General features: G+C 46.9%; 1 protein-coding gene across 1 annotated transcript; it reads left to right on the plus strand.

Annotated features, from left to right (window-relative positions):
- Positions 1 to 3,428: 3,428 nt before the first annotated feature.
- Positions 3,429 to 57,025, plus strand: LOC311246678 (14-3-3 protein zeta/delta-like). The gene is made up of 6 exons (XM_084336860.1): positions 3,429 to 3,506; positions 18,785 to 19,112; positions 34,902 to 35,025; positions 51,840 to 52,003; positions 53,519 to 53,614; positions 55,741 to 57,025. The coding sequence occupies exons 2-6, from the start codon at positions 18,801 to 18,803 to the stop codon at positions 55,789 to 55,791; spliced, it is 747 nt and encodes a 248-aa protein (XP_084192986.1). The 5' UTR covers positions 3,429 to 3,506; positions 18,785 to 18,800; the 3' UTR covers positions 55,792 to 57,025.
- Positions 57,026 to 72,089: the final 15,064 nt, after the last annotated feature.

Below are 72,089 nucleotides of genomic sequence, written 5' to 3' on the forward strand. Positions count from 1 at the left end.
GTCCGACCCGTCAGACGAAGGGCGACAGGGCTCAAAGGGTCCGACCCGTCAGACCACGGGCGACAGGGCTCAAAGGGTCCGACCCGTTAGCCGAAGGGCGACAGGGCTCAAAGGGTCCGACCCGTCAGACCACGGGCGACAGGGCTCAAAGGGTCCGACCCGTCAGACCACGGGCGACAGGGCTCAAAGGGTCCGACCCGTCAGATGAAGGGCGACAGGGCTCAAAGGGTCCGACCCGTTAGCCGCGGGCGACAGGGCTCAAAGGGTCCGACCCGTTAGCCACGGGCGACAGGGCTCAAAGGGTCCGACCCGTCAGACGAAGGGCGACAGGGCTCAAAGGGTCCGACCCGTCAGATGAAGGGCGACAGGGCTCAAAGGGTCCGACCCGTTAGCCACGGGCGACAGGGCTCAAAGGGTCCGACCCGTCAGACGAAGGGCGACAGGGCTCAAAGGGTCCGACCCGTTAGCCGCGGGCGACAGGGCTCAAAGGGTTCGACCCGTCAGACCACGGGCGACAGGGCTCAAAGGGTCCGACCCGTCAGACCACGGGCGACAGGGCTCAAAGGGTCCGACCCGTTAGCCACGGGCGACAGGGCTCAAAGTGTCCGACCCGTCAGACCACGGGCGACAGGGCTCAAAGGGTCCGACCCGTCAGACCACGGGCGACAGGGCTCAAAGGGTCCGACCCGTTAGCCGCGGGCGACAGGGCTCAAAGGGTCCGACCCGTCAGACCGCGGGCGACAGGGCTCAAAGGGTCCGACCCGTTAGACCACAGGCGACAGGGCTCAAAGGGTCCGACCCGTTAGCCGCAGGCGACAGGGCTCAAAGGGTCCGACCCGTTAGCCGCGGGCGACAGGGCTCAAAGGGTCCGACCCGTCAGACCACGGGCGACAGGGCTCAAAGGGTCCGACCCGTCAGACGAAGGGCGACAGGGCTCAAAGGGTCCGACCCGTCAGACCACGAGCGACAGGGCTCAAAGGGTCCGACCCGTCAGACCACGGGCGACAGGGCTCAAAGGGTCCGACCCGTCAGACGAAGGGCGACAGGGCTCAAAGGGTCCGACCCGTCAGACGAAGGGCGACAGGGCTCAAAGGGTCCGACCCGTCAGACCACAGGCCACAGGGCTCAAAGGGTCCGACCCGTTAGCCGCGGGCGACAGGGCTCAAAGGGTCCGACCCGTCAGACGAAGGGCGACAGAGCTCAAAGGGTCCGACCCGTTAGCCGCGGGCGACAGGGCTCAAAGGGTCCGACCCGTTAGCCGCGGGCGACAGGGCTCAAAGGGTCCGACCCGTTAGCCGCGGGCGACAGGGCTCAAAGGGTCCGACCCGTTAGACCACGGGCGACAGGGCTCAAAGGGTCCGACCCGTCAGACCACGAGCGACAGGGCTCAAAGGGTCCGACCCGTCAGACCACGGGCGACAGGGCTCAAAGGGTCCGACCCGTTAGCCGCGGGCTAGCGAGTCTAGGCATCCGCAGTCGTCGCATAAGCGACATGAACGGTTGCTAATATGTACACTGAAGGAAATTACCATGACACACTAGTCTCTACCCAATTCAAGTTCTGTGGGTGTGCCAGCCAAATGAAAAGCCATGAATATAGATTCAGTTTCCTGTTCTGATTGAAGGGTTTATTAACCAAAAAGGTCAGAGTCAGGTTTAAATGCTTTGTATCGGGTCTGGTATCACATTAACACCCAATTAATCAATACAAGTAATTCATCGGAATTGGTGTGTTCTTTAAAAAAAAAGGTATAATAATTTAACACCCTGCTTCACTCTCAAAGTGATACACTTTCACACCTGATAGCTACCCAGTATGCTTACAATAACAGCCTTCTACTGTTTGCCCTAATGGTTTGTAGTCGAGTATAGTCTACTCAGACAATACAGTGTAAATAGTTCAAGTTTAAAGTGTTGTTTTATTTGTCACATATAAGGTACATTATTACAGTGAAAGGCTTGGTTCTGTATGAGCCCCGTGAGAATGTGCTTCATACAGTGAAAAAGTTAAAAGAAGAAAGAAAGTCCAAACACTATATAAAATATACAATATACAAACTAAAGTACAACCTAAAGTACAAAATTAAGTACAAAATGCAACCAATGAGGTACAAAATGCTTTTTTAATGCAAAAATGCTCAAATGAGGCAGACTCATTACAAATATTACAAATCATTACAAAACGCATTACAAATATTTGTGTAATAAATTGATTGATTGATTGATTGATTGTCGGATCAGCGTCACGGTGGTGTAGTGGTTAACACTGTCACCTCACAGCAAGAAGGTCCAGGGTTCGATTCCCGCTTGGGGACCAGGTTTCCATGATGCCAGGTACCCAGGTGGGGTATCTCCCGGGCCTTTCTGTGTGGAGTTTGCATGTTCTCCCCGTGCTCGCAAGGGTTTCCCCCCCGATAAGATAAACCCAATGAAAAAACATGCACAACAATAGATCGCTAACGCTGTGGCGTCCTTGACGAAGACGGACAGGAGCACTTGGATTGGTCCCCTGGCGCGGCTCACGTTGACGCCTGTCTGCTCCCGGCTGCCCTTGGGGGGGAAGGACGACGGGATGGGTTAATCGCAGAGACGAATTGCATGCATGCATCGCATGTGTGCCGATTGATGACCTCTGAGCAGGTCCTAAATTATTATTATTATTATGATTGATTGATTGATTGATTGATTGATTGGAAATGTTATTAACAGATTGCAGAATGGGTACAATACAGTACAGCTCAATACACACAATTGTTAAGGGGATGCAGACCAGAGAAAGACGTTCGTCTTGTTTACATCAGGGTCCCCCATTTTCAATTCGATTATGCCACATGACATCAATGTGGAACGCCCTACCCAAAGCTGTAAAGGAATGTCAATCACTACCCACTTTCAAAAACACTCTCAAAGAACACCTACCTACGGGAGACTGCAATTCGAAACTGGCCCCTACAAATGTCCTAAACCAGTTGTACAGTAAATGACCAAGTATGGCTTTGTCAGTATTCCAATGTACAGTGCAGTGTCCCCCAACCTGATGTAAATAAGACGAAAGTCTTTCTCTGGTCTGCATCCCCTTAACAATTGTATGTATTGAGCTGTACTGTACTGTACCCATTCTGCAATCTGTTAATAAACTTTTCAATCAATCAATCAATCAATCAATCAATGGTGTGTAGTGTTAAATACAGTAGAATAAATCTCATATAATCTCCCTCTCTTTGACCACATAATAGGTATATCATTTCGTATGTAAATGTAAATCTTTGCAACAAAAGTTGGAAGGCAGAAAACCGCAACAGCGTGGAAAAAAAAACTACTACACCCACAGGGCTTTGTGCTCCGTCGCCACGGTAACGGCTGACGTCACCGCCTCCTCCCCTGCTCCCTCTCTCCGCCCCTGGCTGGTGTGATGGGACTCGGGAAACCCCGTGGATCGCGCTCACAGTGAGAATCAGCTGTAGCCCGCTAGACCCACATCACCACTATCTCCGAGTAGACCTCAGGTAAGAAGAACGGGCGCATCCCTTGGGGGGTGGGGGGGGAATGCTGTTTTACATGCGCATAAATACTCCTTATACGATATATTGTGTTGTGGTAAATGTTATTAATGGGAAAAGCCGTGTCCCAGATTTGATGGGTGGCTGGTGGGGTGGTTAGCACGGCAGGACGGGACGACCAAGAACAATGGCTGTAGCTCCAGTGCGGGCGCTGTCTACTCGCTGGTACAAAATGGCACATTCCATCCAGACACACACAGGCGGCCGGGGAGGAGGAAGGCGTGTCGCGCGCCGCCGTTGCCATGTTAAAGTAGCCAGCTAGCTAACGTCACTAGTAAAAAACTATCCTTAATAGCTACGCTAACTAATTGGTGTAATAATAACCACCCAACGTTACACGGTCACGGTTCTTGTATTAACGTGTAACCAAACGCGAACCTTTGCTAAAATGGACGCACCTGCTGTCACATCCTTAAAGTTATTTTATAGAAAATAATTCGCGTTAGCAGCAAAATACCGCTAATACTAGCTAGCGTTCCTTTCTTTGGTTTTTGGTTTATTAATATAGGCCGGTTAATAAGACTTGTCTCTACCAAATTTGACCGACCTAGTAACGTTGTTATTATAGCCTTGACGATGCTGTGTTATGTCAAACTGTCAGTTTCATTTGAATAACGTCGTACTCGTTGGGATGACAAAAGGGTGTAATTTTATAATGGCACCTTTTTGTCAATCAGTGGGTGGTAATAACGTTCCACTACAATGCGTCAGGGCGTGAAAGGGGGGGCTGGGGGTTCGATACCTCCACCACACAGTGACAGTTGGTTACTGTGGAGGTAAAAAAAAAATGATAACCTGTCGTCGGTTGGTCTTGATCCGCCGCGCGTGACACGTTGACCCTTTCACTGCCACACGACAGAAGGTTAACCCTTTCACTATCACACAACCGACTGTCCGGTGTGTACAGTGGCAGTGAAAGGGTTAACCTTTCTGTGTATTGTCGCAGTGAAAGGGTTAACCTTATGTGTTGTGTGGCAGTGAAAGGGTTAACCGTTCTGTGTATCGTCGCAGTGAACGGGTTAACCTTCTCTGTTGTGTGGCAGTGAAAGGGTTAGCCTTCTGTGTTGTGTGGCAGTGAAAGGGTTAGCCTTCTGTGTTGTGTGGCAGTGAAAGGGTTAACCTTCTGTGTTGTGTCTGTGGCAGTGAAAGGGTTAGCCTTCTGTGTTGTGTGGCAGTGAAAGGGTTAGCCTTCGGTGTTGTGTGGCAGTGAAAGGGTTAACCTTTCTGTTTATTGTCGCAGTGAAAGAAAGGGTTAACCGTTTTGGTAGTGTGTGCGGCAGTGAACGGGTTAACCCCGTCATGTCTCGCGGGACTACACACTGTAATCCCCTTCTTCTGACCCGTTCTGCGTGGAATGCCTCCGCTTCAGGAAGTAGCCCACGCCTTGCTGCCGCTGCTGCTGCTGCTGCTGGAAACGGGTCACTCACGAGGCCTTATAGTAGCCATTTCTTAGCATTTACCATTGATTGTATCACGGTATACTAAGCTACAGCATCGACGCATATTGTGAACAAAACCCGTCATATTCTTAGTCTTGTTTCATAGTAGTCAATAGTCTTGATTCATTTCCGCTATAGCGGGGCGAGCCATTCCTACAGGTACAGAGATGGGTGTGGTGGTGTGTGTGGGTGGCGGCGGTGGGGGGGGGGGGGGGGGTAGTAGTCATTCAGCGCACATCCGCGTTTTGCCTCAGGGTAAAGCCAGAACATAAGGTTGGTTAAAGGTAGTAAGCTTAGTTGTGTCGAATATGCTATACACACCATCCATGCAATATTTTAGTAAGGGATATATTCCACCTTTTATTATTTTTTATACCGCATTGATTCCCTCCTGCGTGGGAAAATCTGGAACAAGGCCCCTTTGGGTGAATTGCAAAGCTTCACTCATGCTGATGATTTGGCTACAAGGTAGCTCCTAAAATTGGCCTCTTCTTTGGCATCACAGGGCCTGCAATGTGTTACAACTTGCTGTCTTGCCTCTCTCGGGACAGGGTTTCAATAGACCACACTCCATGCGATGCGCACCCTGGAATGGAAAATAAGGGATTGATTGAGTGGAAGCCCGCTGGTCATTCTGCATCGGTCGACGGATGTAGTGTATTGATCCAATGATTCCAATGGTGTGTGCGTGCGCAGCACTTCCTGGCTTAGTTTCTAGGCTAGGTAGACTGTAAGCAACGCAGCCCCATAACTAAAACTATTGGGTGCATTAGACACTTGTTCCTTTTCTAAGGTAGGCATGTGCATGGTAATGCAATGCTTCTTATTACTAGATAGTCCTCTGTCTAATACCTAATGTATTGCCATATAACCAAGACCACACAATGAGGACACTGCAGGGCTCCAGACTTAACCTTTGCCACTGGTAGTAGCACTGGTACTTCCAGCTTTCTCAGTTGGTTGTATACAGCATGGTATTAATTAGAGATGCCACAGTGAATAAATCTTCGCACGGGTTAACCTCTTAACCCCGACGGGTCTGGCACCGGTCCCAAAATGACATCACGTCATAAATCAGTCTGTATGACATAATGTTATGTTTTCTTTTCCAAATGTATCCAAGACTAAACATCCTAGCTAGGCCTGCCGCGATAAGCAATAAATCGATTAATTGCCGCGATAATTAAAATGAATGCAATGATTTTGACGGGCGCGATTAATTGCTATTTGCGCGTTTGTTTTAATGAGGCGGAACCAGTGCCCCTTGCAGTCTCTCTCCGTGTGGGTTGGCCGCTGGCGTTACTACAGAGCACAGCACGGGAGCTCCGTGGGGCAGTAGCAACGCCACATATAGCTTAATACATTTCTCAATAGTGTTGCTCCTTTTAACCAAGTAGCGTTATTTGTAGTGTAACGTTAGAATAACACAGAATAACGTTAATACAATTACATGCATCATTGTTTACAATGAACGGGTGGGGCTAGTCAAAGCACTGGAGACGGGGACAAGTTAAACATGAATTAATTTATTATAACGGGTCGTTTTCGAGTCGTGCTGCAGTGCCTACGCACCACAGCTATTCTATTATATACTGCTTTGACGCTTCCTCCTCATCGTTGATTGCCTGTAGTAGCTGCATCTAACGTTAGTAGTTAACGTTAAAACTAAAAAACACAACCGGACGAGACAAGTTGTCGGCTAGGATAATCACAACAATACTTCCGGTCCGGTCGGTGGGCTTCAAAATAAAAGTCTTAAACCGGAAAAGACGGAGCGGTGGGCTTCAAAATAAAAGTTTTGGGAAATAAATTTCTCAAAAAAATTCTCTAACCGGTCGCAATAATATCGCTTATCGCGATATTTTCGGGGGCAATTAATCGCCCAGCAAAATGTGTTATCGTGGCAGGCCTAATCCTAGCCATGTCACAACAGCAGTCATAGTGTATATTTTCAGCAATACGTTTGTTTACCAATAGGTTATTAGTGAGATTTTAGTTTTTGAAATGTGTTAATATTTTCACGGAAATCAGCCATTTTGAATTAGCGGCCGTCGCCGAATGATGATTTGTAGTCATATATGAGCACAGGGTAGAGCTCTCAATGAGCGTTGAAATTTCGAAAAACGACTGTACCCAGCGAATTCTAGCTTGTGTATGAATTTTTAATTTCTCTGGATTCTATACCACCAAACTGAATGTTATTGGCATAGATTGGAGCGCAGTTGCAGTTAAGTGTGTCTACCTTCTGTGAACATTTAGCAACCATCCGTGTTGAAATCCGATCCAAAATGGCGGAGCCATATCCATTCTAAGAATCTAACTGTACATACAGTAGATTTCATTCTTGATTCTTGGTGCACGCCTAGTGATACTAAATCCAAATTGATTGACTGCCATTTGAAAGACAAGATTTGGCCCGATCCGTTATTGGCTATAATAACGTCATTTATAGGCCTCATATTCTATATTCTATAATAATATTTCAAATTGCATATATCTATCCGGATGTCAGAATTCAGTACTGTATCTACAAAACCTTCTGTTTAATCATCTTCCCTTTATTCATTTCCTTAGCTATTTTGTAGGGATGCACCGAATGGGAAATTCTTGGCCGATACCGAAAATAGGAAACAGTTGGCCGAAAACCGAATGCCGAAAGGCCGAAAATGATTCATATAAATATATATATATAATGTATTTTTTTTTTTTTTTCAGCTACCTGATTATGGCAAAAGACATGATTATGGCAAAACTTAACTTAAATAATATTAATAATCACTATTATGGGCCCATAAAACATTTATTCAGCACTTTTGAATGCATACATTAATTCCAGACTGACTGCTGAAAGATTGTACAATTTAAACATTTTCTCTTTGCATACAACAAAATGTGCAATAAAGTCAAGTGCATTTTCTTTTCTCTGTAGGATAACTTCAACAAAGTGCATTCAGAACAAAGCCAAGGTGCTTTAAAACTGCATAAAGATTAGGGGTGAGAATCATCAGTTTCATCACGATACGATACGATATCGATTCTTTGGACAACGATACGATATTTGCCGATATCACAAAGTCTGCCACGATACGATACGATTCAATTCAGGTGTCTGCGATCGATATGAGGCGATATTATGTGCCCATTTAACACAATCAGTCACATTTAGATCAACTAAAAAAAGGCTACGGAAATATCAATTGATGTATTTATTTTTGAGCTCTTCCAGACATTTAAATGAAAAACAATCTATTGTTTTTAATACAAATAGACCTCCTGTTCACTTTTGTTTTTATATATTGAGCTTTAACACACACACAGACACACACAGACACACAGACACACACACACACACACAGTCCCCCACAGCCCCCACCCCTCCTCCTTCCAAGTCCCCTTTCCACTCCTGTTCTCTCTCACGGTTAGCTGCTTAGCTTTTAGCAGCCAACGCGACGTTCATTTAGATATTTAACGCGACGTTGGCATAAAGGAATGGCGACGATGCAACGCCTGTTATATGCATTTGACCCGTTGCGGGGAAAAAACTGCACAGACTTATATCGGCTCGCAAAATAGACGCTCTGTAGTGCTTTACAGCAGACGCAAACACTGCTGTAATTTCTACACGGAGTTTCACAATACTGGGCGCCGGCGGATATGACTCGCGGGGATTTTCAAAATAAGAGTATCGCAATATGAATCGATCTTTTTACGTTGTGTCGATCCTATTTGATTATTGATAATAGATCGATATATCGATCTGGATCGATGTATTGTCCCACCCCTAATAAAGATCTGCATAAAGACACGCACACGAGATTGAGAATAGCTTATAGCAGACTTAATGATGTTACTGTAGTGGCTACTGTATATAATTCACGGCGGTCCTACATGGAAGGACTCACTGTTGTATTTACTACATCTCCCATGACTCTTAGCGGGGGATGACGTAGCTTACGAGAGATGGGTCAAAGAGGAAGGGAAGCATTGTTAGCTAGCTTAACGCTAACGTTAGTTAAAGGTTTTTAACCGCGACGGGCATATAGTAATGGCGAGGACATAAAGCATGTTAAAGATGCATTTATTGGATGTGTTGCTCGCGGAGTTTACATAGAAACAGCGCGACTCCCAAGAGGAGTTAGTTATCACAGGCTGCAGAACGCAGGAAGAGCTGCCAAGCTGCTCACGTTATACGTTGCGTATGCTACCGGTATGTCTGTAGCCGCGTTTTGATTACGTCATCACAACAACACTTTAGGTTATGAACGTTACGTAACCCTGTTCTTTGACATTCAGTGATATATTTTCGGTGCTAAAACCCTTTCGGCCGAAAGTAGGCCTGCCACGATAACACATTTTGCTGGGCGATTAATTGCCCCCGAAAATATCGCGATAAGCGATATTATTGCGACCGGTTAGAGAATTTTTTTGAGAAATTTATTTCCCAAAACTTTTATTTTGAAGCCCACCGCTCCGTCTTTTCCGGTGTTTAAACTTTTATTTTGAAGCCCACCGACCGGACCGGAAGTATTGTTGCGATTATCCTAGCCGACAACTTGACTCGTCCGGTTGTGTTTTTTAGTTTTAACGTTAGCTACAGATGCAGCTACTACAGGCAATCAACGATGAGGAGGAAGCGTCAAAGCAGTATTATAATAGAATAGCTGTGGTGCGTAGGCACTGCAGCACGACTCGAAAACGACCCGTTATAATAAATTAATTCATGTTTAACTTGTCCCCGTCTCCAGTCCTTTGACTAGCCCCACCCGTTCATTGTAAACAATGATGCATGTAATTGTATTAACGTTATTCTGTGTTATTCTAACGTTACACTACAAATAACGCTACTTGGTTAAAAGGAGCAACACTATTGAGAAATGTAGTTAAGCTATGTGGTGTTGCCCCACGGAGCTCCTGTGCTGTGCTCTGTAGTAAAGCCAGCGGCAGCGGCCCGCCTCCCAACACGGACAGTGACTGACAAGGGGCACTGGTTCCGCCTCATTAAAACAAACGCGCAAATAGCAATTAATCGCGTCCGTCAAAATCATTGCATTCATTTAAATTATCGCGGCAATTAATCGATTTATTGCTTATCGCGGCAGGCCTAGCCGAAAGTGCCTTTTTAACCATTTTTGGCCGATAATTTTCGGTGGCCGAATATTCGGTGCATCCCTACTATTTTGTACACGTGATCTCAAGAAGGTGCTGAACGAGCTCAGTGGCAGTTTTTCATGTCTGGTAATTTTTTGCATGGTGTTATTCACTGTCAAAGATGCAAAGAAAAATCATAATTTATATTCTCCTTTAGTGTTTCCCACGGGATTTTCTTTGAGACTGTGGTGTCACTGGTGTGTGAACCTCGGCCCCTCTAGGGGGGTCCGGGGGCATGCATTTTAAAGTTAAATGCATCAATCTGGTGCACTTTGAGAGCAAAATAAAGAGGCTAGATCTATGATGAACTTTGTGCTCAAAACACAAAATCTACTAGACTAGTGCTTCCCAATCCTCTCCTTGAAGCACCCCAGCCGTTCAATGTATTTGTTCAATTCCACCACCAGCACACCTGATTCAACTTTATTAGTTGAATCAGGTGTGCTGGTGGTGGAATTTAACAACAAGAACGGCTGGGGTGTCTCGAGGAGAGGTTTGGGAACCACTGGACTAGAGCAGACATTTGAGCCATCAAAGAAATGAAGCAAAAGTGGTTACCTGTGTTGAACTGGTTTATTTTTTAGAAAATAAAAAAATATACTAGATTACTATTACGACTACTACCACTGCCAATACTACTGATGCATGCCAATACTACTGATGCATCCCTATTGACAAACTTTATATTTAAAAAAAAAAATCCATTACTAGGCCTGCCGCGATAAGCAATAAATCGATTAATTGCTGCGATAATTAAAATGAATGCAATGATTTTGACGGGCGCGATTAATTGCTATTTGCGCGTTTGTTTTAATGAGGCGGAACCAGTGCCGCTTGTCAGTCACTGTCCGTGTTGGGAGGCGGGTCGCTGACGTTACTAGAGTACAGCACGGGAGCCCCGTGGGGCAACGCCACAGCTTAACTACATTTCTCAATAGTGTGGCTCCTTTTAACCAAGTAGCATTATTTGTAGTGTAACGTTAGCTATTTTTAGACCCAAGTAGTTACTCGCTACTGCCCGGAGAAACTGGACTGCTAAATAAAGATGAAAGATAGAGCTTTGATTCTCATTCCATGCTAACAACATTAGCTAACAAACGAAATACAACGTATAGCATAGCTACAAGTACAACACAGAATAACGTTAATACAATTACATGCATCATTGTTTACAATGAACGGGTGGGGCTGGTCAAAGGACTGGACACGGGGACAAGTTAAACACGAATTAATTTATTATAACACTCCGGTAGTTTCGAGTCGTGCTGCAGTGCCTACGCACCACAGCTATTCTATTATATACTGCTTTGACGCTTCCTCCTCATCGTTGATTGCCTGTAGTAGCTGCATCTAACGTTAGTAGCTAACGTTAAAACTAACCTAAAGTTAGTTGTTCACCAACAATCTCAACATTTGTTATTAGCTCAAAAACAACCGGACGAGACATGTTGTCGGCTCATATGTTCTGCTTAGGATAATCGCAACAACAACAATACTTCCGGTCCGGTCGGTGGGCTTCAAAATAAAAGTCTAAAACCGGAAAAGACGGAGCGGTGGGCTTCAAAATAAAAGTTTTGGGAAATAAATTTCTCAAAAAAAATTCTCTAACCGGTCGCAATAATATCGCTTATCGCGATATTTTCGGGGGCAATTAATCGCCCAGCAAAATGTGTTATCGTGGCAGGCCTATCCATTACTTAGGTATGTATTTTAGGCGGATTTTCAGAAAATAGGGCTCGGGCCTAAGAGGTTAATGGCGAACGTGAGATAATCCAACAAGCGAGCTAGCTGGCTGCTGTCATTGCTAACGGCTAACGCTAGTGGACCAGGCTAGCGTATTTTCCGGTAACAAAAGCATTCGTTCTGAACGTTGCATCACTGATGCTTGAAATGTGTGAGCTTAGTGAACAACATGGCAAACGTACAATGGCTACCATGATGTAACATCTCCAGTCTTTCTTTTCCGTTCTCACTGCTGTTAACAGACTGCTATGCTACCTGGCTAGCTAGCGAGCTGTACCAAGCCTGCCGTTCAGCAGTGTAACAATTGATGGGTCCCATCTCAATACACTACAGTACAGTTGCCTGTAGAAACGAGGCAAATATATTTAGAGACAAAATCATATTTGCATAAACGATTACATTTTTAATGATTTACAGATTATAAAAAAATTTATGCCCATCCCTACACCGGTGTTACCGGTTACACCAGGCATTTTACAAGGGATGTTAATTTCACTGACATTTAACTACACATTAAGAAAACGATTAAGTTGTTAAGGAAGGGAAAAAAAGATGGCATGTTTTTGCAGTAAGATCCATCGACGGTAGTAATAACGTTATGCCTAACAACAACAATAAGATACATTTGACATCAGGCTAAATGTGGAAGCATCAATAATGCAACAGAGAAATAATACACCACTGAAATAGAGTAATTTCAACAAAGTCACAGTGCAGACAGACATGTCATCTAAGATATATGATACTTGGTTTCCTTCGGTAGTATCTAGGGATGGGAAAAAATGTATTTCACTGAAGTATCAATTATTATCTTTTTTATTTTAAGATTTCTTAATTGCCACACTGATTCCCAAATCAATATTTAACCTCATTAGATTGCCACGGCAAAGTAGCCAGGTGGAACGCAAAATATGTTTAGTCACCCGCGTTGAATCCGGTGGGGAGCATTAAGTGCACGGACATAGCCCATGTTTATAGACGCATGGAAATATTTCTCAATTGTCTACATTTTCTATCCATTCAAATGCTTGTTATGGGGCAGGGTTAGATCAAGCAAAGGAAACAAGGCCTTATTTGGTGTCACTCGGGGAGACAGTCTGTGACTGCCTTATTGGAGACTAGATGCAGACATGAGCCGCCAAGCTAACGTTACACAAACTTAGTCAGTTATTTTGGTTTCCTGCAACACATTGGCTTCATCCAGGGCTTCCATCCATTATAATCGGGAATATAAAGAATATACAATGTGGGTTACAATTAGTGGTCTGCAAGGGCCTTGAAATGAAGCCCGTACCCAGCCAGAGCCCGTGAACTTCAGGCCCTGCCCGAAAATAAGCCCGACTGTAAATAATATTTTAGGCCCTAGCCCGCGTGAAAACCAGATTTTTTTTTTATTTATTATTATTATTATTATTATTTTTTTTTAAATATTCGAAACACGGTTTTATATGAACTTAATAAATAAACAAAAACTAAAATGTTCAATAGGTCTACCTAAATAACAGATAGTGAAAACGAAAGAAACATTAATATATATATTATAACATATAGCCAAAAATTCTTTTATTTTTTTTGTTTTAAATATTCTAAACACTGTTTATATATTAACTTAATAAATAAACAAAAACGAAAATGTCCAATAGGTCTAACTAAATAACACATTATCATGCTGAAAACTAACAACCAGTATAGCCTTTTTTCGCAAATTCTATTTCCCAGCGCGAGTCAGCCTCGTAAAACTCGTAATTTGAAGGCTATATGGAATCTTCTTTGACACACACACACACACACGACACAATAGCCTACTCAGTCACTGTACAAACAAACAGAAAACATAAATCAGATTTCGAGCAGAGCAACATTTATATAATGAAAGCGCAACAGAACAGGGCAGCAGCGACGTCACCCCAGACACCAGCAAATAATAATAATCAAACTCACCACTTCGCTGTGTTGATGTCAGCAAGGCGTTGAACAACGTTAACAACGTTAACATCCAAGAACAAATTAAAACATTCGCCAACTGGCTATATTCCAACTTCAACCTATGCCGCTTCGGTCTGGTTAATTTGTTCATCATCCACCTGAGCCGCACGCTCCCCTCGAGTTATCATCCACCTGAGCCGCGCGCTCCCCTCGAGTTATCATCCACCTGAGCCGCGCGCTCCCCTCGAGTTATCATCCACCTGAGCCGCGCGCTCCCCTCGAGTTATCATCCACCTGAGCCGCGCGCTCCCCTCGAGTTATCATCCACCTGAGCCGCGCGCTCCCCTCGAGTTATCATCCACCTGAGCCGCGCGCTCCCCTCGAGTTATCCCTGCAGGCTGCGGAGGGAGACATCCAAATGTTTCCAAAAATGCAACTTTCCCTTATTTTTTATCTGTTAACCTATACATCTTGACTCCTCAGACACGAGGCTTTCACGCTCTGATGACAGCACTACGTTACGCGAAAATGAAACAGAAACTTAAGGTTAACCTATAACCCTAGTTATGAGTATAGCGAGCGCAAAAAAAAAAAAAAAGACGCAATAAAAATTTTTTTTTAAAGAGGGCACTGCCCGGCCCGGCCGAGCCCGAATTATTTATTTAAAAACAAAGCCCTACCCAGCCCGAACCCGTCGGGTCGGGTAGGGCCCCGTCGGGCTTGGGCAAGGTTGCAGTGCACTAGTTACAATGCATCTAGGTAAACGGCTATGTTTTGTACAGTACATAAATTGAATTTCAACATAACAAGCTAATCATTAGCTTATAGCTGCTAGCCCTAGCCATCACACACTAGTCCTCTGTCACTCCATAACGGTTAGCCTAGGCCTATCCAAAGGCTTCAATATAAACACAATACTGAAGCGTCAGGTTATCTGACTCATCTGCTTCATGTCAGGAAATATGTTCGAATTTAAGACGGTCAAGTATTAAAGTAAGTAAACAAAACCGCAATAAATCATATCAAATCAAGCGAATTTAATTGGCAGATAAGCATATCATCCCAGTCAAGTCGAGTCAAGAGTAGTCCAGCCCTAGTAGTATCATCTTTTCCAACATGAACGGTGCATGGCCCTTCAGCTGCAGATTATCCCAACTCGTTAAACTCTAACATTACAGCTGAGCAGGCTGCACTAGTTAACTAGCGCTAGTTTGAACATGGATCAGTGTAGTGGACCGATACCGGCTCTTTTAGGGCTGGGCGATATGACCAAAAACGTTATCGCGATAAAATTATAAAATTATTTTCATATAATTCGATATCGATAATTATCGTCGATATAATGTCTGTCAAGTTTAATTAACTTCTTATGCTGCTGCGAATGTCTCGAGTCGAGTTGATGTCGTCATCAGTCCGCGCACGTTAGCAGTTAGCCGACAAGCGGAATATCTCATGACAATGTAATAAATATGACACTAAAATACTCTCTTCCGCCACAATACATTGCAACGACGTCCACTGTATACCCACACTACTATAAACGTGGCCTCAGAATTCACGCCACACACATACTCGGCACGTAAATATATAAAACATCGCCGTGCAAGCTAGTTAACCTAGCCAGCCTGTTGCTTCTAAGCGGTGTATTCCATGACAATGTGCTAAATATGACACTAAAAAACTCTCTTCCGCCACAATATATTGAAACGACGTCCACTGTATACCCACACTACTATAAACGTGGCCTCAGAATTCACGCCACACACATACTCGGCACGTAAATATATAAAACATCGCCGTGCAAGCTAGTTAACCTAGCCAGCCTGTTGCTTCTAAGCGGTGTATTCCATGACAATGTGCTAAATATGACACTAAAAAACTCTCTTCCGCCACAATATATTGAAACGACGTCCACTGTATACCCACACTACTATAAACGTGGCCTCAGAATTCACGCCACACACATACTCGGCACGTAAATATATAAAACATCGCCGTGCAAGCTAATTAGCCTAGCAAGCCTTGTTGTTGAGTGAGTCCTACCTCTCTACCCAGAGGTGCAGCGCGGGTCTCCTTCGCTCTCGGCCATCTCCTTCACCGATTGGTTGTTAGTGCGTGCTCATATCCAAGCTTGTAAAATCGATATATCGAAACTTTGCGACCACGTTTCATGTTTATTTAGAGGAAATAATTTATCGCGATAGTTATCGTTATCGTTTTATCGCCCAGCCCTAGGCTCTTTGATAAATCTACAGACTAGTGTCCCTCTGCGCAATCTTGCCATGTAACACATTAAGTTAAACAGCAGACTCCAAATTTCTTCAAATCATATTGAGTAGTAGGCCAGAAGCATTTGGCAGGTTGCTGACAACAAATCTAGCTACAGAGTACAGAGTGGGTGTGTACAAAAAATTAGAGAGCCAGCTGAGAGAAACCCGGTATTTGTTCGAGAGCAGCAGCGTTTGGGAGCAAGTAATGTAATCTTGTATGCCACATCTTGCTTTTTAAAATAATCCGCTATGGACCGCTTAATTTTTTTAACGTGGTAACAGCTAAATGGATTGATTTGTGAAGTTCTGTCCTCTACTTTGGAGAACGTGAATCCCATGCCCTTGCACAAATAAGACCATGTGAAATTGTATCTCTCAAAGCTTTGATCACGATACTTTGGTCAATTGCATCATAGACATAGCCTGTAGCTAACATTATCAGTCATCCCACCATAGCCTGTAGCTAACATGATCAGTTATTCCACCATAGCCTGTAGCTAACATGGTCAGTTATCCCACCATAGCCTGTAGCTAACATCAGTTATCCCACCATAGCTTGTAGCTAACATCAGTTATCCCACCATAGCCTGTAGCTAACATGATCAGTTATCCCACCATAGCCTGTAGCTAACATCAGTTATCCCACCATAGCCTGTAGCTAACATCAGTTATCCCACCATAGCCTGTAGCTAACATCAGTTATCCCACCATAGCCTGTAGCTAACATCAGTTATCCCACCATAGCTTGTAGCTAACATCAGTTATCCCACCATAGCCTGTAGCTAACATGATCAGTTATCCCACCATAGCCTGTAGCTAACATCAGTTATCCCACCATAGCTTGTAGCTAACATCAGTTATCCCACCATAGCCTGTAGCTAACATGATCAGTTATCCCACCATAGCCTGTAGCTAACATGATCAGTTATCCCACCATAGCCTGTAGCTAACATCAGTTATCCCACCATAGCTTGTAGCTAACATCAGTTATCCCACCATAGCTTGTAGCTAACATCAGTCATCCCACCATAGCCTGTAGCTAACATGATCAGTTATCCCACCATAGCCTGTAGCTAACATGATCAGTTATCCCACCATAGCCTGTAGCTAACATCAGTTATCCCACCATAGCTTGTAGCTAACATCAGTTATCCCACCATAGCCTGTAGCTAACATGATCAGTTATCCCACCATAGCCTGTAGCTAACATGATCAGTTATCCCACCATAGCCTGTAGCTAACATCAGTTATCCCACCATAGCTTGTAGCTAACATCAGTTATCCCACCATAGCTTGTAGCTAACATCAGTCATCCCACCATAGCCTGTAGCTAACATGATCAGTTATCCCACCATAGCCTGTAGCTAACATGATCAGTTATCCCACCATAGCCTGTAGCTAACATGATCAGTTATCCCACCATAGCCTGTAGCTAACATCAGTTATCCCACCATAGCTTCTAGCTAACATCAGTTATCCCACCATAGCTTGTAGCTAACATCAGTCATCCCACCATAGCCTGTAGCTAACATGATCAGTTATCCCACCATAGCCTGTAGCTAACATCAGTTATCCCACCATAGCTTGTAGCTAACACCAGTTATCCCACCATAGCTTGTAGCTAACATCAGTCATCCCACCATAGCTTGTAGCTAACATCACTCATCCCACCATAGCCTGTAGCTAACATGATCAGTTATCCCACCATAGCCAGTGCTTGCATCTCTCCCTCTTTCAGCAATGAGCACTGAGCAGCCATGGAGGATGCAAAGCTCTTTGCCCTATATTTTTCTGCGCTCTCTCTCGCTCTCAAGCTCTCGCTCACAGCCCATGGCATGTACCTCCCTGTCATACTAATTGCTCCCTGTACCACAGCCTTGAATAGCCATGGCGGACTGCAGTGATTCCCCCAGAAAGATTTCTTGACCAGGAACAAAAGCCACTGAAATAGCATTTAGATTATGTGACTGTTAAATTCTCCATGAAAACCAATACAAATTATATTCTTTTGCACAAGGAGGCAGCTCTTGCAAAGGGGTAATCGCAGGTGGACACATCCTGTGCACCTCTCAAACTAATGGTTTCCTCTCCCTTCCAGTGATTAGCCCTGGTGCACTCTTCCTTTTGCCCTGTACTCACTCTTTCGTGGACGAGAGCAGGATGGACTCAAATCTGCCCTACATCTCCCTCGCAGCCACGGAGAGCGAGAGCGAAGTGGAATCAGAGTGGCTTGTTGCAGAAAGCTGCTACGGCTTCTTCCCCACCATATTAAATCGCAAGATTGACCATATTCCCACACGGCGGCCATTTTGCTCTTATGACATGCTCGGGTTGGGATTCCTTCCTGCGGGATCAGGGCGGAAAGGAATCCCAACCAGAGTATGACTTAGTTAATAATATAGGATACATTTTGCCCCAGACTCGGTCTTAGTTAAGTTGGCTCACCCTGGGATCCGGGCTCGTTATATCACATCGTGTTTTCTCCTGAAACCAGGATCTCAACGCTTCGATCTAACACCATGCTCAATTGTACAGCCCTGTCCTATTCTGTTCTATTGTACTTTTATTTTAATTTAGTTTATAAATCCCATTAAATTTTATTCTACCTTAATTGTCTTGTCAATGTTGATGCACCAAACGACCAAAACAAATTCCTTGTATGTGCAAACTTGGCAATGAAGACCTTTCTGCCCCCCAGCCTCCAGTGAGCAGCCATGGGTGAAAAGACTGACGTGGTCCAGAAGGAGCTGGTGCAGAAGGCCAAGCTGGCGGAGCAGGCGGAGCGCTACGACGACATGGCCTCCGCCATGAAGCTGGTGACGGAGGAGGGCAACGAGCTGTCCAACGAGGAGCGCAACCTGCTGTCGGTGGCCTACAAGAACGTGGTGGGCGCCCGGCGCTCCTCATGGCGCGTGGTGTCCAGCATCGAGCAGAAGACCGAGGGCAGCGACAAGAAGCAGGCCATGGCCAAGGAGTACCGGGAAAAGATCGAGAAGGAGCTGAAGGACATCTGCAACGACGTGCTGGTGAGAGGGGGAGGGGCTTGTGACGCGTGGCGGCGGCGGGTTTGAAAATGTATATATCTCTCGTCGCCTTCTTAGAAATAATTGCTTTGTGTCACTTTTTTATGAGAAATTACGTTTTTGCCCAAGTCATCTCTTCATGATGCTGACCAGTGGGCACCTCTGTTGAAATAGCCTACATCCTTAATTGAGAAGATCATGCTGTTCCTACCTAGAAATTATTAATACATAATTTGGTTCAGTTTACTGTTTTTCTCAAAACTAGAAAATATGACTTAAGCCATTATTTTAAGAAGGTATATTTATGTAGGTAAGGTATGTATATATGTAGAACTCGATCAATCAATATCTGAAGCCTGAAAAATTATAATCAAGCCAGTCCTCTATTGTCTTGATTAATTGATTCACCTACTCATCAGTAACAAATAGTACAATAATCTGCATAATGTAGGTAAAGTACTCTAGCAAACCTCCTCTTAATATTACATTAATGGAATGGTTTCATTAACTCATCTCCCGCCAATGACGTGTTACCACGTCATTCTCCGCCATGCGTAATCTGCCAATGACGTCTTACAGCGTCTTTGAGATCAATATTTCAAATTTCTGTCATGGTATTCACATTTCACCCACGGAGTCTTGACTGGTGCTGTAGATCTCCGCTCAACTCTCCAACGCTTCAATACCGCCACCTGGTGGCCGATCGGCGAGTTGCCAAAACCGGAAGTGGCCGGAAGTGCTTAGTCCGTCCGCTATTCCGTCCGGCCACTCGCTATAGCTCGCCGGACTCTATCCAGACACTGTGCATATCGATCCGTTGCCATAACTCAATAAACAACATGATTGGACGTATATTAGTATTATACAAACCGGAACTGGATCACCTAGATCAACATCCCATAATAGCGATCTTTTTGCTCCAGTATCATCCCCCATCGCTACGAGGAGACTGGGGTGAGTTTCAGCGTTTTTCTTTACCATTTTCGATACAAACTGCTCTGATCAATATATCACCTATAGTACATGAATCATTTAACGTCGGCCATTGCATTATAAACGACCCCCCCCCCCCCCCCCCCGGTCACCAGCAGATGACCAGTCATGACGTTTAGGATCATGTACATGTGACATTTTTGATGTAACGTTGATCGGTATCAAACTGCATTTGATCATCTAATATATGCATTTATGGCTATATCTCACGTTCTATGAAATACAGCAGAAAACGATAAAAACGTATTTATACTCTGGACGGTATTTTAGTATGAATGTGTGAATGAAAAAGTAAAACGTTCCTACATCCTGAACGATAGATAATTGACGTTGAATGGGCCATAGTAATGTCAATTTAGCAATACAATTTAAAAAGTTATAGCCCTGCAAAGAAGGTGAACATCTCCATAGACAAATAGTGCTGAGGCTACAAGGATAAATATAAGCTCCGGCAGAGAATGGGTTAAGCATGACGTTGCTCTTATACAAAGTTGCCATCCTGTGAGCTGCCACTAGGGGCAAAGTGGCTAACCTTGCGAGTTATCAAAGGCAGAGATTTACTTAGCCGCTGCTCTTTTCTCTGACTGCCAGACCTACATGTTGTCGGTGACGCCCAGTGAAAGGTTTGAATCAGCTGCACGTAGGTCTCGCCGTGGCTAGGTCTGTGAGGCGCTGCGTGACATCGCTGGTCTGTGAGGCGCTGCGTGACATCGCTGGTCTGTGAGGCGCTGCGTGACATCGCTGGTCTGTGAGGCGCTGCGTGACATCACTGGTCTGAGAGGCGCTGCGTGACATCACTGGTCTGTGAGGCGCTGCGTGACATCGCTGGTCTGTGAGGCGCTGCGTGACATCGCTGGTCTGTGAGGCGCTGCGTGACATCGCTGGTCTGTGCGGCGCTGCGTGACATCGCTGGTCTGTGAGGCGCTGCGTGACATCGCTGGTCTGTGAGGCGCTCCGTGACATCGCTGGTCTGTGAGGCGCTGCGTGACATCGCTGGTCTGTGAGGCGCTGCGTGACATCGCTGGTCTGTGAGGCGCTCCGTGACATCGCTGGTCTGTGAGGCGCTGCGTGACATCGCTGGTCTGAGGCGCTTCGCATCCAAAAACATACTCTATTGAAGATTAGTTACTTCATGACCTGTCGGCAATACAAATATTCATAGATGCCATTATGAGTGTATTCAGAATAAGCTAGGGATGGGACTTTCTAGCAAAAGTGTTTCGAAAATTTGTGTTTAATAATATCGAATATTCGCGCCCCCCCCCCCCCCCCCCCCCCCCCCCCCGGCCTCTAGCTCATTACTACATTCCTCTTATCTACCCCTGTGTGAAGAGTTGGAGAAGGTGAGACGGAAAGGTGTCGCAGACAAGAAGAGGTCCTCTTCCTAATTTCCTAATCACCAAAGTCGGTCTTTAATTAGAGGAGACAAAAAGAGAATCATCAACGTCTGTCTTTAATTAGAGGAGACAAAAAGAGAATCATCAACGTCTGTCTTTAATTAGAGACAAAAAGAGAATCATCAACGTCTGTCTTTAATTGGAGGAGACAAAAAGAATCATCAAAGTCCGTCTTTAATTAGAGGAGACAAAAAGAGAATCATCAAAGTCTGTCTTTAATTAGAGGAGACAAAAAGAGAATCATCAACGTCTGTCTTTAATTAGAGGAGACAAAAAGAGAATCATCAAAGTCCGTCTTTAATTAGAGGAGACAAAAAGAGAATCATCAAAGTCTGTCTTTAATTAGAGGAGACAAAAAGAGAATCATCAACGTCTGTCTTTAATTAGAGACAAAAAGAGAATCATCAAAGTCAGTCTTTAATTAGAGGAGACAAAAAGAGAATCATCAACGTCTGTCTTTAATTAGAGACAAAAAGAGAATCATCAAAGTCAGTCTTTAATTAGAGGGGACAAAAAGAGAATCATCAAAGTCTGTCTTTAATTAGAGGGGACAAAGAGAATCCCCAAAGTCTGTCTTTAATTGGGAGACAAAAAGAGAATCATCAACGTCTGTCTTTAATTAGAGGAGACAAAAAGAGAATCATCAAAGTCCGTCTTTAATTAGAGGGGACAAAAAGAGAATCATCAAAGTCTGTCTTTAATTAGAGGGGACAAAAAGAGAATCATCAAAGTCTGTCTTTAATTAGAGGGGACAAAAAGAGAATCATCAAAGTCTGTCTTTAATTAGAGGAGACAAAAAGAGGATGTGAGACATTGAGGAAAGACTCCGGGACCTATACCGTCCTCCAAGCTTCCACTTTCCTCCCCCAGGTAACATGTATGTAAAATGCTTTTTTAAATCCTGAAAAGGATTCGCATAGATCTCCAAGCTTGATTTGTATTTTCCATCTACCTGACGACGACGATCTGAAATTGTATCGTCTTTGCTTAATGCTTACATGCTCATCCTTGTAGTTTTCAAATCAGTTAGTCGTATCACTTGGTTGGTGTTATGTGCCCCCCCCATGCTGGATGATTTATTTCCTGACAAATGATCAGCACATCTCAGGTAAACACTAGATTTAAAGAGTCTCTTTTTGCATTATTGCATACGTGTTGCAGATCAACAAATCTTATTAAAACTATTAGTCGACTCGGGACTCAGTCGAGAACGGCCCTAATTATCAAGAGGATGTAAGGAAGGTAGTAGCACGGTGTTCCACGACCCGTGTTCCCCTCCCCCGACGGTCCCTCCCCTGACGGTCCCCGCACCGTGACTGCTATAGCCTGCTGTGGCTTTAGAATCTGCACTTCCTTGTTTGATCAGCAAATCGGTCTGTTTGCACTCAGGTGATGTAGGCTCTGCCCCCGGGGGACGATGGAAATGTGAGATGGAAGAGAAAGCATTACCTCATACGGTGCAGGAAACCACATGTAACTGTGCCGCCCGCTCCCCTTGAGTCATACGGGCGCCAGCTAGGCCTGGCTCAGTCTGGTTTCTGCTCGACAGTCTCTAGTAGGGCGCCAGCTAGGCCTGGCTCAGTCTGGTTTCTGCTCGACAGTCTCTAGTAGGGCTGCAGCTAGGCCTGGCTCAGTCTGGTTTCTGCTCGACAGTCTCTAGTAGGGCTGCAGCTAGGCCTGGCGTAGTCTGGTTTCTGCTCGACAGTCTCTAGTAGGGCGCCAGCTAGGCCTGGCGTAGTCTGGTTTCTGCTCGACAGTCTCTAGTAGGGCTGCAGCTAGGCCTGGCGTAGTCTGGTTTCTGCTCGACAGTCTCTAGTAGGGCTGCAGCTAGGCCTGGCGTAGTCTGGTTTCTGCTCGACAGTCTCTAGTAGGGCTGCAGCTAGGCCTGGCTCAGTCTGGTTTCTGCTCGACAGTCTCTAGTAGGGCTGCAGCTAGGCCTGGCGTAGTCTGGTTTCTGCTCGACAGTCTCTAGTAGGGCTGCAGCTAGGCCTGGCTCAGTCTGGTTTCTGCTCGACAGTCTCTAGTAGGGCTGCAGCTAGGCCTGGCTCAGTCTGGTTTCTGCTCGACAGTCTCTAGTAGGGCTGCAGCTAGGCCTGGCTCAGTCTGGTTTCTGCTCGACGGTCTCTAGTAGGGCTGCAGCTAGGCCTGGCTCAGTCTGGTTTCTGCTCGACAGTCTCTAGTAGGGCTGCAGCTAGGCCTGGCTCAGTCTGGTTTCTGCTCGACGGTCTCTAGTAGGGCTGCAGCACGATTCTTGCCAAAATGTGAATCACAATGTTTCTCCCTAAGAATTGAGATCACGAAGATTCTACACGATTCTTATTTTTTCAATAAAAACATTTATTGCACTCTTTCCTAAACGGACAACATAACATATATGAAAGTGCTTGACTTAAACTTAAGTCTCTTGTAACATACAAAATAACTTGAGTCTCTTTTCCCCTCTTACTCCCGTGCGCGGGACGTGCGTGCGTCGCGCCACTTTGCTCTCGTCAGTCAGCTCAGGGCGTCATTTGACAAGCGTTCCCTCAAATGACTACCTTCGGTTCTGACCTTTGCCCCGACTCTAGCGTCAGAATGTTATGAAGTTGACGGCCATTTTGGATAACATGCTGTTTTACCGGTACGCACATAACAAAACATCTACAAAAAGAATTCCGTGGGATTTTTATAAACTTTGTCTATAAGACTTCAGGCTATGAAACCGTTGTGTTGTCCAGCTTCTACCTCATCTGGAACCCAAAAACTGGAATCTGGCGAAGTCAACACAAAAGTACGAAAATATATTTAATGTTGAATTAATAGTGCGTATTGCTTTACATCGTTTAAGTGTGATTGATATCGCAACTGGGATTGTTCCGAAGGAAATAAGTCAACGCATGAATGCAGCGTGACGTGAATGCATAGGGGAATAGGAGCGAGTGTTTTAATGCAACAGATCTCCAATATACTGTGTGGATTTTCCTCCCCACACCTAGTAAATACAGTGCGTTTTCAAACCGCAGATCCCACAGTTCCGAAACCCCCCCCCCCCCAAACAAACCGGCATGGCTAACCGGTGTGGAGCGAACGTGAAGATAATCCACAGGTAATTCACTTCAGATTACTTGCTGCTGGCAAAGCGACGGGTAATCCAGAGTGTTTTTGGATGGAGAACACAGACGGTCAAGAATGTCGTCGGACGCCCATTTTGACATGCCGATGCAGGGTAGTGACATTAATTAGAGTTCCATGGAGGTGTGCCGGAGCCGGGCCCGGGGATCCTCTCCCTGAGAGGCCTCTGGCACCTAGATGGAATGGAACCCTAATTAACGTTATTAACTACACCTATATTTACCCTGCGTTTGGCATGTCAAAATGGCCGCTGTGAAAGGGCCCTGCGTATCAAACATAATTTAAAAGATAATGTGTTGGCAGACGCCTAGGCTAGCTAACAGCTAGTGTTACAGAGACCTTTCTTGATAAACTCGTTTTTCCTCAAAAGACATTTGCTCGACTTATTTTATTTCATCTGCAGGTTCTGTTCTTGGATGTTTAGCCATGTTTTTTTTTTTGTTTTTTTTCTTCCAACTCGCCGCTACCGAGAGCGGCACCGTTGCCTCTCGTTTGCTTAGTTTCCTGCCAGAACGTTACATACTGGGCAGAACGGAGGACCAGGCCACTAAACTAGTAGAGAAGCGCTTACAGAACGGAGGGCCAGGCCACCAAACTAGTAGAGAAGTGCTTACAGAACGGAGGACCAGGCCACCAAACTAGTAGAGAAGTGCTTACAGAACGGAGGACCAGGCCACCAAACTAGTAGAGAAGTGCTTACAGAACGGAGGACCAGGCCACTAAACTAGTAGAGAAGTGCTTACAGAACGGAGGACCAGGCCACCAAACTAGTAGAGAAGTGCTTACAGAACGGAGGACCAGGCCACCAAACTAGTAGAGAAGTGCTTACAGAACGGAGGACCAGGCCACTAAACTAGTAGAGAAGCGCTTCCAGAACGGAGGCCAGGCCACCAAACTAGTAGAGAAGCGCTTACAGAACGGAGGGCCAGGCCACCAAACTAGTAGAGAAGCGCTTCCAGAACGGAGGCCAGGCCACTAAACTAGTAGAGAAGCTCTTACAGAACGGAGGGCCAGGCCACCAAACTAGTAGAGAAGCGCTTCCAGAACGGAGGCCAGGCCACCAAACTAGTAGAGAAGCGCTTACAGAACGGAGGGCCAGGCCACCAAACTAGTAGAGAAGCGCTTCCAGAACGGAGGCCAGGCCACCAAACTAGTAGAGAAGCGCTTACAGAACGGAGGGCCAGGCCACCAAACTAGTAGAGAAGCGCTTACAGAACGGAGGACCAGGCCACCAAACTAGTAGAGAAGCGCTTACAGAACGGAGGGCCAGGCCACCAAACTAGTAGAGAAGCGCTTACAGAATGTGGTATTTTTAAGCATGAAAATCTTCGAGATTAACACTTTAAGAAATGGATAGGCAGCAGCAACCTACGTGACCTTTGGAGTCTGTGTTCTGCCGTGCAGTGAGTCCTCCCTGTGGGCCCCGCCCTGTATTCAACCGTTTAGAGAACAAGTAGCAGAACGGGGTGGGGCACCGCTGACTGGTGTTTCCCACATATGTTGCAGTATATATATATACAGTACTACGGTCTAGCTGGCTGGTAATATGTGTGGATTGTAGACATGAGCAGCAGGGATTGTCTTTTTCTCCGTCAGGGTGTGTGAAACCCTGAAGAACCCTTTAATTCTTAGAAGGGGTCCCAGTTTTCCTACTTAAATTAAACATTTGTTTGTTTGTTTGTTGTGGGTTTGAGATGGGTGAATTCTAAACGACACAACCCATGATGGGAGCTGTACTGTGCTCCTCTCTGCCCGTCTGGTGAATTACTGGGTTCTAATCCCATAATGACAACAGCTGAGCCACCAGCCCTCTGGGTCACTGACCTCCACCTCCCCAGCATGGCCTCGTGAGAGAGGGATGAGAGGCTGCAGCCTCATGAGAGGAGAGAGGGATGAGAGGCTGCAGCCTCATGAGAGGAGAGAGGGATGAGAGGCTACAGCCTCATGAGAGGAGAGAGGGATGAGAGGAGAGAGGGATGAGAAGCTACAGCTTCATGAGAGGAGAGGGGGATGAGAAGCTACAGCCTCATGAGAGTAGAGAGGGATGAGAAGCTACAGCCTCATGAGAGGAGAGAGGGATGAGAGGAGAGAGGGATGAGAAGCTACAGCCTCATGAGAGGAGAGAGGGATGAGAAGCTACAGCCTCATGAGAGGAGAGAGGGATGAGAGGCTGCAGCCTCATGAGAGGAGAGAGGGATGAGAGGCTGCAGCCTCATGAGAGGAGAGAGGGATGAGAGGCTACAGCCTCATGAGAGGAGAGAGGGATGAGAGGAGAGAGGGATGAGAAGCTACAGCTTCATGAGAGGAGAGAGGGATGAGAAGCTACAGCCTCATGAGAGTAGAGAGGGATGAGAAGCTACAGCCTCATGAGAGGAGAGAGGGATGAGAGGAGAGAGGGATGAGAAGCTACAGCCTCATGAGAGGAGAGAGGGATGAGAGGCTACAGCCTCATGAGAGGAGAGGGATGAGAGGCTGCAGCCTCATGAGAGGAGAGAGGGATGAGAGGCTGCAGCCTCATGAGAGGAGAGAGGGATGAGAAGCTACAGCTTCATGAGAGGAGAGAGGGATGAGAAGCTACAGCCTCATGAGAGGAGAGAGGGATGAGAGGAGAGAGGGATGAGAAGCTACAGCTTCATGAGAGGAGAGAGGGATGAGAAGCTACAGCCTCATGAGAGGAGAGAGGGATGAGAGGCTGCAGCCTCATGAGAGGAGAGAGGGATGAGAGGCTGCAGCCTCATGAGAGGAGAGAGGGATGAGAAGCTACAGCCTCATGAGAGAAGAGAGGGATGAGAGGCTGCAGCCTCATGAGAGAAGAGAGGGATGAGAGGCTACAGCCTCATGAGAGAGGGATGAGAGGCTGCAGCCTCATGAGAGGAGAGAGGGATGAGAAGCTGCAGCCTCATGAGAGGAGAGAGGGATGAGAAGCTGCAGCCTCATGAGAGTAGAGAGGGATGAGAGGCTGCAGCCTCATGAGAGGAGAGAGGGATGAGAGGCTACAGAAATCCAGATCAGATAGAGGTGTAAACCTAACCGCGGGCTGGAAGGATAAGAGGAGGACTAAGTCACTTTCACTATCCCGGCCCCCTGCCACCCCCCCCCCCCCCTGCGGCTGGGATGGGCAGGCTTCTCAGACACAGAGGGGCGGAGCAAGAATACTAGAATCCTGGTTGCCATGGCATCCTCTGCCCCTCCTAATGACTCCTGTGACATGTCTGTGATAGAATGGAGTCTTCTGCGCTTCAGGTTAAACTAAGGTGTGTCTGTCCTTCTTGTTTTTCACATCCTTGCTTGGCTACGCCGCACCCAAGAGTAAAACATCTTGCAAACTGGGCAGTACAATAGGTAGGCAATGTTCCTGGCTGCAGAAAGCACAGCTAATTGGTTAATCGAAACAATTCATTGCTTGTGTCCCCCTTGCTTGTGACATCACCAACGGCAATCATTCTGAACAGCTGGTTTAGGCTCACTAGTCTCCAGACTATCTTTGTGATCCCCCCCCCCCCGCCCAAATAACATTTCCGACGACCATGTCCATAAACACACTTGGCAAAACCCACTTTGTCCTTTAAGTCTCTTCAAGAGACCATCTCGAACGTCGTCACGAGCTCCATGTTTGCTGGAATGTGCCTTATTGCTCGGAGCGGGCATTATTGTGTAATCTAATGCTGTCCACAGCATACTAGTGTTACGTAACGTCCACGCTGCTCCGGTGCTCCAGAGGACCCCCCGCTTGACGCTCACAGTAACCGACGTGAGTTAGATTTACTCTGTGCGTTTACAGGAAGAATATGACCCATTTCTTGTAAAGTGGGCGGAAATCATCTCAAAGGCCTCCCCTGTGTGCTGCTCCCTGCACGAGTGGCACATGACTAAGTGTTGCCAATCCCACAGAGCTCCCGTTTCTTTTCCCCTCGCTCTTTTCCCTCTCCACCCCCCTCCCCCCTCCCTCTCTCTTTCTCTCTGTGGTAGATGGTAAAGATCCTGTCTGGTATGCAACAAGCCAGATGTTTCATCTGCAACCCCAAGGCCAGTGCCTCAGAATAGCCCTGCTGTCTCCAAGGCACATGGCGCTAGCGAGTCATTTCATTCGGGGCGTGATAATTGAACATTGGGAGGGTTCATCTACTGACTCATTCCTGCCATGGCGGCGCTGGGCTGGCGTTGGCCTTGCCCTCGACCGCGTCCCGGTTCCCCCGCCCTCCTGCCATGGCGCTGGGCTGGCGTTGGCCTTGCCCTCGACCGCGTCCCGGTTCCCCCGCCCTCCTGCCATGGCGCTGGGCTGGCGTTGGCCTTGCCTTCGACCGCGTCCCGGTTCCCCCGCCCTCCTGCCATGGCGCTGGGCTGGCGTTGGCCTTGCCCTCGACCGCGTCCCGGTTCCCCCGCCCTCCTGCCATGGCGCTGGGCTGGCGTTGGCCTTGCCTTCGACCGCGCCCCGGTTCCCCCGCCCGTGTGTGTAACGTTAGTCCACAACGTATGCCGTTGATGTGATTTCAAAATAGTAGCGTGTATAGGCAAGAAATGGCCACGGTTTTAGTGTAATACACGCATAAGGCTATTGCTCAGCATTTCGGGAATTACCCCAGACCAATCTAAAACCACTCATATTCACCATGGTATAAAACGGGGATGTATGGATTAAGGATGGGACTTTCTAGCAAAAGTGCTATTCGAAAATTTGTGTTTCATAATATATTTGCACAATCAACTCTGCCTCTCTTTGTTAACTACAACAAGCAACGCTGTTTGTTATTTAAGATGAGGTCGGACTCGGCACTGACAGATTTGTGTTCATTGTGCTGCTTTTATAAAGCCTCAAATGACGGCTTATAATATTTCATGAAAGCAAAGTCCCACAACATTAAAAAAAAAAAAAAAAAATTATATTTTTTTTATTTTTTATTTCGAAGCTTCGAATTTAAAGCGAATCTCGGCCCCGAAGCTTCGAATTCCAAAAAAGATAATCGAAGGTCAGCCCTAGTTGAAACAACATCTTTGTTGGCCGACGGCTGCTGCTATCTTAACATTAGCAACAGGGGAGGAAACTGACTTTTTGGCTTACCAGCCAACTGGCAAGTAGATGATTTTTTTTACCAGCCAAACAGATTTTTTTACCAGCCAAAAATGTATCGCTAATTGTGATAATTACTTCTTTGTATGTCTTCGTCTAAATTGATTTTCAATCATAGTAATAATCACACTGTGTCTCTACTCTTTAAAATATTTATTAGCATAAAACATTAATAAGTGTCTCTACTCTCCACAATATTAGCATACAACATGTATTAATCACACTGTCTCTACTCTTCAAAATATTAGGATATCACATACAGTATTAACATGAAAGAGGGAACTATTCTGGACTTGGTTGGGCTGAACTGGGCAGTGAAAGATGCTGGGCTGGACTGGGTTGGGCTGGACTGGGCAGTGAAAGATGCTGGGCTGGGTTGGGCTGGACTGGGCAGTGAAAGATGCTGGGTTGGGCTGGGCAGTGAAAGAACCAAGCATTTCACTGTAATGTAATGGCTAAATAAAACAACTTGAACTTGACTCGTTACATTTGCACTCTGGTTGGATGCCAAACGTATTCTGGTTGTACTGTACTTGTGCTGTATGATGACAATACATTGGAATCGAATCTCATGTCGCTAGGGGTTCAGCAGGTGTATTCTGAATGACAAGTATGACAACATCACTGTTGTGAAGGCTATGGGCAGATTGCAGAATGATTTTTTTTGTTTTGTTTACTAGTACTCGCCAGATTGGCGAGTGCTCTTCATGAATCACTCGCCAAACATAAAAAATACTCTCATTTGGCGAGTAAAGTGGCCTAATTTCCTCCCCTGATTAGCAAGTTAAAGGGCTGCGCTCTGCATAGCTTAATTAACGTGCATAACATAACATACCTGTGTAACTTGTGTTCCGCTGGGAAGGCATCAGCATCACTGCATTCACTTGGTTTAATCCAAACGTCAATTCGGAAACGTCGTATTATGAAATGAGACGGGTGAGTGTGAGTCACTAAAGTCTCTTGTTTGATTCATTTCCTGATCGGGGACCTCTCCTCATCTCACTAGACTGTGTTGTTGTGGCCCGTGTTCGCGCGTGACTTTCAAATGATTGTAAACACAACATAGTACTGTGATATTCTGATGTATATCACATTCTGATATATATTTTTCCTGTGAAATAAATAGAAGTAGAAAAAAATAAACGCAGGTTCGAACCCATTAATTAAGATTTGAACACCAACGTAACGAACGAAGGTCCGAACGTTCAAACATTTGCGCTCAGCCCTAATGCATACGTTCATTTGTGGTGGCCCAGCACAATATAAAACGGGCCTACCACAAATACATTTTCCAAACTGATGGAATAACCCATTAATAATGTACACAATCCTTCCCTCTCCTGCATATATTGTAGTATCTGCTCCTCCACTCTCGGACTGACCGAAACGTTGTAATCGATAAATATTTAATCCGAAGCGGCGTGGGGGAGTTCTTTACCATTGCTTTCAAGAAGCGTATTCGATTCAAATGAGAACATTTCCTGGCCCTACTTGGTGGCGTCTGTTGACTGACATGGGACAAGGGGACAGAAGCGTGAGAGGTGGAGGACACAGGGCCGCTGGTTGGTGGAGGACACGGGGCCCGCAGCGTGGCTGGTTGGTGGAGGACACGGGCTGGTTGGTGGAGGACACGGGGCCCGCAGCGTGGCTGGTTGGTGGAGGACACGGGCTGGTTGGTGGAGGACACGGGGCCCGCAGCGTGGCTGGTTACCGCAGCGTGGCTGGTTGGTGGAGGACACGGGGCCCGCAGCGTGGCTGGTTGGTGGAGGACACGGGCTGGTTGGTGGAGGACACGGGGCCCGCAGCGTGGCTGGTTACCGCAGCGTGGCTGGTTGGTGGAGGACACGGGGCCCGCAGCGTGGCTGGTTGGTGGAGGACACGGGGCCCGCAGCGTGGCTGGTTGGTGGAGGACACGGGGCCCGCAGCGTGGCGTCTCTTCATGCCTGGCGCCTGCGTTCAGGCTCGTAGCAGAGAGCAGCATCCGAGTGGTGGATCTCTGCTGAAGAGCCAAGCTGGGCTCTGAGTGACCTACTTCTACTGTGAAAGCTCATCAGGAGTTCAGCCTGGCTCTCTCACTCTCTCTCTCTCTCTCTCCTCCCCCACCCTCTCTCCCTTCCACCATCCCTCCCTCCCTCCCTCCCTCGCTCGTTTTTCTCCTTAACCCTCCTTCACTCTTCCATCACATCACCATCCCACATACTCACCCCTTTCTCCCCCCCTCCTCTCCCAACCTCTCTAACCCCCCCCCCCCCCCCTCCTTAGGGGTCTCTGAAGCATCTGTGATGCAGCCCAGGCTAAATCCAAGCTCAAGCCTGGAGGCTATCGGGAGGTAGCTAGCTTCATGTACACCCGGAGAGAAGAGAGGCTTCTAGCTGTGCGTGTGAGAGGGGGGGGGGGGGGGGGGGGGGGGTGGATGAGCCGTGTGAAAGGAACCGTCCATTTTGGAATCTGAATCTAGCCAAATGAAAATCACGCTTCTCTAGATCAATGATTTTGATATTCCGGGTTGATGTCCATCATGTCATGTCCACATTTAGCATTTTTGTACATTAGTTTGTATATTTTATTTTGTATAGTGTTTGGTGTTTGTTCTTTTAACTTTTTTTTTCAGTATTAAGCACAATCTCAGGAGGCTCGTACAGAACCTTAATGTACACATGTACCTTATATATGTGACAAATAAAACGAAACTGGAACTTATTTAGAGATGGTCTTCTTCTGTGCCTGTGTGGAATTAGTTTCACAAGTTGTGTGTTTGTGTGTGCAGAGCAAATTGAGGCCACCTGTGCTTCAACATGGCACTGCGCTTCCCTGCTCCGGCCTCAAACAGTCCAAGCCGCGCTTAGCGTCGTCTCACCACCAGACCATCTGAGACTAGAGAGCAGCCAGGTGTCTGTCTCACCACCAGGCCATCTGAGACTAGAGAGCAGCCAGGTGTCTGTCTCACCACCAGGCCATCTGAGACTAGAGAGCAGCCAGGTGTCTGTCTCACCACCAGACCATCTGAGACTAGAGAGCAGCCAGGTGTCTGTCTCACCACCAGGCCATCTGAGACTAGAGAGCAGCCAGGTGTCTGTCTCACCACCAGACCATCTGAGACTAGAGAGCAGCCAGGTGTCTGTCTCACCACCAGACCATCTGAGACTAGAGAGCAGCCAGGTGTCTGTCTCACCACCAGGCCATCTGAGACTAGAGAGCAGCCAGGTGTCTGTCTCACCACCAGGCCATCTGAGACTAGAGAGCAGCCAGGTGTCTGTCTCACCACCAGGCCATCTGAGACTAGAGAGCAGCCAGGTGTCTGTCTCACCACCAGACCATCTGAGACTAGAGAGCAGCCAGGTGTCTGTCTCACCACCAGGCCATCTGAGACTAGAGAGCAGCCAGGTGTCTGTCTCACCACCAGACCATCTGAGACTAGAGAGCAGCCAGGTGTCTGTCTCACCACCAGGCCATCTGAGACTAGAGAGCAGCCAGTTGTCTGTCTCACCACCAGACCATCTGAGACTAGAGAGCAGCCAGGTGTCTGTCTCACCACCAGGCCATCTGAGACTAGAGAGCAGCCAGGTGTGGCATTTTCCAGTGTTTAGCATTGTTTTCTAGCAATGTGGGGTTGTTGTATCAATGGGGTCTGTGTGTCTAATTCTCATGTTGGCTCATCGGTCCAGTGCAGACGTCACGAGATCCTCCTCCACTGAACTAAGCCATTCTGAATGTCGTGTACCTGTGACGTATAAGAATTCTCATCTGCATAACTAACGCTCTATGGTTGTAGCGCACACTCAACCATTCGCTCAACAACAGAGCGAGTGGAAATACTGACACTTCCTCAAACGGGTTGACGTGGCGCGGGTGCCGACAGAGAGAGCAGAGAACGGGCGAGAGAGGGATACGGAGCATTTACACACACACACGCAGTCGGGATGCAGTCGGAAGTGTGTGTAAATGCTCCGTATCCCCCTCTCTCTCTCTCGCTCGTTCTCTGCTCTGTCGGCACTCGCGTCATGTCAACCTGTTGCAAAATATCATAGCGCACACGCACACTCCCACGTGTATTACAATCTGTGCAATAATATTCACTGGGGTATATATTGTCATTTGAAACAAGTTACCAATGCATTGTCCCGTGGGATTATGCCCCCCCGCAGCGAAATTAATTAGTCTCCCTCTTTATCTCTGTCTCTCTGTCTGCCAGTGCAGACTGTGGGTGACTGTCACTCAAAGCGTTTTGTGAGTATGGGCGGAGCCCAGCCCAAAACAGCTTGAAATCTTGACGTGGAAAAATGCTGCTTTAGAGTACTTGATTAGAAATACAAAACAATGCATTTTTTTTTGAAGAAAACCTTACAGATGTGTTCCATAGACTCTCAGGAATTGTGTAACAAATAGTGAAAGGAATAGCAAAACATGGGACCTTTAAATCTTTTGGTTTTGGTGTGTGTGTGTGTGTGTTGGAGTTTAGTAAGTTATTATACTGTGAGCCTGAGGTGTGGTCAGCAATAGCAGCCCCTCCCTTCTCCCCATTCACCTCCAACCCACACATCAGGCCGAGACAAAAAAAATGAAAGGAAACAAAGTGTAATACAGAGTCGGGGCTCTTTCCCCCCCTTTTTTTTATATATATATATATATATATCTTTTATTGGTGAAACACAGGTGGTACAGAGAAGCAAAAGTTAGTTATCAATGTATAACATATCACCATGTTTCTTTTTTTGCTTTTATGGGACATGACGAGACACGGACAGGACTGAAATTGAACAGGGACGACGAAAAACAATAAAGACAAGAACTAAACAAAGTCGAAAACGGGCAAAAAGAAAGCTAAATAAAATTAACATAAAAAAAAAAAAAAAATGATAATAAATGAAATTTAAATTAAAATAATAATGGTGATGATAATAATAAATATCCAGGATAGAATATACAGTGGGGTGGAGTTTACAACAGGGTATCTAAGGTGCTCACCTCAGAGAAGAAGTGTTTCTTTAGGATCAGTCAGGGTCGAGGGATGTGAGAGTGTTTGTGAATGTGATTAGAGGTTGCCATCTCTCTTTCCCTTGTTTGGCGGCGGTACAGATCATGACGCCCGCTCTCCCCAAGCCCCTCCCTCCCCAAGCCCCTCCCTCACCACTGCGGACGTTATGTAAATAACCGCTGTGATATATGTTCATGATTTGCATGTTCCTAACGGACGGTCCTTTGGTTCTTGTTTCCCCTCTGCAGGGGCTCCTAGATAAGCACCTCATCCCCAAGGCTTCCCCGGCGGAGAGCAAGGTCTTCTACTTGAAGATGAAGGGGGATTACTACCGCTACCTGGCCGAGGTGGCTGTGGGAGACGAGAAGAAGGGTGAGCCCAGTCATGAGTCCTTTAACACCAGCTGTGTGCCTGACCTGTGTGTGCGTGCGTGCGCTTGATGCCTTGATTTACACCACCGTTCTCTGCCAAGTCAGGCCTATCAAACTAGATCCCTAAGTGTCCACTGTAGCATCTGGATCAGTGTCCTGTAGGGGTGTAAAGGTATCCGTACCGAACCGAACCGTTTCAGTGTGTACCGTACCGGACGGCTGTGTAGTGTACCGAACGAATACAACGGTATGTTAACCACTAACGACCGCCCACCGGGGGCTGTTTTTTTCACAATCTAATATCATTATTATTATTTAAAAAAAATTCACAAGTCTATTATTAATTTCAATATAGAATATTCGTTGACAGCCCTACAAGTACAATTAGTTACTGCACACTACATCACCCCTGAGTGGAACATGGAAAGCCAAACTTTCCCCCATTGTACCGAAAACCCGTACCGAACCTTGCCTTCAAAACCTGAGGTACGTACCGAACCGTGGTTTTTGTGTACCGTTACACCCCTAGTTTCCTGTCTTTTGACCCTCCCTCGTTCAACACCACTGCAGCAGTATCCACATGCGCTCTTTAAAAAGGGCTGCTCTTATGTAGTGATTATTATTCCAAAGCACTTTACAACTTATGCCTCACATTCACTCACACATTCACACACCGACGGCAAAGGCGACCGTGCGAGGTGCCGCCCTGCTCATCGGGAGCAGGTAGGGGTTAAGTTGCCGGGAGGAGCCAGAATCGAGAGCCGGGAACCTTCTGATTACCAGATGACCGCTCTCCCTCCTGAGACACTGTCTAACCCTAACCTTCTGATTACCAGACGACCTCCTCTACCTCCTGAGACACTGTCTAACCCTAACCTTCTGATTACCAGACGACCTCCTCTACCTCCTGAGACACTGTCTAACCCTAACCTTCTGATTACCAGACGACCGCTCTACCTCCTGAGCCACTGTCTAACCCTAACCTTCTGATTACCAGACGACCTCCTCTACCTCCTGAGACAGTCTAACCCTAACCTTCTGATTACCAGACGACCTGCTCTACCTCCTGAGACACTGTCTAACCTGTCTCAGGAGGTAGAGCAGCCGTCTGGTAATCAGAAGGTTAGACAGTGTCTCAGGAGGTAGAGCAGGTCGTCTGGTAATCAGAAGTTCAAGTTTCAAGTTTCTTTAATAGTTGTCATACAGAAGTACAGAATACTTTCATACAAAATGCTTCTTACTGTTACGCTCCAGAGACTGTGCTAGACAAGATAGTATCAAACATAGTATACATGTAATTTAGAAGAAGAAAAAGAGGTCACAGTGTTCGGTATAGACATATGTACAATGTTCTGAGTTACCATATAATATACAATACTATGCAGTGTACTAATGTACAGTACTATCTAGTGCAAAGCAGAAATGGGATGAGGTACAATTTAGGTACAATTTACAGTAAGGTGTACGAGTTGTAGTGCAATCCTTCATCAATAAATATAAAGTGTGGGGAGTGGGTGCTACAGTGTGTTTGTTTAAAGTGGGTGTGTGCTATAAAGTGTGTGGAGTGGGTGCTACAGTGTGTTTGTTTAAGTGAGTGTGTGCGTGTGGATGTGTGTGCTATGTGCGTTTGGTGGTTGTTGTTGTGTAGTGTTCATTCATTGTTCGTTTAGCAGCCTGATGGCCTGGGGATAGAAGCTTCTTCTGAGTCTTTCTGTGCTTGCCTTGAGACTCCGGTATCGCTTGCCTGACCGCAGCAGTTCAAAGAGGCAGTTGTTCGGGTGACTGGAGTCTTTAATGATTCTCTTAGCCTTGCCCTTGCAACGCTTGTTGTAAATGTTCTGGAGGGTGGGGAGCCCCCCTCCAATTGTGCGTTCGGCTGAACGTGTCACTCTTTGTAGTCTGCTTCGGTCTTGTGCAGTGCTATTCCCAAACCAGGAGGTGATGTTGCCGGTCAAGATGCTCTCTATTGTACATGAGTAGAAGTTCTTAAGGATCTTCTGACTGACTTGGAACTTCCTTAGGCGCCTGAGGAAGTAGAGGCGTTGTCGTGCCTTCTTCACAACACTGTCAATGTGTGTGGTCCATGTCAAGTCCTTGGATATGTAGGCTCTGAGGTACTTAAAGCTGTTGACTCTCTCAACCGGTGCCCCGTCGATGCTGAGGGGGCTGTAGTCCTTGACCCCCGACCTCCTGAAGTCCACAATCATCTCCTTTGTTTTGCTGACGTTCAGGGAGAGGCTGTTTTCCTGGCACCATCCCGCCAGGACCTTGACCTCTTCCAGGTAGGCCCTCTCGTCGTTGGCAGAGATCAGGCCCACCACCACTGTGTCGTCAGCAAATTTGATGATTGTATTGCTACTCCGCTGAGCCACACAGTCGTGTGTGTACAGGGAGTAGAGGAGGGGACTCAGAACACAGCCCTGGGGGGCCCCTATGTTGAGGGTGATGGATGAGGAGGTGCAGTTGCCTGCTCTCACCACCTGGGGTCTGCCAGTCAGGAAGTCCAAGACCCACTGGCAGAGGTCATAGTTCCAGCCCAGGTCCCTGAGCTTGGCTATGAGTATGGAGGGGACTATGGTATTGAATGCCGAGCTGTAGTCGATGAATAGCATTCTCACATAGTTCCCCTGCCTCTTGTCCAGGTGTGATGCTGCTGTGTGCAGCACATGGGCTATGGCGTCCTCCGTGGACCTGTTGGGGCGGTATGCAAATTGCAGGGGGTCCATGTTGATGGGGAGGGAGGAGCAGATGTAGCCCTTTACTAGCTTCTCAAAGCTAGTAAAGGGTTAGGGTTAGACAGTGTCTCAGGCGTTAGAGCAGGTCGTCTGGTAATCAGAAGGTTAGGGTTAGACAGTGTCTCAGGAGGTAGAGGAGGTCTGGTAATCAGAAGGTTAGGGTTAGACAGTGTCTCAGGAGGTAGAGTCTGGTAATCAGAAGGTTAGGGTTAGACAGTGTCTCAGGAGGTAGAGTCTGGTAATCAGAAGGTTAGGGTTAGACAGTGTCTCAGGAGGTAGTCTGGTAATCAGAAGGTTAGGGTTAGACAGTGTCTCAGGAGGTAGTCTGGTAATCAGAAGGTTAGGGTTAGACAGTGTCTCAGGAGGTAGTCTGGTAATCAGAAGGTTAGTGTTAGACAGTGGCTCAGGAGGTAGAGTCTGGTAATCAGAAGGTTAGGGTTAGACAGTGGCTCAGGCAGTAGAGTCTGGTAATCGGGTTAGGGTTAGACAGTGTCTCAGGAGGTAGAGTCTGGTAATCAGAAGGTTAGGGTTAGACAGTGTCTCAGGAGGTAGAGTCTGGTAATCAGAAGGTTAGAGTTAGACAGTGTCTCAGGAGGTAGAGCAGGTCGTCTGGTAATCAGAAGGTTAGGGTTAGACAGTGGCTCAGGCAGTAGAGTCTGGTAATCAGAAGGTTAGGGTTAGACAGTGTCTCAGGAGGTAGAGTCTGGTAATCAGAAGGTTAGGGTTAGACAGTGTCTCAGGAGGTAGAGTCTGGTAATCAGAAGGTTAGGGTTAGACAGTGTCTCAGGAGGTAGAGTCTGGTAATCAGAAGGTTAGGGTTAGACAGTGGCTCAGGAGGTAGAGGAGGTCTGGTAATCAGAAGGTTAGGGTTAGACAGTGGCTCAGGAGGTAGAGGAGGTCGTCTGGTAATCAGAAGGTTAGGGTTAGACAGTGGCTCAGGAGGTAGAGGAGGTCGTCTGGTAATCAGAAGGTTAGGGTTAGACAGTGGCTCAGGAGGTAGAGGAGGTCTGGTAATCAGAAGGTTAGGGTTAGACGGTGTCTCAGGAGGTAGAGTCTGGTAATCAGAAGGTTAGGGTTAGACAGTGGCTCAGGAGGTAGAGGAGGTCGTCTGGTAATCAGAAGGTTAGGGTTAGACAGTGGCTCAGGAGGTAGAGGAGGTCGTCTGGTAATCAGAAGGTTAGGGTTAGACAGTGTCTCAGGAGGTAGAGCAGGTCGTCTGGTAATCAGAATGTTAGGGTTAGACGGTGTCTCAGGAGGTAGAGTCTGGTAATCAGAAGGTTAGGGTTAGACAGTGTCTCAGGAGGTAGAGCGGTCGTCTGGTAATCAGAAGGTTAGGGTTAGACAGTGGCTCAGGAGGTAGAGGAGGTCGTCTGGTAATCAGAAGGTTGGGGTTAGACAGTGTCTCAGGAGGTAGAGGAGGTCGTCTGGTAATCAGAAGGTTAGGGTTAGACAGTGTCTCAGGAGGTAGAGTCTGGTAATCAGAAGGTTAGGGTTAGACAGTGTCTCAGGAGGTAGAGGAGGTCGTCTGGTAATCAGAAGGTTAGGGTTAGACAGTGTCTCAGGAGGTAGAGGAGGTCGTCTGGTAATCAGAAGGTTAGGGTTAGACGTTGGCTCAGGAGGTAGAGCAGGTCGTCTGGTAATCAGAAGGTTATGGTTAGACGGTGTCTCAGGAGGTAGAGGAGGTCGTCTGGTAATCAGAAGGTTAGGGTTAGACAGTGGCTCAGGAGGTAGAGGAGGTCGTCTGGTAATCAGAAGGTTGGGGTTAGACAGTGTCTCAGGAGGTAGAGGAGGTTGTCTGGTAATCAGAAGGTTTGGGTTAGACAGTGGCTCAGGAGGTAGAGCAGGTTGTCTGGTAATCAGAAGGTTAGGGTTAGACAGTGTCTCAGGAGGTAGAGGAGGTCGTCTGGTAATCAGAAGGTTAGGGTTAGACGTTGGCTCAGGAGGTAGAGCAGGTCGTCTGGTAATCAGAAGGTTATGGTTAGACGGTGTCTCAGGAGGTAGAGGAGGTCGTCTGGTAATCAGAAGGTTAGGGTTAGACAGTGGCTCAGGAGGTAGAGGAGGTCGTCTGGTAATCAGAAGGTTGGGGTTAGACAGTGTCTCAGGAGGTAGAGCGGTCGTCTGGTAATCAGAAGGTTAGGGTTAGACAGTGTCTCAGGAGGTAGAGCGGTCGTCTGGTAATCAGAAGGTTGGGGTTAGACAGTGTCTCAGGAGGTAGAGCGGTCGTCTGGTAATCAGAAGGTTAGGGTTAGACAGTGTCTCAGGAGGTAGAGCGGTCGTCTGGTAATCAGAAGGTTGGGGTTAGACAGTGTCTCAGGAGGTAGAGCGGTCGTCTGGTAATCAGAAGGTTAGGGTTAGACAGTGTCTCAGGAGGTAGAGCGGTCGTCTGGTAATCAGAAGGTTGGGGTTAGACAGTGTCTCAGGAGGTAGAGCGGTCGTCTGGTAATCAGAAGGTTAGGGTTAGACAGTGTCTCAGGAGGTAGAGCCAGGCTCCTCCCAGCTCTGTGTCGATGTGTCCCTGAGAAAGACACCACCTGCTCCGACAAGCCGCTCTGCACGTTGCATGGTTAGGGTTCCCTCCGCCGTTGGCGTGTGAGTGAACCGTTGAGTGTGAAGCCTATGTTGTAAAAACCACATGGGATAAAAGCGCAATATAAATGAAGTCCCATTTACCATTTATCAGGACGGCTGATTGATTTAGTAGATGACAAGCTTCCTAATGGCACCAAGCTTCCTTATTGGTTAGTTTCACCCTGCAACTTCCTGCTCATCCATTCATAAAACCACTGCCACAGGATGTCTGTCGGCGCTCCGGAAAGACGGCCCGCTGTGCGTTTAACCTCTTCTCTCGCAGACTCTGACACCGAGCCAGAAAGCCACTAAGAGGAAATGACGTGGTGGAAGCGTGTCCGCTGAATTTACAGAAGTTGTATTCATCAGGATGACTATTCAGACCACGATACAGAGAGAGAGGAACAGCCATTCACACACTGGCTTGTGCTCAAATTGAACGGGCACTTTCACTTTATTACCAGCTATACTCATGTTTAGATTGTTACCAACTCATTCATTCACACGTTCAGTCGGACCACGTGGCCCAGCTATTGGCTATATTTCTGTCATTGTTGTCTCATTTGGTTTAAAGAGAGCGGTCGAGTGATGCATTAAGTGGTATGAAATACTTAGCAGTAGTGTAATAGTGGTATGAAATACTTAGCAGTAGTGTAATAGTGGTATGAAATACTTAGCAGTAGTGTAATAGTGGTATGAAATACTTAGCAGTAGTGTAATAGTGGTATGAAATACTTAGCAGTAGTGTAATAAAGTGGTATGAAATACTTAGCAGTAGTGTAATAAAGTGGTATGAAATACTTAGCAGTAGTGTAATAAAGTGGTATGAAATACTTAGCAGTAGTGTAATAGTGGTATGAAATACTTAGCAGTAGTGTAATAGTGTTATGAAATACTTAGCAGTAGTGTAATAAAGTGGTATGAAATACTTAGCAGTAGTGTAATAAAGTGGTATGAAATACTTAGCAGTAGTGTAATAGTGTTATGAAATACTTAGCAGTAGTGTAATAGTGTTATGAAATACTTCTGGGTTCCCAGCTTCAGACGGACGGCACACAGGGTCTTGAAACAAACATGTTTTAATCCACAATAGAAAACAGGATTTCTCACAAGGAAGTGGGGATGATGACTCTTGTAAAAAAAATCTTTTTTGGGCCACTTTATTAAAGTAAAGAATGGCAGGAAATGTGGGTGGGGGGGGGGGGGGGGGGGGGAATCATGGGCCGGATTCAAACCTACGGCATTATTACATGGTATGTACTTAGTAACAAACATGAAGCTATTGAAGCCGAATACGAGGAAGAGACAACATTGTGACTAATCCAGGGGCTATACGAGGGGGATCAACATTGTGACTAATCCAGGGGCTATACGAGGGGGATCAACATTGTGACTAATCCAGGGGCTATACGAGGGGGATCAACATTGTGACTAATCCAGGGGCTATACGAGGGGGATCAACATTGTGACTAATCCAGGGGCTATACGAGGGGGATTAACATTGTGACTAATCCAGGGGCTATACGAGGGGGATCAACATTGTGACCAGGGGCTATACGAGGGGGATTAACATTGTGACCAGGGGCTATACGAGGGGGTTGGATATGCTATTGATATTTCACATTTGGTCATAAAGGGAACATTTTATTACAGCTGTTATCAATACACATTTATAAAACGAGACATATTTAGCCAGAATATGTTGCCAGAACTAACCAACTAAAAGAAAAATGTTAATTTGGGTCGCAACCCGTAGTTTGAGAACCACTGCACTGGTCTAAATGGTTGAAGTATCCGCCCCATGTAGAGGAGGAGTCGGGAGCTTTTAACTGCATGCGAGTGTTCACCTTAAAGACCAGAGAGTCTGTAGGAAAGAAGAGCCTCCCTACAGTGTAATCACAGCACCGGGCCATTAATGCAGACCAAGCAGCCAGCCACTGCCAGCCATGATACAAGTCAGTTGTACATGCAAAAAAAAAAAGTCAGTCATGCAAGTAGAGAAGTGCTCCAGCCAGCCAGGCAGTCGGTCATGTCCTCACACAGTAGTTGCCTGCCTGTCGACTATACATTTAGTTTACAAGAAAAGCAGAGCAGCCAGCCAGCAAGTCAGTCAGTCAGTCATAGAGACATAGCAGTCAGTCAGTCATAGAGACATAGCAGTCAGTCAGTCATAGAGACATAGCAGTCAGTCAGTCATAGAGACATAGCAGTCAGTCAGTCAGTCAGTCAGTCATAGAGACATAGCAGTCAGTCAGTCAGTCAGTCATAGAGACATAGCAGTCAGTCAGTCAGTCATAGAGACATAGCAGTCAGTCAGTCAGTCAGTCATAGAGACATAGCAGTCAGTCAGTCAGTCATAGAGACATAGCAGTCAGTCAGTCAGTCAGTCATAGAGACATAGCAGTCAGTCAGTCATAGAGACATAGCAGTCAGTCAGTCAGTCAGTCATAGAGACATAGCAGTCAGTCAGTCATAGAGACATAGCAGTCAGTCAGTCAGTCATAGAGACATAGCAGTCAGTCAGTCAGTCATAGAGACATAGCAGTTAGTCAGTCAGTCAGTCATAGAGACATAGCAGTCAGTCAGTCAGTCAGTCATAGAGACATAGCAGTCAGTCAGTCATAGAGACATAGCAGTCAGTCAGTCATAGAGACATAGCAGTCAGTCAGTCAGTCATAGAGACATAGCAGTCAGTCAGTCAGTCATAGAGACATAGCAGTCAGTCAGTCAGTCATAGAGACATAGCAGTCAGTCAGTCAGTCAGTCAGTCATAGAGACATAGCAGTCAGTCAGTCAGTCATAGAGACATAGCAGTCAGTCAGTCGGTCAGTCATAGAGACATAGCAGTCAGTCAGTCATAGAGACATAGCAGTCAGTCAGTCAGTCATAGAGACATAGCAGTAGTCAGTCAGTCAGTCAGTCAGTCATAGAGACATAGCAGTCAGTCAGTCATAGAGACATAGCAGTCAGTCAGTCATAGAGACATAGCAGTCAGTCAGTCAGTCATAGAGACATAGCAGTCAGTCAGTCATAGAGACATAGCAGTCAGTCAGTCATAGAGACATAGCAGTCAGTCAGTCATAGAGACATAGCAGTCAGTCAGTCAGTCATAGAGACATAGCAGTCAGTCAGTCAGTCATAGAGACATAGCAGTCAGTCAGTCAGTCATAGAGACATAGCAGTCAGTCATAGAGACATAGCAGTCAGTCAGTCATAGAGACATAGCAGTCAGTCAGTCATAGAGACATAGCAGTCAGTCAGTCATAGAGACATAGCAGTCAGTCAGTCATAGAGACATAGCAGTCAGTCAGTCATAGAGACATAGCAGTCAGTCAGTCAGTCAGTCATAGAGACATAGCAGTCAGTCAGTCAGTCATAGAGACATAGCAGTCAGTCAGTCAGTCAGTCATAGAGACATAGCAGTCAGTCAGTCAGTCATAGAGACATAGCAGTCAGTCAGTCAGTCATAGAGACATAGCAGTCAGTCAGTCAGTCATAGAGACATAGCAGTCAGTCAGTCAGTCAGTCATAGAGACATAGCAGTCAGTCAGTCAGTCATAGAGACATAGCAGTCAGTCAGTCAGTCAGTCATAGAGACATAGCAGTCAGTCAGTCATAGAGACATAGCAGTCAGTCAGTCATAGAGACATAGCAGTCAGTCAGTCAGTCATAGAGACATAGCAGTCAGTCAGTCAGTCATAGAGACATAGCAGTCAGTCAGTCAGTCATAGAGACATAGCAGTCAGTCAGTCAGTCAGTCATAGAGACATAGCAGTCAGTCAGTCAGTCATAGAGACATAGCAGTCAGTCAGTCATAGAGACATAGCAGTCAGTCAGTCAGTCATAGAGACATAGCAGTAGTCAGTCAGTCAGTCAGTCAGTCATAGACATAGCAGTCAGTCAGTCATAGAGACATAACAGTCAGTCAGTCATAGAGACATAGCAGTCAGTCAGTCAGTCATAGAGACATAGCAGTCAGTCAGTCATAGAGACATAGCAGTCAGTCAGTCATAGAGACATAGCAGTCAGTCAGTCATAGAGACATAGCAGTCAGTCAGTCAGTCATAGAGACATAGCAGTCAGTCAGTCAGTCATAGAGACATAGCAGTCAGTCAGTCAGTCATAGAGACATAGCAGTCAGTCATAGAGACATAGCAGTCAGTCAGTCAGTCATAGAGACATAGCAGTCAGTCAGTCATAGAGACATAGCAGTCAGTCAGTCATAGAGACATAGCAGTCAGTCAGTCATAGAGACATAGCAGTCAGTCAGTCAGTCAGTCATAGAGACATAGCAGTCAGTCAGTCAGTCATAGAGACATAGCAGTCAGTCAGTCAGTCAGTCATAGAGACATAGCAGTCAGTCAGTCATAGAGACATAGCAGCCAGTCAGTCATAGAGACATAGCAGAGCAGCCAGCCAGCTTGTCGGCCGTCCGCAGGAGAGAGTGAGGGAGAGAACAGGGTGTGGTCATGACTAAGCACTTCCTGTGCGCTGCAGCAGGCTGACTGACTGGTAGGAGCAGGTGCTGACTTGTCGCGCAGTCCTCGCTGGAGAATCAATGAATCAATGAGTGAATAAGACAATTGGCAGCTTTTTCCAAGTGACCTTTCTAGTAATTTCTCCCAATATGGGATTAACCGGTTCTTAAAGGGAAACGTCCCCTCCCCGAGATAAAAACATGTCAGTATCGTCTCAAATATAGGCTGAATCTTACGATCAACAAAACAATCTACGCTCTTGTTAAGTAGGGGTCAAATACGTAGCTCATAGCTACAGAGGCTTAAGACACAGTAGCTGCCTGCCTTCCACACCCAACTGAAATTGAGGCCCTACATAATCCCTTCGAGAGAGAGAGAGAGAGAGGTGTGTCCCCTGACATATCCATACCATTAGTCATCACTTTATCGCCACTAGGGGAAAGTCATTAGGAGCGTTTGAATGGTTGCTACAATACACCAGTAGCAAGCGGCAAGTCTCAAACTGAATGTCCTGGTTAGACGAGGTATAATAATACTCTGGGCAAAGCCAGTGCATTCTATCCTATTCACGTTGGATTGTGTAGGAGACCTAGCATGCACGGCACGGCAAGGGGCTCGAGGTTGAACACTAGCCCACCGGCTGGTAAACTTGGCTGTGGCTCAGATGGTCTCGTCGGTTCCATCTGCCACCCCGGCGACCAGCTTGGCCTCCCTCCTTTCTGTTCCAAAACCACTTCTGCTTTATATTGGTACTCTGTCCAATGGACTTCTAAACCCTCTAGCCCCCTTTTTAGCTGCTCGATCAAAACATGACTTTCGTGCCCCGCTGTAATGTGGTTGTGTTGGTCAGATCGTCATGGTTTCCGTTTGTCCCCACTGAGGAATGGAGTGGCACGGATCAAGGAAGCAGGGAGGCCCAGCTAGTGTATGTAATGTGGGAAGGGAGGGGCCGAGGGGGGTGGAGGAGTTACACAAGGCTCAGTTCCTCTTTGTGTCCGTCTGACGGACAGTCAGTCCATTGTGCTCATCGGGGGGGGGGGGGGAATCTACACACCTCTTCTCCAGTCTAACAGAAAAACTCCCTCTGACTCCCAATAGAGGCCTTGTACAGGACGTTTATGTAGTTCCCTTTCTTCCAGTGTGGCTGCTCGCCTGTAACCGTTGGTAAGCACTTGCACTGGCAGAGCAGGTAAAACACTGGACATGCGTGATATTACTGTTCTACTGTGACTTGTTTACTTAACTAGATCCAGTAAGAAGACACTAAACTGTTGTTTTTGTTGATGCATTTCTCATATCACCCCCGGCAACTAAACAAGTTACCGTTCTGTACAAGGCCTCCACTGAGACTGAGAGTGCTGCCTGCTCCCCGTAACTTGATCACAAGTGAATCATTTAAATGAAGAGCCGTACAAGCACACGTTGTTTTCAGACGAGTCTAATCTAAATCTCATTTTCTAAAAGTTAATGTTGTGTACGCTGGAAGACTGCCGAGACGGTGTACCTTCACATCATTCCTGCTCTGTTTGGTGGTAGTGTTCTGTATTCATCATAATCATCAACAGAGAGCTGGTAGTGTTCTGTATTCATCATCATCATCATCATCAGAGAGCTGGTAGTGTTCTGTATTCATCAACAGAGAGCTGGTAGTGTTCTGTATTCATCATCATCAACAGAGAGCTGGTAGTGTTCTGTATTCATCATCATCATCAACAGAGAGCTGGTAGTGTTCTGTATTCATCATCATCATCATCATCAGAGAGCTGGTAGTGTTCTGTATTCATCATCATCATCAGAGAGCTGGTAGTGTTCTGTATTCATCATCATCAGAGAGCTGGTAGTGTTCTGTATTCATCATCATCATCATCATCATCATCAGAGAGCTGGTAGTGTTCTGTATTCATCATCATCATCATCATCATCAGAGGGCTGGTAGTGTTCTGTATTCATCATCATCAACAGAGAGCTGGTAGTGTTCTGTATTCATCATCATCAACAGAGAGCTGGTAGTGTTCTGTATTCATCATCAACAGAGAGCTGGTAGTGTTCTGTATTCATCATCATCAACAGAGAGCTGGTAGTGTTCTGTATTCATCATCATCAACAGAGAGCTGGTAGTGTTCTGTATTCATCATCATCATCAGAGAGCTGGTAGTGTTCTGTATTCATCATCATCAACATCAGAGAGCTGGTAGTGTTCTGTATTCATCATCATCATCAACAGAGAGCTGGTAGTGTTCTGTATTCATCATCATCATCAACAGAGAGCTGGTAGTGTTCTGTATTCATCATCAACTGATGATGCTGATCTGCAGTAACGCCCCCTCTATGGTTGTAGCGCAACCATTTGCTCAACAGAGCGAGTGGAAATAGCGACACTATTTTAACAGTAATATAAAACCACTATCTCCTACAGAAGAGGGCTATTGGGATTATTATTTTTTTGTATCTACTTTTTCTCCCTTCTATTTTTCTCCCGTCTCCAATTTCGTATTGTCCAATTCTACCCTCCCCTGTCTCGAACGTTGCTAGACTATGCCTCCCACAAGCCGGCTGCAATGTGGACCAAGCCTTGCATCACGTGTCCCCTCCGGTACTCGAGGAGGCAGCCGTCGCATCTTTTCACCTGCACAGCGCGATCTCTCAGCGTCGGGGGTCTGCCCTCGTCGCTTCCTGATTCTACTGCGCAGGCGCACCAACCGACCTGTAGGAGTCGATGTCCACAACGTCCGATCCCCACCCACCAGCTCCCCTCCCCCTAATACTGCCAATTGTATTAGTATGAACGACCAGCCAAGCTGATAGCAACGCAGAGAGCTGGGCTCGAACCCAGCATCTCCTGCGTTGGTGGCGAGCGCCTTGCCCACTGCGCCACCTAGCCGCCCCTATTAGGATTATTTGTAAAGCAGACTATCGAGAACACACCAACATATTATCATTATTATGATTATTGTTATCATAATTATGGTAATGATTATTATTGGAATTGGGCAGGAAACATACGTTTTCTTCATGCTGCTCCTTTTCGACCATGGGTGTATCATGTTAAAAAAAGAAAGAAAAAGATGTTGGTGATATTGTGCAAAGATGAACTGTACCCCATGTACGAAACTAAGTAAAATTAATGAGTACTTGATTAGAAATAGAAAACAATTAATATTTTGGGGGGGGGGGGGGGGATTACAGATGTGTTCCATAGACTCACAGGAATTGTGTAAAGTTGCCCAAATAGTGAAAGGAATAGCAAGACATGTCCCCTTTAACTGTTGAAAGGGAGCTGTACTCTTGGTTTCTCAGTATTTGTAGAAAGTTGCTTTACTACAGAGTAGAATGAACTCGCAGCTCTGTACATATGGTCAGAGATATAACCCTAAATTACTGCACATGTTCCAGCTTCCGGCTTTATAAAAGGATGTGAGTTGGGCGTCAGACAATGGGGGCCACTCCTACCAAACACAAAAGGAATGGAGGGGCTGAGCTTTTACTTCTGGTACGCCCAGGGGTGCAGTGGTCATGCCACGCGGTACCACGCCGTCCCAGTCCTTCTGTAAACATTGTTAATTTAGTTTGTATTTACTTTTCTAGTTTAAGTTAATTCAATTAAAGAAATTGTAACTACAATATTGTATCTACAATTACATTTAAAACATTGTTTGTTTTTCAACCATATCTGTTGACAATATAATTTCTTTATATATTGAAGGCTACATCTTGCTACCTTTTTCAGCCTCTCTATTTCAAGGCAATATTTACAAGAACTAAACTGAAACTAGTAATTTCCTATACAAACATGTTTCCTACTATTTATGCATAATGATCATCTGTTCTGTATGCGCGCGGGAGGGGTGACGATGGCCTCCTTCATACAGGCATAATCTCACATCGGTTGCTTATGAAAAGAGAAACAAATGAGGCCCTTGTCGGTGTAGATCTTTAGATGAAATCCTAAATTCTGTTGCCTTAGGATTTACATGAACAAAAACAAAGTGAGGCAATAGCAATAAATAAAAGTGTGCCTTTGTTTTAACTTTTAAGTGTGCATTGATCAAGCTAAATAAACACACACTTAATGAAAATGGCTTATGTGGTCTAAGCCTCAATGGCTTATGTGGTCTAAGCCTGAACACAAACTAACATACATGGATCTTTGACTGGTATGAGGCTCAAGCCGCTTTAGCTTGTGGGACAGAAAGACCAACAGGGATCTCCTTGTCTTGCTTACAATAAAGCCAGATTATGAAGAAATGGGTCCTAAAGGGGTTTGAGTGGCAGGGAGGCGGCGCACGGCACCGGCAGCCACAGATGACGCTCCGCATTGGTTGTTTTAGCCACAACGACCACCGGCGCCTCGCCGAAAACACCTGACTCATGATGAAGCCCATTACCAACCGCGCAAAGCAAGTCATAACTGATGCTGTCGTCTCGTTCATTGCTCAAGACGAGAGGCCTGTCGATATACTGGAAGGGGAGGGATTTAAATGGTTGGTGGAAACACTGGAGCAGGGTAGCTGCACTCTGCCCTGCCCTACGCCACATATCACCCTTGTGGGGCAGCAGGGTAGGAGGGCAGGACAACGGGACAGGAGAGGAGGGCAGCAGGGCCCAATGACACATGGGACAAAAATAATATTACCCTTTTTAATTGAAATATGGCGTGTTTCTTTTTTTTTTATATATATTTTTTTTATTATTGCAAAACAAAAAATTATTAAAAGTCAGTACTCGACACACAATGCATAATGAAACTTTCAGTAAAGGTGGTTAAAATATATGCAAGTACAGAAACAGGATAAAACAAAAATAGTCTATAATAACATTTTAACCGTATACAGTGTATATCCAGCGTAATTACAATTATATAAATGTTAGTATATAATATACCCCTAATACCTATTTTCTAAAACCCTACACACATATGCTCCAGCTCAAACCCCCCCCTCCCGGACCCCCTCTTGGATAGTACCTCCATTATCCCTCACTCCTAACCAGACACTACCATTATAAGCTAGCTTTTATTCTCTCCACCACTTCTAACCACATTGACATTTTGGATTCATTGAGCCCCAGAATTCTTGCTGTAGATATTTCTTGATATATCACATCGAGATATGTAAGAAACCACACTTTTCGGCAAATTTTTTCCGGTTGAAACCAACGTGATGCGATCAGTTTTTTAGCTACTGTGATACCCGATAAAACCAATCTTTTTAGTTGTGGATTCACTGCAAACTCAAAAACATCATTCAATAGTAATACCGCGGGGTGTACAGGTATATTCCAAAATACGAGTATTGATAATTGTTGGGACACATCTTTCCAGAATGCCTTAACTGGTGGGCAGTCCCAATACATGTGCATAAATGTTCCTTCGTCCCCATTTGTACATTGGGAGCATTTGGAGTCTTGTATAAGCCCCATTTTGCACAGCCTTATAGGAGTCAAGTATGTCCTGTGAATATAGTTCAGATTGATTTGTTGATGATCCGGGTTCCTTGATGTAAGTCGGACATTTGCCCAGGCTCCTTGCCAATCAAAGTCATATTCCAGGTCTGGTATATCCCTCCTCCAGACAGTGTCTAGTTGAAGGGTTTCATACGAGGACGTTAGTAATTGATAATAAAAACCTGATACAAAACCTCCCAATGTATCTCTTTCATAGAAAAATTTGTGGTATCTGTGGTGTTCAATTGGTATGAGTAATGGAACACCGTGAGATCTCATACAAAGTCGTAACTGTATGTAAAAAAGCCATGTGGACTCGGTGAGGTTAAACTTTATGCATATTTCGACATAACTACAGAGGCCCTTGTTATTAAAAATATCCCCTAATGAGTGTATGCCTTTCTCTTCCCATATAGGGAATCTTATAGGTCGTTTTCCCATTAAGAGTGCATTGTTATTGAATATGGGAGTGTGATTATGCCATTCTTGAGGGTTAGGATATTTCTTTTGTGTTTCCCGCCATGTTCTGATTGCATGGGTAATTATTGGGCCAAATTCTCGCTCACAATGCTTGATTGAAAGTTTAGTGTGTGCTATGTCTTTCAGTCTCTGTGTGTTTCATGATTTAAAGGGCTAGTTTAGATCTTTAGAACCGTAGCCCTATTTCCTAGGGTACCAATCAACCAATGATGTTGTCGGTCGTTGGAGTCCTTCCTCGGCACAGTCCATGCTGTTCTTCATGCTAGCTCTGGCTGGTTAGCCACCAACCAATGCAAAGTCGATGGGTTCGCGCTCCTGTCTGTAGATTTCGGTGATTTTAGACGGCTAGTACAGACGGGAGCTCGACCCCACGGACTTTGCGTTTGTTTTGTTGCTATTAGCCGGCGCTAGTGTGAGGAGCGGCGTGGACGACACTGAGACTCTGCTGATCCAACAACATACTACGGCTAGGGTTCCAAAAGATTGGAACTATCCCTTTTACGCTATTTTATAACATCAGTCTTCTTTCTCTGTCTCTCCCTCCTTTTTATTGGGTGAGTACATAAGACGAGACATACAATATGCTGTGATACATAAGCCATAAGGTATACTCTGGCTAATAGGGGTGTAACGGTACACAAAAACCACGGTACGGTACGTACCTCGGTTTTGAAGTCGCGGTTCGGTACCGGTTTTCGATACAGTGGGGGAGAGTTTGGCTTTCCATGTTTCACTCAGGGGTGATGTAGTGTGCAGTAACTAATTGTACTTGTAGGGCTGTCAACGAATATTCTATATTGATAATAATTATATTAGATTGTGAAAAAAAACAGCCCCCGGTGGGCAGTCGTTAGTGGTTAACATACTGTTGTATTCGTTCGGTACACAGCCGTTCGGTACGGTACGGTACACACTAAAACGGTTCGATACGTGTACCTTTACACTCCTACTGGCTAATGATACATAAGGTATACTCTGGCTAATGATACATAAGGTATACTCTACTAATGATACATAAGGTATACTCTACTAATGATACAGATAAGGTATACTCTACTAATGATACATAAGGTATACTCTGCTAATGACGCTTGTCGTCTCTGTCTCCTCAGCCATCATTGACAGCTCACAGGAGGCCTACAAAGATGCGTTTGAGATCAGCAAGAAGGACATGCAGCCCACGCACCCCATCCGCCTCGGCCTCGCCCTGAACTTCTCCGTCTTCTACTACGAGATCCTCAACACACCTGACGAGGCCTGCAAGCTGGCCAAATCGGTAAGCACACGCACACACTCTTTTCTTCACATTTAGATCACTGATTGGGCCTTTAACCTCTTAACTCATTGACTGCCAAAAATGAGTATATATATTAATTCGATATATATATATATATATTGTATAAAAAAATATGCACACCCGAGCCGCGAGAGGTGTGACGCTGGCGGGCAAATCGTCCTGTATACGTGCCGTCACTACTGTACTGACACTACATCACTACTGTACTGACACTACATCACTACTGTACTGACACTACATCACTACTGTACTGACACTACATCACTACTAGGGATGGGTACCGAATTCGGTACTTTTGAGGTACCGAACCGAAACACGTCGGTACTACCGAGTATCGAATCAAGTGAGAAACCGAAAAAAAAATAAAAAAAAATATTTCTTATTAATTTTTTTTTTTTTTGGATTTTTTTTGGATTTTTTTTTTTACGACTGAGGTAGGTAAATTAAATTTCTTGAGACTAAAGTACCGAAAAAAGGTACCGTTGGGTACCGGTATCGATTCACAGGTACCGGTATCGGTTCAAATGTGAAAGGTACCCATCCCTAATCACTACTGTACTGACACTACATCACTACTGACACTACATCACTACTGACACTACATCACTACTGTACTGACACTACATCACTACTGTACTGACACTACATCACTACTGACACTACATCACTACTGTACTGACACTACATCACTACTGACACTACATCACTACTGACACTACATCACTACTGTACTGACACTACATCACTACTGACACTACATCACTACTGACACTACATCACTACTGTACTGACACTACATCACTACTGACACTACATCACTACTGTACTGACACTACATCACTACTGACACTACATCACTACTGTACTGACACTACATCACTACTGTACTGACACTACATCACTACTGACACTACATCACTACTGTGCTGACACTACATCACTACTGTACTGACACTACATCACTACTGTACTGACACTACATCACTACTGTACTGACACTACATCACTACTGACACTACATCACTACTGTACTGACACTACATCACTACTGTACTGACACTACATCACTACTGTACTGACACTACATCACTACTGTACTGACACTACATCACTACTGACACTACATCACTACTGTACTGACACTACATCACTACTGACACTACATCACTACTGTACTGACACTACATCACTACTGTACTGACACTACATCACTACTGTACTGACACTACATCACTACTGTACTGACACTACATCACTACTGACACTACATCACTACTGACACTACATCACTACTGTACTGACACTACATCACTACTGTACTGACACTACATCACTACTGTACTGACACTACATCACTACTGTACTGACACTACATCACTACTGTACTGACACTACATCACTACTGTACTGACACTACATCACTACTGTACTGAGGTCCTTGTTTTTGTAAGACGCCTCTTCTAAACCGTTGCCTGTGTGTTCTGACTCCTGTAGGCTTTCGATGATGCCATTGCGGAGCTCGACTCACTGAATGAAGACTCGTACAAAGACAGTACGTTGATCATGCAGCTACTGAGAGACAATTTGACAGTAAGTGGATATTATTTCAAGAGCATTTCACAAACACGAGTGCTGCAGCACTTTTGATACAGACGGACGATGTGCCAATCGGGCACATACCTTGCCAGGGGCTTTTAACAAAGTTAGGGGGCTTTCACACCTAAGTTAAGCTTATGTAGTGTGGTGGTGAAAGGGTTAATTTGAAGTGGTCCAAATCACACCAACACAAACTCAACCAGGCAGATGTGAAAGCATACATGTGTCGGAATATAAGATACAAGATGTTTATTATCATCCTGGGGGTTAATTATGTTTAACCCTTTCACTACCACACCACCAAATGGTTAACCCTTTCACTGCCACGTGACAAATGGATAACCCTTTCACTACCACACTACAGAAGGTTAACCTTTCACTACCACACTACAGTGACCGTCTGTAGTGTGGTAGTGAAAGGGTTAACCTTCTGTAGTGTGGTAGTGAAAGGGTTAACATGTACGACACAACAACTGTTTGAAGAGAATATACATAAGACCAAATAAGAACATACAGAATTAATTATAATAATTAGGTATGCCCCGATCATGTTTTTTGCCACCGATACCGATCACCGATCGTCGTGAGCCATATCGGCCGATACCGATCCGATACCGATCGTTTTTGATTAAAAGAAATTAAAATTTATTTTATATAATTTCTTTTTTTTTTTATATAAAATATATATATTATATAATTTAGACTTGTACTTGTATTATCTGCGAGACATCGCCACCACGCAACAAGCTCCACTGTCTGTGTGTACTCTAGTAGCCTCCAGCTACAGCCAGGATTCTCCGGAGCTGCAGCTGGACCTATACTCGAGTAGCCTCGAGCTACGGCCAGGATTCTCCGGCGCTGCACCTGGACCCTATTGGTATAACGTTACTTAACTGTGCTCAGCAAGCCCTCAGCTCGAATACGCATCAAATCAGTGTTATAAGACATTGATATCAGGAGCTATCTGTAGCTACTGCTAGCCGGATATATAACGTTAATACAACGCCTCAGTGAATTATTTAGTTCAATGGGACATTTCGTTTTTAACAGTGAACTAACTTGCGCTAACGTGAGCTAACAGCTAACAGGTATCATACCTACCTACTATACTTGCTAGAGCGTTTGTTGATGTCAGGAGCTATCTGTAGCTGGCCGGCTAGATACCGTTCGGTTAGACAATGCCTCATCATGTATTAAACTAAAAGTGAATAGTTGACTGGGTCATTTTGTAACGGTAGCTAAGCTAACGTTAGCTCAGGGAGACACACGCCGTCCTCCCGTGTCTCACTAGACTAGACCCGTGTTTACATGCGTGCGGGAGGGGCTGGACTCGAGAGCAGACGCCGCACCACCGGTGTCTGAGACAGAACTCAGCGACAGCGACTGAGATCGGGTTTGACGATCGGTGAAAATAAAACATTATCACCGATCACTGATCGCATATTTATACTGAATATCGGCCGATAACGATCGGTGGCCGATCGATCGGGGCATCCCTAATAATAATGAAATAAAATGGATTGACACGAGGGATCTCCATTGAAATACATTTTGAACAATCGATGCAACTGATATGATATGACAAAGAATATGGGGCTCAATGTTCTCGAGAGGTTCAGCACTGTGCTAAAATAGGGACAATATATTTATATCTGTATCGCCGTACCAGAAATGAAATGTGACGGTACATATCGTGGGGCAGAAAAAACATATCGCTCACATTTCATCCTGCTCTCGTCATTCTACGTGCTGACCTTTGACCTGTAGGCGGGGCAGAGTGTACATGGTGACCTTTGACCTGTATGAGGGGGGGCAGAGTGTACATGGTGACCTTTGACCTGTAGGAGGGGGGGGGGGGGCAGAGTGTACATGGTGACCTTTGACCTGTGTGGGGGGGGCCAGAGTGTAGATTCTATAAGGAGCCTCACTGGTATCACAGGACTAGGAACATCCATGGCTTTCGTGACGCCATGCAGACTGTCCTTTTGTTCAGACGTTGGCGAGAGGAGGAACAGGAACTAACATGTATCTTCTCTCTCTTCCTCCTCTCTCTCTTCTCCGTCTCTTCCTCCTCTCTCTCTTCCTCCTCTCTCTCTGTTCCTCTTCCCTCTCTTTCCCAGCTGTGGACCTCTGACACTCAGGTCGAAGGTGAGGATCAACAGGAGTCCTGAGGATCGAGAGGAGTCCAGAGGATGAGACGAACACCCCACCCCCCACTCTCTCTCTCACTCTGTCGTCCCCGTCTTGCCTGTCCTCATCGTCCCGGCTCATCATCATCATCATCATCCAACACTGAGACCACCTCTTGTTCTTCTTGGTCGTCCAGCTCGCTCTCTCTCTCCATCTTCCTTCTTTTAGTTGTTGTCACCATCAAGACATCTCGCCCCTCGACTGGTTTACTCTTCTTCTTTTATAGTTATTACGGGAACGGGATATGTTTTGGAACAAGGGGGTGGGGAGGGAGGGGGGTGGCGGCAGGAGGCTGGTAGACGGGATGTGGGGGGCAGGAGGCTGGTAGACGGGATGAGGGCGGTAAACGTGTGTTGGGGTTCGTGGGCACTAGTGAGCGGCCCTTCTTTATATTTTTTGTTTTCGTGTGTGGGGGGACAATGGGGGTCTTGCATTATTGATGCACTGGGTGAGGGGGGGACGAGTTCTCAAACACGTGTGGAAAAACGCGTGGGGAAATGGTTATACTGTACGTGCGTTCTGTTCATGTTTATTATGGTCTTGTGCTCGATCTACACTCGTTTTTCGCTCTCGACGATACATCCGTGGGTTTTTTTTTTTCACAGCGTGGCAGTCGGTCCCTCGTATCCGAGGAGGCGCAGGGTTTTTTAGTCCATACTTAGCTTAGAGAACTTGACAGCGGAAGGAGGGAAAGAAGGGGTAAGGTAGTACGAAGAGAGTGCCGGAACAGAAGGGTTACATTCCATTTACTGTCACTTGCTCAACTTTCTTATTTCCCCCCCCCCCCGCCCGCTTTTAGTTTGTCCTCTCGGGGTGACCTGCATTTGTATTTCTATGTATCAATTACGAGGTATAGAAAACTTATGAACAAAAAATAAATAAAAAATAGCACACAAGCTTGTTGCTGTTGCTGTGCGTGTGAGCAGAACAGTGAGAATATCTTTCCCCCATGTGCTTATCTAGTTACTGCTTTTCCAATTTAAGGTTTTTATTTGTTTTTATTTTTATTTTTATTTTTATTTTTTTTGATACTTGCCTAAATTGCATGTGGCTGAGAAGTAGTTAGCAGAGAGGTAAGGGAGGTCGCTGCCGGGCTGGCTAGCTTTGATCATGTCTTTGGAATTTTCATACAGAACACCCAAACATAACTGTTATTTGGAGGGAAATATGTAATTTCATGTATGTGGAATAAAAAAAAAAGATAATTTAAAAGTTCTTAAGTTGTCCAGTTTTATTGATGGTGGTAGTCCTGCCTGTGGTTACCTAATGGCTTAAGATTTACATTCAGCTATAGCTTTTTAAGACATATTTGGTTGCTATAATTTGACCAAGGCAAGGATGGACATTCATTTAAGCCAAAGATGGTCTAAGAAGCTTTAGTCAAAGATGGTGGATGTCTTATTATTCACTATCTTTGACTTAAAGGTAGAATCTGTAATGTCAAACGAGGACAACGTGGTACTGCACTTTTGACAGTTATTTTCCTTGTCCAGACGAAGACTGATCCGATCTTTTTCGTTCATTTAAAAAAAGAAAAAAAAATCCGTAAACATGAAATCGTTTCAAGAGATGTGTCCAAGCGAAAACACTGAAATGCTGTAACGCTGCCACAAAATGTACAAAATAAACGTCTTTCCGGTGTTTTAGACATTGCTCTTTTATTTTGAAACACCCCGACCGGAAGTATTATTGCTGCTATCGCTAGCGACTTGTGTCGTCCGGTTCTGTGTTTTTGAGTTAACGCTAATACAAATGTTGAGATTGTTGGTGAACAACTAACTTTAGGTTAGTTTTAACGTTAGCTAGCAGCAGGGATGGAAATAGAAATAGTTACTGCATGAATTTTCATCTCAAAGAACGTATTTGAAATAAGTGGCGTTGTCTGTCTTTTTAGCTTATCTTTTACAGTGTCTTTTACGTCTCGAGCAATAATGGTTATTAGAGGCTGCATTCTGTAGTGTGAAAAAATACACGAGTCTATAGAAATAAATACATTCGAGGGCGGCTATGTGGTGCAGTGGGCAAGGCGCTCACCACCACTGCGAGCCCAGCTCTCCACATTGCTTTCAGTTTAGCTGGTCGTCCGTACTAATACACATTGGCAGTATTAGGGGGTGGGAAACTGATGGGTGGGGATCGGGCGTTGTGGACAGCGACTCCTACAGGTCGGTTGGTGCGCCTGCGCAGTAGAATCAGGAAGCGATGGGGGCGGCGCCCCTCCAAAGCGCACACCCCTGATGCTGAAAGATGCGACTGCTGTTACCTCGTATCGGAGGGGACTCGTGCTATGTATGACTTAGTCCACATTGCAGCCGGCTTGTGGGAGGCAAGAAACAGCTTTCGAGACGGGAGGGTTGAATTGGATGATACGAAATTGGGATGGGAGAAAAATAGAAAATGGGGGAAAGAGTGGATAAAAAAAAAGAAATAAATTCATTTGAAAAGTTTATTTAGGAACCAATTATTTTAACATAAAAGTTTATTTTTGCGGTTACCGCGGCGGTTTGAATGGCTTCGCAAATTTGTGCGGTAAGGAAAAAATCAATACCGCAGCAGCCCTAGTATGTTTCTATTTTGTTGGCTGGGTTTGACATGGCCTTAGTTTTTGTCTGGGTTGGATTTCAGTAGGTATAGGGGAGGAGTCACTACTGCTGGCCACACCTCCGGGCTCCGGCTCTGCCTGGAGAAACTCTCTGTAGAACAACTAAACCCCCAACCCACACGTCGGGACACATCCAAAACAAACCGTAAACAAAGGGCAATACCAAGTGAGGCTCTTTTGCCTAGAGGTCACCGTTTGGCGGCGTTGCACATTATACTTTTAATCCTAGACGGAAAATGTACTTTCAGTATAGGACTAGGCTCGTTTGTGATGGTAACCAAAGATGGAGGAAGTGGTTGATCTTGCGATGAGTAACGATCACGTCGGTGATGACAGTCTTCCTTGTAAATGCAGGTTTGCAAACCAGGCGGCCATTTTGCGTCAGCTGCTGTGTGTTCTATGAATCACCGTCTGGACCAGAAAGAATGAGTCACGGAGCAGGCCGACGCTCATAGAAGGCCCTCAGTAAGCACCGAAGAGGCAGACAGACGCTCATAGAAGGACCTCTATCCCCCTCAGTACGCACCGAAGAGGCAGACAGATGCTCATAGAAGGACCTCTATCCCCCTCAGTACGCACCGAAGAGGCAGACAGACGCTCATAGAAGGCCCTCTATCCCCCTCAGTACGCACCGAAGAGGCAGACAGACAGACAGACGCTCATAGAAGGACCTCTATCCCCCTCAGTACGCACCGAAGAGGCAGACAGACAGACGCTCATAGAAGGCCCTCTATCCCCCTCAGTACGCACCGAAGAGGCAGACAGACAGACAGACAGACGCTCATAGAAGGACCTCTATCCCCCTCAGTACGCACCGAAGAGGCAGACAGACAGACAGACGCTCATAGAAGGACCTCCATCCCCCTCAGTACGCACCGAAGAGGCAGACAGACAGACAGACAGACAGACGCTCATAGAAGGCCCTCTATCCCCCTCAGTACGCACCGAAGAGGCAGACAGACAGACGCTCATAGAAGGCCCTCTATCCCCCTCAGTACGCACCGAAGAGGCAGACAGACAGACGCTCATAGAAGGCCCTCTATCCCCCTCAGTACGCACCGAAGAGGCAGACAGACAGACGCTCATAGAAGGCCCTCTATCCCCCTCAGTACGCACCGAAGAGGCAGAGAGACAGACAGACAGACGCTCATAGAAGGCCCTCTATCCCCCTCAGTACGCACCGAAGAGGCAGGCAGACAGACAGACAGACGCTCATAGAAGGCCCTCTATCCCCCTCAGTACGCACCGAAGAGGCAGACAGACAGACAGACAGACGCTCATAGAAGGCCCTCTATCCCCCTCAGTACGCACCGGAGAGGCAGACAGACAGACAGACAGACGCTCATAGAAGGACCTCTATCCCCCTCAGTACGCACCGGAGAGGCAGACAGACAGACAGACAGACGCTCATAGAAGGACCTCTATCCCCCTCAGTACGCACCGGAGAGGCAGACAGACAGACACTCATAGAAGGCCCTCTATCCCCCTCAGTACGCACCGAAGAGGCAGAGCAGACAGACAGACAGACGCTCATAGAAGGACCTCTATCCCCCTCAGTACGCACCGAAGAGGCAGACAGACAGACAGACGCTCATAGAAGGACCTATCTTTCCTCAAGTTGAATACAGACTCGGGGGTCAAGAAGGCAAGACTCGAGAGAACGGCGATAGAAATACAGTGTTACAGGGATCCTAGTATGGTCTTTGTTTCATTCTGAAGTGGAAAAACATTGAATCACATTCCGTTACGCCAATCCATACCCATTTATCAAGCAAGGGCCAAATGAAGGGGAATGTATTTTGGCGGGTGTATTCCTTGTTTTATCATACTATCGCAATGCATGCAGAGCGCCGGCAGTGAAGAACTTCAGACCTTCACTGGATTTAGTTTACATTCCGGGTTGGTGTGTCATGTCATCCCAGAGAATCCCTGCTTTTCTACTTTGCATAATAGCCTATATAATAAACCAGGTTAACCCTTTCACTGCCGCACTACCAAGCGGTTAACCCTTTCACTGCGACAATACACAGAAGGTTAACCCTTTCACTGCCACACAACGGCAGGTTAGCCCTTTCACTGCCACACTAAATGGCTGCTTTTTTATATAGCGCTTTTATCCAAAGCGCTTTACAATTTGTTACTCACATTTTACCCATTCATTCACACATTCACTCACACATTCACACACTGACGGCGGAGGCGACCATGCGAGGTGCCAACCTGCTCATCGGGAGCAATTAGGGGTTAAGTGTCTTGCTCAAGGACACATCGACACGCTGCCTGGGAGGAGCAGGAATCAAACCGGGAACCTCTGGATTGCCAGACGACTGCTCTACCTCCTGAGCCACTGTCGCACTACAGAAGGTTAACCCTTTACTATCGCACTACCGACGGTAGTGTGGCAGTGAAGGGGTTAAACATAATCTGAAGCCGGAACCCTAAAGCGATCCCTCCTCTTGAAGGGCTGAGCGGAGGCTTGCTTGTTTCCATGCAGCCTGTGTGGGTGCGTCTCTCCGCCCCGCAGCCATGCGTCCAGGATGTGGGAGGAGCAGCACAACCCACCACAGAGGAATGTAGAGCTGAAGCGCCATCTATTAAACCTTCCTCGTAAGAGCCAAGAGTGCCATCCTAACCCACCAGAGAGGGCGCCTTTTTTTTTTTAACCCAACATTTGTTTCATTTCAACCTTCTTTGTTTGGTGTTGTCGTGGACAGGCAAACGGTTATTATGCTTTTTGGTCACAGGGACCAGTGAATAATGGCATTGCCACCCATAGATATATATAGAACACTAGATAGCTTAAGGCGGAGTCACCAGCTTCGCTGAACCGCCGCCATCTTGCCCCAGTCAGCCTTTCTGTTACGTTCTATGGTAGCTGTTGGAGGGTGAGTGATCTGCACAGACAAAAATACTCATAACTCGCTGAAATATTGACTGATTTACAAACGGTTTGGTTTATTACAAGCATTATTAACGTGGCTATGATTCAAGCGGTTTGTAAAAAAACATCTTTAACACTTTGATTGCCCAAGGTTAAATTCATGATATACCATCCCTTGCCAGCTCTATTTAACATGGAGAAGTTCCCCTTCTTTGCAGGGCTATAACTTTTTAAATTATATTGCTAGATTGCCATTATTAGGGCCCATTCAATGTCCTATATGTATTGTTCATGGTGTAGCAACGTTAAACTTTTTCATTCACATATTCATACTAAAATATGGTCTAAAGTATAAGTATGTTTTCATCTCTTTCTGCAGCTTTCTCCAGAACGTGATTTATAGCCCCAAATGCATTATATTGATGATCAAATACAGTTTGGTAGGAATCTGTGCGAGATCAAAAATTTCAACTGGACGTACTTCTAGAATTTACTACACGTCATCTGATGTTGACCGGATGGGCGAGGGGGCGTTTATAATTCCGTGGGCAACGTTATACCATTCATCTAATGTGGGTCATATGTTCATCATAGCAGTTTATATCGAACACGGTAATACTACACGCTAAAACTCACCCCAGTCTCCTCGGGCCGTTGGGCGATCAGCGTGGAGTAGACAGTTTTCGATTATGGGATGTTGAAATGCCCGATCTATTTCCAGGTTGTATAATAGTATATACGTCCAAATCATGTTGTTTTTTCGAGTTATTTCCACCGATCGATGTTCACTATGTGAAGACAGAGTCTCTCTAACATTAGCTAATGCCCGGACCCCATATGGAGTGAGTCCTGCCGGTTCAAAGGTTGATATCCGGTTTCGATCTGCCGATCGGCCACCAGATGGCGCTCTTGAACCGCTAGAGGGTTGAGAGGAGATCAGCACTGTGTGTCAAGGCTCCAGAACGGAAATATGATTTCGATCACAGATTTTTGAAATATTGATATCAAAGACGAGTTACGGCGTCCTCGGCAACTTGAGCATGGCAGGGAATGACGAGTTCCGGCGTTTTCGGCAGTTAAAGTGTTTAAAAAAAAACATTTTTATAAGTATGCAGTATCATGACTACATCTTTGATGTTTATAGCAAACCAACCCGTTTGAAAATCGGTAAAGAATTGAGCAATCTATGGTTATTTAAATAGTACATGCACCATAGTCATTAATGTTATCAGTAGCTGAGCTGCCTGGGGCAAGATGGCCGCCCTACGACGACGTCGCTCTCCATTGGCCGGCAGCGCGGGTAAGCTGTCTAGTGTTCTATATATATCTATATTGCCACCTACAAATGGTAAATGGCTGCTTTTTTTTTATATAGCGCTTTTATCCAAAGCGCTTTACAATTTAGTTACTCACATTTGACCCATTCACTCACACATTCACACACCGACGGCGGAGGCGACCATGCAAGGTGCCGACCTGCTCATCGGGAGCAGTTAGGGGTTAAGTGTCTTGCTCAAGAACACATCGACACGCTGCCCGGGAGGAGCGGGAATCGAACCGGGAACCTCCGGATTGCCAGACGACTGCTCTACCTCCCGAGCCACTGTCGCCCCCTGGTGCTGATATCAAGTTGTTTTACATTAGAATGAATACTAATAATGTTAGTCCTAATAATCAGCTGTTAGTCCTAATAATGTAGCTATACCTGCATCAGCTGTTAGTCCTAATAATGTAGCTATACCTGCATCAGCTGTTAGTCCTAATAATGTAGCTATACCTGCATCAGCTGTTAGTCCTAATAATGTAGCTATACCTGCATCAGCTGTTAGTCCTAATAATGTAGCTATACCTGCATCAGCTACAGGTTAGTCCTAATAATGTAGCTATACCTGCATCAGCTGTTAGTCCTAATAATGTAGCTATACCTGCATCAGCTGTTAGTCCTAATAATGTAGCCATAACCATCAGCTACGGGTTAGTCCTAGCTGTTAACCAGTCCATTTAGAGTTTTGCTCAGTAACTCTGGGTCTACCTTTCAATACACTGGGCTGTCCTCCAATAACCCTTTCACTGCGACAATACAGAAGGTTAACCCTTTCACTGCCACACGACAAAGGGTTAACCCTATCACAACCACACTACAGAAAGTTAACCCTTTCACTGCAACAATACAGAAGGTTAACCCTTTCACTGCCACCCAACAAAGGGTTAACCCTATCACAACCACACTACAGAAGGTTATCCCCTTTCACTACCAAAGGGTTAACCTTTTGCCCATGGTAGAACTATATTTATGATTTTGTATGAAAACTGTATAATTGCATTGCTTCCATGTGGCAAATAAAGCTCTGAATCTAACCCGTTCACTGACAATACAGAAGGTTAACCCTTTCACTGCCACACGTCAAAGTGTTAACCCTTTCACTGCCACACGACATACGTTAACCTGTAGTGTGGTAGTGAAAGGGTTAACCTTCTGTGGTGCAGTAGTGAAAGGGTTAACCATCTGTAGTGAAAGGGTTAACCGTCTGTAGTGTGGTAGTGAAAGGTTAACCTAACCGTCTGTAGTGTGGTAGTGAAAGGTTAACCTGTAGTGTGGTAGTGAAAGGTTAACCTTCTGTAGTGTGGTAGTGAAAGGGTTAACCGTCTGTAGTGTGGTAGTGAAAGGTTAACCGTCTGTAGTGTGGTAGTGAAAGGTTAACCTGTAGTGTGGTAGTGAAAGGTTAACCTTCTGTAGTGTGGTAGTGAAAGGTTAAACTTCTGTAGTGTGGTAGTGAAAGGTTAACCTTCTGTAGTGTAGTAGTGAAATGGTTAACCTTCTGTAGTGAAAGGGTTAACCTGTAGTGTGCTAGTGAAAGGGTTAACCTGTAGTGTGGTAGTGAAAAGTTAACCTGTAGTGTGGTAGTGAAAGGTTAACCTTCTGTAGTGTGGTAATGAAAGGTTAACCTGTAGTGTGGTAGTGAAAGGTTAACCTTCTGTAGTGTGGTAGTGAAAGGTTAACCTTCTGTAGTGTGGTAGTGAAAGGTTAACCTTCTGTAGTGTGGTAGTGAAATGGTTAACCTTCTGTAGTGTGGTAGTGAAATGGTTAACCTTCTGTAGTGTGGTAGTGAAATGTTAACCTTTCACCAGAAATATACTTAAAAGTCTTAAATGACTAACAAAAGTATTGATATGGGGCGGCTAAGTGGCGCAGTGGGCAAGGCGCTCGCCACTAATGCAGGAGATGCTGGGTTCGAGCCCAGCTCTCGACATTGCTACCAGCTTGGCTGGTCGTTAGGGGTGGGAAGCTGGTGGGTGGGGATCGGACGTTGTGGACAGCGACTCCTACAGGTCGGTTGGTGCGCCTGCGCAGTAGAATCAGGAAGCGATGGGGGCGGCGTGTCCCTCCCACGCAGGCCCTCGCCGCTGAGAGATCGCGCTGTGCAGGTGAAAAGATGCGACGGCTGCCTCCTCGAGTACCGGAGGGGACAAGTGATGCAAGGCTTCGTCCCCACATTGCAGCCGGCCTGTGGGAGGCATGGCCTAACAGCGTTCGAGACAGGGGAGGGTAGAATTGGACGATACGAAAATTGGGATGGGAGAAAAATAGAAAATGGGAGAATTGGGGAAATTCAGGCATCGTAGCAGAAGGGGGGAAGGGGAGGTACAGGTATGGGCAGGGTGATAGTAGAAGACATGAATACAGGCAATACAATTATAGTACAACAGTAGAAAATAAAAATAGTAACAATGTAATTAACTGAATATACGCATCTGAGCAAGTAGGCAGTGTGATCAAAGGTCAGTTATATTGTACATTACAATAAATATGGTTACAATAAACGGCAGAATCTAAGTAACTAACTTTGGGGTGATCCATCACGCTGCCCCCCTCCTCTCTCTGTATCCCAATGGACCTATCTCAAACCCTGCCCTCTTTTCTTGATCCTCCAATCACAACTGTCGCTTACCTCGGACAAACTGTCCGAGGTAAGCGACAGTTGTGATTGGAGGATCAAGAAAAGAGGGCAGGGTTTGAGATAGGTCCATTCTGCTGTCCGTCTTGTATGTCTGGAGCCTCTATTTCCTCTTATAGTCAAGGTAGCATGGTGGGTGAATATAAATACACTGGGAACAGGACAGATATGACTGTGGGCAATTTTTTTATTATTGTTTTATTGTGGATCCCTATTAGTCTACTCTACACCAAAGTGAGACTACTCTTCCTGGGGTCCAAACATTAAAAATACAAACACACACACAAAAAGTAAAATTAAAATATAAAACCACAAACATTGAAGTACTCACAAGAAAACATCACAACAAACAAAACAAGTGAATCAAAGCTCACTCAATATTCATAAGTCAGATATCACAATTCTCCAACCATAAAATACATATTCCATAATCAGTCCATAAGAACAAAACAGATAAAAATCGTTTAAATGATTTTAACTCATAATATAGCATAACTTTTCTCAAGTCACCGATCGCCTTTATATTTCCATACTAATTTCCATAATAAGTCAATGACCAAAATGTATATTGTTATTCCTGAGCGCAATTTTAAACATAAATTTGTTCCATACCATAGTTATATTTCTCTGTATACTATTCCAACTGCTCTATCTATACATTACCGTCTTTTTCAGAGCATTTGTTTTTGGTATAATAATAATGCAGGACCTGTTACAGAGGTCTTTATTCGGCATGCAACGACACTCAATGTTTTAGCGGCACACACAGCGGTTAGTTTAGCACACACACACCGCAACACACACGCATGCATTGTCTCTTTAGGATCGCCGATGCGATACTACTCTGCGCTTAACCCATCCCGTCGCCCTTCCCCCCCAAGGGCCGCCGGGAGCAGACGAGGGCTGCGGCGTGAGCCACGCCCAGGGACCATACAAGTGCTCCTGCCCGTCCTCGTCACGGACGCGACAGCGTTAGCGATCTGTTGTTGTGCATGTTTTTCCATTGGGTTTCTCTTATCGGGGGAGGGGGGGGGACCCTTGCGAGCACGGGGAGAACATGCAAACTCCACACAGAAAGGCCTGGGAGATCCCCCACCTGGGTACCTCATGGCATCGCGGAAACCTGGTCCCCAAGCGAGAATCGAACCCTGGACCTTCTTGCTGTGAGGCGACAGTGTTACCACTACGCCACCGTGCCGCCTGTGGTAGAGGTAAAGTAAAGCAACGATGAACCTCCCAATTTCCACAGACAATAATATCACCTCTGCGTTGACTTTGTAGTCATGAGGACCTTTCTCAAGACGAGCCAACCCCCCAAAAAGACAACGAACCTCCGACCTTTGCTTTTCCATGAGTGAGGACACAGTAAAAACAGATCAGCGTCTTACTTATCTTCATGCATTGTGTTCTGAGATGTGCATGGGTGCAAGACCCCCATCCCCCCCTCACAGGAGGATGTGACACAAGATCTGATGGGAAACCTGATGATTAATTAAAATACTTGGCTTTTAACCAATAAAGGTGTATCGGAGCTACTGTTCGCAGGGTGTACGTTTTGTTCTTTTTTACACAACCATAGGACAGTCACTCTATAGACCTAAATGCTGCTATCCAGTTTAGGACATCCTATAGTCTTGGAAAGTCATGGAAAGACTCATTGAAAGTCTTAAAAGTCATGGTTTTAAAAAAAAAAACATAATAATAAAAGTGTCATTTATTTCCTGAAGGAATATTATTTCAACATGTTACTGTGGTCAAATGGAATACGGCGATAAGAATGCAATATATTGCAACATTGAATCACTGGTACACAAAATGTCACACAACAACGGTCTACTCTAGACGTAAAGAGACCGGATATTGTGTGGTAATAATATCCTATGGTCGGTGAGTGATTCGCACCCCTCTAGTACAGAGTGCTGTCCTGGGACCTGGCAGCTTCCATGCCAGTGACAGTAACGGTGGCCTTCTTATTATTAGGAGAGGCCTCCCTGGGAACTGGGGAGGAATGCTCACGTGTCCACAGATTTCCAAGCAACGACCGTCACACCTCTCTGAAGAGCCATAGGAGGGGGCCAGCTCAGCCCAGACAAGACTATTGTTCTCACCCCCCCCCGTCCCCCGTCCCCCACCCCCGCCTTCTTATCTCCGGGAGTGGAGATACGTCACCACCAGACTACTGGCAGTGAAACTGGAGTAGAGAGGCTGGAGAGTGTCAGGAGGTAGAGAGAGGCTGGAGCGTGTCAGGAGGTAGAGAGGCTGGAGCGTGTCAGGGGTAGAGAGGCCGTGTCAGGAGGTAGAGAGGCTGGAGCGTGTCAGGAGGTAGAGAGGCTGGAGCGTGTCAGGAGGTAGAGAGGCTGGAGCGTGTCAGGAGGTAGAGAGGCTGGAGCGTGTCAGGAGGTAGAGAGGCTGGAGCGTGTCAGGAGGTAGAGAGAGGCTGGAGCGTGTCAGGAGGTAGAGAGGCTGGAGCGTGTCAGGAGGTAGAGAGGCTGGAGCGTGTCAGGAGGTAGAGAGGCTGGAGCGTGTCAGGAGGTAGAGAGGCCGTGTCAGGAGGTAGAGAGAGGCTGGAGCGTGTCAGGAGGTAGAGAGAGGCTGGAGCGTGTCAGGAGGTAGAGAGGCTGGAGCGTGTCAGGAGGTAGAGAGAGGCTGGAGCGTGTCAGGAGGTAGAGAGAGGCTGGAGCGTGTCAGGAGGTAGAGAGAGGCTGGAGCGTGACAGGAGGTAGAGAGGCTGGAGCGTGTCAGGAGGTAGAGAGGCTGGAGCGTGTCAGGAGGTAGAGAGGCTGGAGCGTGTCAGGAGGTAGAGAGGCTGGAGCGTGTCAGGAGGTAGAGAGGCTGGAGCGTGTCAGGAGGTAGAGAGGCTGTGTCAGGAGGTAGAGAGGCTGGAGCGTGTCAGGAGGTAGAGAGGCTGGAGCGTGTCAGGAGGTAGAGAGGCTGGAGCGTGTCAGGAGGTAGAGAGAGGCTGGAGCGTGTCAGGAGGTAGAGAGGCTGGAGCGTGTCAGGAGGTAGAGAGGTTGTGTCAGGAGGTAGAGAGGCTGGAGCGTGTCAGGAGGTAGAGAGGCTGGAGCGTGTCAGGAGGTAGAGAGGCTGGAGCGTGTCAGGAGGTAGAGAGGCTGGAGCGTGTCAGGAGGTAGAGAGGCTGGAGCGTGTCAGGAGGTAGAGAGGCTGGAGCGTGTCAGGAGGTAGAGAGAGGCTGGAGCGTGTCAGGAGGTAGAGAGGCTGGAGCGTGTCAGGAGGTAGAGAGAGGCTGGAGCGTGTCAGGAGGTAGAGAGGCTGGAGCGTGTCAGGAGGTAGAGAGGCTGGAGCGTGTCAGGAGGTAGAGAGGCTGGAGCGTGTCAGGAGGTAGAGAGGCTGGAGCGTGTCAGGAGGTAGAGAGGCTGGAGCGTGTCAGGAGGTAGAGAGGCTGTGTCAGGAGGTAGAGAGGCTGGAGCGTGTCAGGAGGTAGAGAGGCTGGAGCGTGTCAGGAGGTAGAGAGGCTGGAGCGTGTCAGGAGGTAGAGAGGCTGGAGCGTGTCAGGAGGTAGAGAGGCTGGAGCGTGTCAGGAGGTAGAGAGAGGCTGGAGCGTGTCAGGAGGTAGAGAGGCCGTGTCAGGAGGTAGAGAGGCTGGAGCGTGTCAGGAGGTAGAGAGGCTGTGTCAGGAGGTAGAGAGGCTGGAGCGTGTCAGGAGGTAGAGAGGCTGGAGCGTGTCAGGAGGTAGAGAGGCTGGAGCGTGTCAGGAGGTAGAGAGAGGCTGGAGCGTGTCAGGAGGTAGAGAGGCTGGAGCGTGTCAGGAGGTAGAGAGGCTGGAGCGTGTCAGGAGGTAGAGAGGCTGGAGCGTGTCAGGAGGTAGAGAGAGGCTGGAGCGTGTCAGGAGGTAGAGAGGCTGGAGCGTGTCAGGAGGTAGAGAGGCTGGAGCGTGTCAGGAGGTAGAGAGGCTGGAGCGTGTCAGGAGGTAGAGAGGCTGGAGCGTGTCAGGAGGTAGAGAGGCTGGAGCGTGTCAGGAGGTAGAGAGAGGCTGGAGCGTGTCAGGAGGTAGAGAGGCTGGAGCATGTCAGGAGGTAGAGAGGCTGTGTCAGGAGGTAGAGAGGCTGGAGCATGTCAGGAGGTAGAGAGGCTGGAGCGTGTCAGGGGGTAGAGAGGCTGGAGCGTGTCAGGAGGTAGAGAGGCTGTGTCAGGAGGTAGAGAGGCTGGAGCGTGTCAGGAGGTAGAGAGGCTGTGTCAGGAGGTAGTGAGGCTGGAGCGTGTCAGGAGGTAGAGAGGCTGGAGCGTGTCAGGAGGTAGAGAGAGGCTGGAGCGTGTCAGGAGGTAGAGAGGCTGGAGCGTGTCAGGAGGTAGAGAGGCTGGAGCGTGTCAGGAGGTAGAGAGGCTGGAGCGTGTCAGGAGGTAGAGAGGCTGGAGCGTGTCAGGAGGTAGAGAGGCTGGAGCGTGTCAGGAGGTAGAGAGGCTGGAGCGTGTCAGGAGGTAGAGAGGCTGGAGCGTGTCAGGAGGTAGAGATGCCGTGTCAGGAGGTAGAGAGGCTGGAGCGTGTCAGGAGGTAGAGAGAGGCTGGAGCGTGTCAGGGGTAGAGAGGCTGGAGCGTGTCAGGAGGTAGAGAGGCTGGAGCGTGTCAGGAGGTAGAGAGGCTGGAGCGTGTCAGGAGGTAGAGAGAGGCTGGAGCGTGTCAGGAGGTAGAGAGGCTGGAGCGTGTCAGGAGGTAGAGAGGCTGGAGCGTGTCAGGAGGTAGAGAGGCTGGAGCGTGTCAGGAGGTAGAGAGGCTGGAGCGTGTCAGGAGGTAGAGAGGCTGTGTCAGGAGGTAGTGAGGCTGGAGCGTGTCAGGAGGTAGAGAGGCTGGAGCGTGTCAGGAGGTAGAGAGGCTGGAGCGTGTCAGGAGGTAGAGAGGCTGGAGCGTGTCAGGAGGTAGAGAGAGGCTGGAGCGTGTCAGGAGGTAGTGAGGCTGGAGCGTGTCAGGAGGTAGAGAGGCTGGAGCGTGTCAGGGGTAGAGAGGCCGTGTCAGGAGGTAGAGAGGCTGGAGCGTGTCAGGAGGTAGAGAGAGGCTGGAGCGTGTCAGGAGGTAGAGAGGCTGGAGCGTGTCAGGAGGTAGAGAGGCTGGAGTGTGTCAGGAGGTAGAGAGGCTGGAGCGTGTCAGGAGGTAGAGAGGCTGGAGCGTGTCAGGAGGTAGAGAGGCTGGAGCGTGTCAGGAGGTAGAGAGGCTGGAGCGTGTCAGGAGGTAGAGAGGCTGGAGCGTGTCAGGAGGTAGAGAGGCTGGAGCGTGTCAGGAGGTAGAGAGGCTGGAGCGTGTCAGGAGGTAGAGAGGCTGGAGCGTGTCAGGAGGTAGAGAGAGGCTGGAGCGTGTCAGGAGGTAGAGAGAGGCTGGAGCGTGTCAGGAGGTAGAGAGAGGCTGGAGCGTGTCAGGAGGTAGAGAGGCTGGAGCATGTCAGGAGGTAGAGAGGCTGGAGCGTGTCAGGAGGTAGAGAGAGGCTGGAGCGTGTCAGGAGGTAGAGAGAGGCTGGAGCGTGTCAGGAGGTAGAGCGGCTGGAGCGTGTCAGGAGGTAGAGAGAGGCTGGAGCGTGTCAGGAGGTAGAGAGGCTGGAGCGTGTCAGGAGGTAGAGAGGCTGGAGCGTGTCAGGAGGTAGAGAGGTTGTGTCAGGAGGTAGAGAGGCTGGAGCGTGTCAGGAGGTAGAGAGGCTGGAGCGTGTCAGGAGGTAGAGAGGCTGGAGCGTGTCAGGAGGTAGAGAGGCTGGAGCGTGTCAGGAGGTAGAGAGGCTGGAGCGTGTCAGGAGGTAGAGAGGCTGGAGCGTGTCAGGAGGTAGAGAGGCTGGAGCGTGTCAGGAGGTAGAGAGGCTGGAGCGTGTCAGGAGGTAGAGAGGCTGGAGCGTGTCAGGAGGTAGAGAGGCTGGAGCGTGTCAGGAGGTAGAGAGGCTGGAGCGTGTCAGGAGGTAGAGAGGCTGGAGCGTGTCAGGAGGTAGAGAGAGGCTGGAGCGTGTCAGGAGGTAGAGAGGCTGGAGCGTGTCAGGAGGTAGAGAGGCTGGAGCGTGTCAGGAGGTAGAGAGGCTGGAGCGTGTCAGGAGGTAGAGAGGCTGGAGCGTGTCAGGAGGTAGAGAGGCTGGAGCGTGTCAGGAGGTAGAGAGGCTGGAGCGTGTCAGGAGGTAGAGAGGCCGTGTCAGGAGGTAGAGAGGCTGGAGCGTGTCAGGAGGTAGAGAGGCTGTGTCAGGAGGTAGAGAGGCTGGAGCGTGTCAGGAGGTAGAGAGGCTGGAGCGTGTCAGGAGGTAGAGAGAGGCTGGAGCGTGTCAGGAGGTAGAGAGGCTGGAGCGTGTCAGGAGGTAGAGAGGCTGGAGCGTGTCAGGAGGTAGAGAGGCTGGAGCGTGTCAGGAGGTAGAGAGGCTGGAGCGTGTCAGGAGGTAGAGAGGCTGGAGCGTGTCAGGAGGTAGAGAGGCTGGAGCGTGTCAGGAGGTAGAGAGGCTGGAGCGTGTCAGGAGGTAGAGAGGCTGGAGCGTGTCAGGAGGTAGAGAGGCTGGAGCGTGTCAGGAGGTAGAGAGGCTGGAGCGTGTCAGGAGGTAGAGAGGCTGGAGCGTGTCAGGAGGTAGAGAGGCCGTGTCAGGAGGTAGAGAGGCTGGAGCGTGTCAGGAGGTAGAGAGAGGCTGGAGCGTGTCAGGAGGTAGAGAGGCTGGAGCGTGTCAGGAGGTAGAGAGAGGCTGGAGCGTGTCAGGAGGTAGAGAGAGGCTGGAGCGTGTCAGGAGGTAGAGAGAGGCTGGAGCGTGTCAGGAGGTAGAGAGAGGCTGGAGCGTGTCAGGAGGTAGAGAGGCTGGAGCGTGTCAGGAGGTAGAGAGGCTGGAGCGTGTCAGGAGGTAGAGAGGCTGGAGCGTGTCAGGAGGTAGAGAGGCTGGA

This window comes from Notolepis coatsorum, assembly GCF_963971535.1.
Source record: "Notolepis coatsorum genome assembly, chromosome: 19".
Lineage (NCBI taxonomy): Eukaryota > Metazoa > Chordata > Actinopteri > Aulopiformes > Paralepididae > Notolepis > Notolepis coatsorum.

What these genes read in the sequence shown, in the direction of transcription:
- LOC311246678 (XM_084336860.1), top strand. Translation starts at nt 18,801, where the DNA reads ATGGGTGAAAAGACTGACGTGGTCCAGAAGGAGCTGGTGCAGAAGGCC. An exon ending in CCTGCAAGCTGGCCAAATCG is followed by an intron (nt 52,004 to 53,518) that starts GTAAGCACACGC and finishes TGACTCCTGTAG; the next exon opens with GCTTTCGATGATGCCATTGC. An exon ending in TACTGAGAGACAATTTGACA is followed by an intron (nt 53,615 to 55,740) that starts GTAAGTGGATAT and finishes TCTCTTTCCCAG; the next exon opens with CTGTGGACCTCTGACACTCA.